The sequence below is a fragment of the Salvelinus alpinus genome, chromosome 34 (assembly GCF_045679555.1).
Source record: "Salvelinus alpinus chromosome 34, SLU_Salpinus.1, whole genome shotgun sequence".
Taxonomy (NCBI): Eukaryota; Metazoa; Chordata; class Actinopteri; order Salmoniformes; family Salmonidae; genus Salvelinus; species Salvelinus alpinus.
The window spans coordinates 26,706,197-26,778,285 of record NC_092119.1 but is presented as its reverse complement, the minus strand read 5'-3'; the positions used below and the strand labels follow the sequence as shown (position 1 = coordinate 26,778,285).

Below are 72,089 nucleotides of genomic sequence, written 5' to 3'. Positions count from 1 at the left end.
AATGTGATTTTCTGGATTTTTTATTCTCATTTTGTCTGTCATAGTTGAAGTGTACCTATGATGAAAATTACAGGCCTCTCTCTTCTTTTTAAGTGGGAGAATTTGCACAATTGGTGGCTGACTAAATACTTTTTTGCCCCACTGTAAGTAGTTAGAAAGTCCACGATACCGCCCTTTAAAAAGGAACATTTTAGAAAGGGGTCCGCTTGGGTGGCATAATTCACGGCTACCGCTCCTGTTGAAAAGAGGAGGACTGAATGGGTGAATATTTATAGGATGCGGAAGAAACACTGGCCTGATTGTGCGGCGTTCAACTGCAAAATAAATCCTGCGGATAAAACCCCTAGCTAAACGGGGGTCTGTAAATCGGTAGGTCACGCCACGATATTTCTCTAATACAGAATAGAGGCCAGTATTGGGTGGGTGAATAGGGTATGAAGACAGGCTGACCCGGTTAGGCAGTAGTCTCGTCATATCGTGAAAAATCCTATAGTATAATTCCGGCTTATGTTGAGAAAATGAAATAAGTTAGTAGGAAAGAACTAGAGGTCGTTTTAGGTAAAACGAAGGGTATGCGTGAACAAATGAATGACAATTCTTTGTGATGAATGAGCAGATTAGAAAAAATAGGAAAATAGTGTGTGTGTGTGTGTGTGTCTGTGACCAACTGGTAGGAAGAGGAATGCGCAAGCCTCTCTGACAGTTAACTGAGTGTAATTTGAGAAGAAGAGTGCATTTAACTCTCACTGGGAAGAGGAACAAAATCGAAAAATATTGGGCAAAATAAGTTATAAATAAGGACAAAAAATGTACGTGATAATGTGTTAAAAGACCATTGAAAAATACAATAGGTGTTAAAGAGGTATTAAACAAGGCACGAATAGTATATAGCAAAGTAGAAAGAAAAAAGTTTAAAATAAACTGAAATTATACTATGAGGTTAAAATAAATCTAGGCTGTCTAGAATAAATAGTGACAAAAATACACAAGAAACACCATAACAGAAGTCTAGAACACATATTGAAGATATCACGAGCAGTGTAACGAAATGGGAGGAAAACAGCAGGAGACCAGCCACTCTGTGCCAACAGAGACTGCGGTCTAAAAATAGCCTGAAGAACAGGAGAGACATTGTTTCACTAAAACCGTGAATCAGGAATTAAACAGTAAAATGGGCTAAAAGACAATATAGCAAGCGGATAAATAAAGAGATAAGACAGTGTAGACATTATAAATAGCTGAATTAGAAGGAAAAATGTATTACATTGGATTTAATACACTGAATAAAGTTAAAGTGATAGAATAAGCAAACTAATAAAATGAATAGTAATGATATCTGTAAAGGGAAAAACACAGCGATATTTGAGGTACTGTACTAGAATAAGACATTAAGTCATCTGTAGTATTCAGATATATAGTACAGACATTATAAAGTAGGCTTTGATAGGAGAAATTAAGTGATGTGACTAATGAATTATTATCTGGGAAAGTGGGTAGCTCTATCTTGGAAAATTGTAAATAAAAGTTGTGTAATACGATGGGAGTGTTTAGGAAAAATAAATAAATAAATAGTGGCATGAAAACAAAAGGACTGTTTCTCCCTAGCATAGAGAGATGAGGGATTTAATAAAGCCATGGAGTCACTGAAAGAAGCGCACATTAATTCTACCGAATTCGGATTTGAATATGAAAAAAAATGGATAATGGAGGACGCCATTACCCGGTAAACAGGATAAATAAAATAAACAATTCAGGGAGGCAATTGGGAGTTGGAACAGTCGCATGGGACCATAATGTGAAGCTCGATTTGCAGGCATTCTTATGTCAACATTCTATCATCAGAAAATACATTATGATGAAAGACAAATATGGTTCTGCTCGTCCTCGCAGACGTGCGGGTGGTTAGCAGAGCTATGGAGAATATCTAAAAGCATAAAGAAAATAGCTCCCTGTTTTGGATATGGGAATATCAGGTATGGGAAAAATGAGTGTAAGGTGACACTGGAACTTAGTGTGGTAGCAGGAAATGCCGCTATACAAGATTTTGCATCTTTGTCAAAAGAACAAAGAACTAATCGGTTTGAGGTTAGTAAGAATGGAATTTTCACTTGGCGGTGTATAGTCTCTGATCGATCAATGAGTGGTTCATAGAGATTACAGTTTATATGTGATGAAAAAAGTATTAGATCCCGTTTTACCTGACTTCTAGTAGAGTACCGATGGGATTTTAGTTGTGTTAGACATTCTATACCGTCATTCTCTGAAACTGCTAAGACGCTTATAGAATAAAATCTATGTATAAGTAATACTATTGGTTTGCTGATTAAAAGGTAACATTGTGAATATTAACGATATGTACACTTTCTTTTCCAGAAAAAAGGGGTTTAATCTTCTTTGGTCAAAATGTCATTGGAGACTGCGATACTGTGGAAAGCAGTTAGTTAAAGTCAGCCGCTTTAAAAATAAAAATATCTGGATAAGGCTAAAAAATGGAGTTCCAGATAAGTGAGGCCAGTTCCTGTGTGTTCTTGGCCTATGGTTCACTAGTAAGAACACCCCATATTACTGGGAATGAATATGCGTTAGTGGATTTATTTTGGAAGGGCTTTTCTCAATTCAGTTTCAAATTTGGTATGCAAAAGGATGGAAATGTTTTTGAAAAATGTATTTAAGTTGTTTCTAAAGAAAGGGGAGTGGAAACATTATAATGGTGTCAAAATGCCCTGAATCCTAAGAATTTCCCGTGAAAGACTGATCACCTTCACTAGAAATTGTTGGAACAGGTGGGATTTAATTATAAAATGATTAAGAAACACCAGTCTCTATTCAAAGTGTATAATTACTTAGAAAATCTATTATTTCCCTGGGAAAATTATGAAGAGTTGTAACCTTAAATTGACTAAGTTATTCAAATAGGTTTATTTTTTTGATTTAACATGGGTTCATAGGTAAAATGATCAGTTCCCTGGGGTTATGGTCTTTGGGTAAATACACAAATGTGCTTTGTTCATTCTGCATATAAAAGGGAAATATATGTGAAAATGGGGTGATGAAAGTTACTCCAAAGGGTTTATTGGAATGTGGGTCTCTGCGAGGGTTATGTTGATAACTACATAATCTGTAATTCGTCTGAGAGATCACCAGTAGAATAAGGGAGTTATCATGGAAGGTGACATCAGAATGCTTTAATGCATGGGAGACATTATCACCACAACAAGTGTAGGTGGAGCTCAAACCCACCCTAACCGACTGAATAGTGAGGGACAACTGTGTCTGATGACCTGTGAACTGTATCTAAAAATAGACATGCTGGAATGATATGTGCCAGGGAGGAGAAAGACTAAAGGGGATTGGGGTACTGACCTTTCATTACCAGGCCACTCATGAGAGAAAAACAGAGACAAAAGGGCTATTTGGAAAATAGATATTACTGGTAATAAAAGTTTTTTGTATAAATGTTAATTAAAGGGATGATGTGTATTGAATAGATAAGGTCAAATTTGAGTTAACCTTTTGTCTATAGGGGGGCGCTATTTTCACTTTGTAAAAAATCGTGCCCAAATTAAACTGCCTCGTACTCTATTCTTGCTCGTACAATATGCATATTATTATTACTATTGGATAGAAAACACTCTCTAGTTTCTAAAACCGTTTGAATTATATCTGTGAGTAAAACAGAACTCATTTTGCAGCAAACTTCCTGACAGGAAGTGAAAAATCTGAAATCGAGGCTCTGTTCCAGGGCCTTCCTATTAATTTGCCTGAAATCTATGGATATACATGCACTGCATACGCCTTCCACTAGATGTCAACAGGCAGTGAGAGGTGGAATGGGGTGTCTAGCTTGATCTGAGGCCGAACAAGAGCTTTTGGAATGACATGTCTGGAAATTTCATTGTCTTGGAAGGCGCGAGAAGGAACCCCAGATTGCGTTCTGAAAAGCTTTCGGTATACACGTTAGATATCTCCGGCTCTGATTTTATTTGATATATGTGATAAAAACATCATAAAGTAGTTTTTTTAAACCGAGTTATATCAGTTTATTGAACGTTTATTGCGAGTTTTGGAATATTCATTTTTTTGCGTCATGTGAAGTTGGCCACGTTTGCGCCACATGGCTAGCTTTGGTTGCTAATTCGACAGGAGAAGAGGACATTCTAAAACCAAACAACGATTATTCTGGACAAAGGACTCCTTGTACAAGATTCTGATGGAAGCTCAGCAAAAGTAGGAACCATTTATGATGTTATTTCGTATTTCTGTGGAAAATGTTTAGTCATATTTTCCGCCCTTATTTTGGGCGCTGTCTCGCTATAACGTAAGCTGTATGTCGTACTAAAGTTATTTTTAACTTCTTAATGCAACAGCGGTTGCATTAAGAACTAGTGTATCTTTCATTTGCTGTACAACATGTATTTTTTAGTAAAGTTTATGATGAGTTATTTGATTAGATGACTGTCCAAGATATCTCCGGAGAATTTTGTGCATTTTGACTACGTATTCACATTGTAAAACCACGATTTGTACCGCTAAATATGCAAATTTTCGAACAAAACATATATGTATTGTGTAACATGATGTTATAGGACTGTCATCTGATGAAGTTTGTCAAGGTTAGTGAATAATTTTATATCTTTTGCTGTTTTTTTGCGATCGCTACCTTTGCGGTGAATGAATGCGGTTGTGTGGTTGGCTATTGTAGTAAGCTAATATAATGCTATATTGTGTTTTCGCTGTAAAACACTTAAAAAATCTGAAATATTGGCTGGATTCACAAGATGTTTATCTTTCATTTGCTGTACACCATGTATTTTTCATAAATGTTTTATGATGAGTATTTAGGTATTTCACGTTGCTCTCTGTAATTATTCCGGCTGCTTTGGTGATATTTTTGATGGTAGCTGCAATGTAAAACTATGATTTATACCTCAAATATGCACATTTTCGAACAAAACATAGATTTATTGTATAACATGTTATAAGACTGTCGTCTGATGAAGTTGTTTCTTGGTTAGTGACTAATTATATCTCTATTTGGTCGGTTTTGTGATAGCTACCTATGCGGTAAAAAAATTGTGAAAATATGCGGTTGAGTCTTTTGCTATTGTGGTTAGCTAATAGAAATACATATTGTGTTTTCGCTGTAAAACATTTTAAAGATTGGAAATGATGGCTGAATTCACAAGATGTGTATCTTTCATTTGGTGTCTTGGACTTGTGATTTCATGATATTTATATGCTAGTATTTACTTGTGGCGCTATGCTAGTCAGCTTTTTTACTGATGAGGATGCTCCCGGATCCGGGATGGTGATGAAGTAGAGGTTAAAGTAAACACTAAGGACTGTTATCCTGAATATTGGGTTGGAAAATGTATTTAAAAAAGAACGGTTTAGTTATGATTTGGATATAGAACTGTTTAAATTTACTAGGCCTAGGGAAGCTCTGGAAACTAATCCTGAGACAGGGTGGTTGACAAAACTTACAGAATATTAGATTAAAGGTTTTTTGTTTCTTTTTGTTTTATAATGTCATTGGAATTGTAATGATAAATTGTAATAATATAAGTAATTGAATAAAAGGTATAGTCTGTTGTGCGATGACACTCAAGGATAAAGGAGAAAGAGACCAACATAACATGGGCATAGAATGAAACGGATGGACGTTTTCCCCAGGTTTAATTACATTACAAATAGTGGTAATTTATTGCAAATGTGCAGTTATTATAATTTATTTTTCTCTTTTTCTTGTTTGGTCAATTTATTTTTGTTTTAAGGAACTTAAGTGTATATTGTTCCTGAGGAGGGAATGATATAAATTGATTAAAATTGATTTGAGAATGTTTAAGTATGTATCAAACTATGGAAGGAAATTAGGAGTAGTGACTCATGTGTTATGGGTTAGAAAAACTGTGACTACATTGTGGATATGAGGGGACTCATAAATGAAGGTAATGGTAGTGAAGGGGTGTTATTTCTAGAAACTATGTATAATATTAGAGGAGATAACTCACAGAAAAGGAAAGACAGCTGGCCTTGTAAAATATAGGGACAATTGTAATAGAACATTACACATACCTAGATTATGGTAAAAGTAATAAGTGGTGGCATTTTGAACACTAGAGCAAAAGTTTAAGAAACTTATGACTTAGTTTTGTTAGGATTGGATATTCTTCCAACTGGAAGACACTTGACTGATTACATGTTATTTTACAGCAGTTGCTGTAGGGACCATCATTTGGCTATCATTATGAATATTTCTGTGGCAGGAGGACAGGTATTTGAGACAGAATGTTTACATAGGGCTGTTATTTAAAAATTAAGAATTAGTGATCTTGCTATAAGAAGAAAGTCTGTTGTCAGGAAATAACCCATGTGTTAGTGTGTATGTCCTCAGGAAATAAGAGGCCAGATGGAAGGCCATGGGCTGAATTCTGGAGACTGAGTGTACATCAAGACACACCAGGCTGGGGGTATACTTCTTACAGCACCTGCTGTGGTAAAGATCGTCATGTCTCTCTTTGGTGGGTGCATAAGTCTCACAAGAAGTATGGTCCAGCTGAATAATGGGTGAGCTTGAAAACACAATGACAGAGGACGTGGAACCAGAGAGAGAGAGAGAGAAAAAGACTAGATTCCACTATAGACATACTGGGTTGAGTTTGGGGGCTACTTGTTTTATTTGTTAATGCATCATGTGAAAAAGGATAGATGTTAGGGTAATTGTACTCTAAACAAACATGTTGAAGGCATTGATGTGAAAGCATATACAGTGTTGAATTACTTCAAGAAGAGATAATGTTGATTAAGGTTATGCACATGATTATCAGTTGAAATGGAGCAGATGGGAAACTAAGTAAAAAATGACATGATTTGGGAACCACCTCTCAGAACCTGGGGCCGAAAGGGGAAGACTGGGTGGAAGCATGAGGAAGCTTTTTAGGGCTTTTATTTTTTGTGGAGTCCAGCAGAAAAGTATCCTGGAGGTATAGAGTCAGGTGAAGAGAGAGTTGGAATTGTCATTGTCTCAGATTTCAGTTTTCATTAATATATTTATGCATAACACATAACATTGTCAATACTGTTATGTTTTGTCTTTTGTTTTCCAAGTCTTATGTTTAGGAAACCAGAAGGAGAGGGGTTCGCCAGCTTCAGCTGGAATGTCAGTTTGTTGTGTGATGAGTGATGGAAGTAAGAGGATGTATGGTGTAATTATAGAACAGAGGCCACAAGTCTCTAAGTCTGAATGCCTCACAGAAAGAAGGCAGAAACCTGAACCAGGACGAGAGGTTCCGCGTCTGATGATCCAAGGGGACCAGAAGGACCTCTCCCAGTGATACCAGGAGATCTAGTCTACGTTCAAGTGTTCCGGAGGAAGTGGGATCAACTGAGTCCCAACAGAGAGAAGGACACAACCATATAGAGATGAGGACACATAGGATGCTGAATCACCAGGAGGGAGCCCGAAGGAGCAGGAGCAGCGAAAACGATCGAGACCTCCTTGAAGGAAGCCCTCCACAGAGGGACCCCAAAGTACCACCTACAGAATGAGAACATCTCTTCCCTAAAATTGACACCCTTCCAGATGGAAGCCCAGTCCGGCCTGAGGAGGGAGCCTAAGGGGAAGAAAGAGGAAAAGTCCCGCAAGCTGAAGAAAATGGGGATTTCCCCACAATTGACTTTTCAACTCTTGAATGGTCCCCTTAACAGACAATTGAAGTTAGAATAACAAAATAATAATGACATTGACATAACAGAAGTAACAGTGAATGATAGTATAGAAACAACAGACTCGCGCACAATAAAGATGTATGGTGGAAACAGGAAGAGAAGAGAGGAACCAGCCGAACAATCCAAAAAGACTGACAAGGTTAGAATCTCTGTTCCACCTCAACTCATAACAGAAGCAGGAGAACTGAAGTCTATCTCAATAATTAGGATCAAACCCTTACCGGAGATTGCATTCTGTGGATGGACACATCACCAAACAAAGGGAGAAGTCGTTTGGGACCCGAAAGGATGTGACCTGACATTAATCAAAGAAAAAGACGAGTGGGTGCTCATCATGAACAAGATTGAACCAGTGGAAGGTGAAGAACATATAGTTGAAATAACAAGAACAACAGTGACCGAAGGGAGTAGCACCACGGTCATTAAGATTGATCCCACCCCTGCACCTGAACAGGAAGAACCTGTGACAACTAGAACAACGACAACAACAATGGTGGCAGCTGCTGTGAAGAATACAGTAGCTACCACTAAGATAACATCAACTGCCCTTACCAAGCAGTCCACTGTACCCACAAAGAAACCTGAGACAATAGAACCAGAAGGTTTTTTTACTGACATTTGGAACTTTCTGATAAACTCTAATGATCTACCTCAAGACAAAAACATTGTAAAAGCAACAGATATCTCAGAATCAGAACCACTCAAGGACAGCACACGAGAAGAAGTAGTGAAGAACGAGTGGTACGAATGGGCTAAGTATATGGCAAACAAACACAGAATGGACAATTGTATTTTGTTTAGAAAATCACCTTTGTCTGATCTTTTGATAGTACCTGAACTTGCATCATTTGAAGAATGTGTTAAATGTAAAATGTTCAATGTATTCAGAGAAAATACTACATTCTTTTGTGTAACATAGATGCAGCTTGGCATTAGGTAACACTAAAGGCAGAAGTGAATAAATAAAAATATGTTGGGAAAATATGAATGTACAAAAATAAGAACTGAATTGAATGATCCTCATAATGATAGGTTTACTATTGTAAAAAGCGAATATGAATGTTTCTACAGCTATGGAGATAATGGGATGGATGTGGGAAACACTATAGGTAATTTAATAAACTATTTGTGTGTTAGAAACTGCAGGAGGTAGTACATTTGATAAAGGAATGATTGTGAATCACAAAGGTAAATGTGGTAATATAACTCAAGTAACATTATATCTTGAAATGTTAAAGAATCAGGATTAAGGAATAGCTGATAGTTTCTGGATGTGTGGGCATACTACATGTTCATTGCTTCGTTAAAATATAATGGTTGATTATAAGTGGGTTTTTTTAATACTAACTAGATATTTTACTCCTATTTTATGTTATTAATTGGAGATGTTTGGTCTAGTTGGGTTTTGTAAGTGTATTATGTTTCAAATTGTATCTTTTACTCCTGTCTGTGTTTATCTATTGGAGATGTTTGGTCCAGGTGATTTGTAAGCTTTATTTTGATTATGTTTTAGTCAACTGTTGGTATTGATATCTACTCTCTATATGTTATTTTAGTGTAGTTTTTGAGGCTAATTACCCTCAAGAGGAGGGATTATGTAGGAGTTATTACTTAGACATATATAGACAGATATCACACTATTGAGCAAAAGACAGGTGTACATTAGAATAAAGGAGGAGAAGGCAACACGTGAGTGCATTTGCCATTCTGGTAAAAACAGGAAACTAAGACATAACAGACATAATGGCCAAAGCCATTATGAGCATAAAGGCTTAGGGTAAAAAGGAAGATGTGACACTTAACCTCTCTGGGATCGCGGGACGCTTGCGTCCCAACAGCCTGTTAAAATGTAGAGCGCCAGATTTAAAAAAAAATCTATAAAATCAAACTTTATTAAATTACACATATAAGATACCAAATTAAAGCTACACTCGTTGTGAATCCAGCCAACATGTCAGATTTCAAAAAGGCTTTTCGGCGAAAGCATAAGATGCTATTATCTGATGATAGTGCAATGGCTACACTCTCTTTGTTGACAATTTCAACCATGCCGGCGCTACTCAAAACGCAGAAATAAAATATAAAACATGCATTACCTTTGACGAGATTCTTTTGTTGGCACTCCAATATGTCCCATAAACATCACAAATGGTCCTTTAGTTCGATTAATTCCGTCCATATATATCCAAATTGTCCATTTATTTGTCGCCGTTGTACCAGGAAAAACAGCGTTCAATTTGCGCAAAATCACGACAAAATATCTAAAAAATTACCTCTAAACTTTGCCAAAACATTTCAAAGTACTTTTGTAATACAACTTAAGGTATTTGTAAACGTTAATAATCGATCAAATTGAAGACGGGTCAATCTGTTTTCAATACAGGATATCAACAAACTCACGGTACTTTTCCAAGTCTTGCTCAACTCTCAAACATAAACACACGACGTCACTCCACTTCCGGGTCAATATCTTTCTCAGTTTACTAAGGAAAAACCTTAACCTTTTTCCATACAATGGCGACATCCAGTGGAAGCAGTAGAAACTGCGTGGATAGTGATTAGAATTCTGGTGTGCCCATGATAACCCATTGAACATACAGGAACTTAACAATAAAAAAGTTAGTCCTCAGGGTTTTGACTGCTATATAAGTTCTGTTATACTTACAGATATGATTCAAGCAGTTTTAGAAACTTCAGAGTGTTTTCTATCCAAGGGGCTTTTGACTGCAATCCGGAGCGAGAGAAGTATTGCATAAAGGTAATGAAGGAGGATCTAGGGTTATGTTATGTTGGATTTGACCAGGTTTCGGTTGATACCCTAGTGCCATTCCGGGTAGAGGAGGTTAGAGCAGGTGATAGCTCTATAGTCAGCTAGAATACAAGCAGAGCCCCTGACAAAACAGATACTGACAGCAGAATATTCCAGAGCCAAGGACCGGTGCGGATATACATAACAAGATCTTAAGGAAGTGATTGAGGTGGAAACTGGTTATGCGGATTCTAACCTATGGTTAGAATGGATTCGGTATACAGCCAGTTCAGTAGCGAAAGAAGAAGGTTATGCCTGCGTCACAGCTAAACCTCAGTTGACAACTGTCGTGGATAATCGTCTCAGAAATATAACACTCTTACAAGAACTTGGAAATTCAATATAGGCTTTTAATATAAAATATCAGAAGCCGTGTCAGTCCGCGGAAAGACCAACTTCCATAAGCACTGGCTCTGTTCTTATACACCCACATCAAAATGAGTCCATCCCATATGCACATTAAGTTACTTCTCATACGTCATCTGTCACCATTGTCTTTCATTTTCAGGCTTCCTGCTTGTTCATGCCCAATAACGCCTGTATCCGCTCTTGATTAGATTACAATGGTGCCAGGACCCTCTCAGTGTCCTAAATAAATATGTATTATGCCTATAGTCCATCTGTTGGTAATTTGGCTGGCACCCTCTTTGTGTGTCTCTCTGACCTCGGTATGTCCAGCTATTCTATGCACTTATGGCCTTGCTTTAGTTTCCTGTCCTAGACAATAGACAATGTACTTTAACTTCTTGAGGATAGGGTGCAGAGTTTTCACTTAGGGAAAAATAGCGTGCGCAATTTCAACTTCGTGCTACTCATCCCCAGAATATAAGATATCCCTCCTGTTTCGATGCCCACTCTAGCCCGGCCGATACGAGGCGCTGCTATGTACCGCACCGGGCTATGCACACGTACTGGAGACACCGTGCGCTCTTCCGCATAATACGGTGTCTGCCCGTACGCTCGCTCTCCACGGTAAGCACGGGGAGTTGGCTCAGGTCTCCTACCTGGCTTAGCCACACTCCCCGTGTGCCCCCTCCCAATACATTTTTGGGGCTGCCTCTCGGGCTTCCTTGCCAGCCGTGTTACCTCGTAACGCCGGTTCCCTGTTGTTGCTACCTCCCCTCTCCTGGCTGCTTCCACCTGTTCCCATGGCAGGCGATCCCTACCAGCCAGAATCTCCTCCCATGTGTAACATCTCTTGCCGTCTAGAATATCCTCCCATGTCCATTCCTCTCCAGATTTCGGCCGCTGCTGCTGCCCGTTACCACGCTGCTTGGTCCGGTTGTGGTGGGTGGTTCTGTAACGATCTTCGTCTGGAGAAAGAGAGGAGGACCAAAGCGCAGCGTGGTAAGTGTTCTTGATGAATCTTTAATAGAACAAACTGAACACTGAGATACAAAACAATAAAGTGAACTACTGAAAACCGAAACAGTTCCGTGTGGAACACAACGACACAGAAGACAACCACCCACAAAACACAACAGAAAACAGGCTACCTAAATATGGTTCCCAATCAGAGACAATGACTAACACCTGCCTCTGATTGAGAACCATATCAGGCCAAACGAAAAACACAACATAGAAACACAAAACATAGATAACCCACCCAACTCACGCCCTGACCATACTAAAACAAAGAAAATACAAAAGAACTAAGGTCAGAACGTGACAATATCCCAATCCACGTGATCGAAGCAGTCTTGAAGCGTGGAATCAGATTGGTCGGACCAGCGTTGAACAGATCTGAGCGCTGGAGCTTCTTGTTTTAGTTTCTGTTTGTAGGCTGGAAGCAACAAAATGGAGTCGTGGTCAGCTTTTCCGAAAGGAGGGCGGGGGAGGGCCTTATATGCGTCGCGGAAGTTAAAATAACAATGATCTAGGGTTTTACCAGCCCTGGTAGCACAATCGATATGCTGATAGAATTTAGGGAGTTTTGTTTTCAGATTAGCCTTGTTAAAATCCCCAGCTACAATGAATGCAGCCTCAGGGTGTGTGGTTTCTAGTTTACATAGAGTCAGGTAAAGTTTGTTCAGGGCCATCGATGTGTCTGCTTGGGGGGGGATATATACGGCTGTGATTATAATCGAAGAGAATTCCCTTGGTAGATAATGCGGTCGACATTTGATTGTGAGGAATTCTAAGTCAGGTGAACAGAATGACTTGAGTTCCTGTATGTTGTTATGATCACACCACGTCTCGTTAATCATAAGGCATACCACCCCGCCCCTCTTCTTACCAGAAAGATGTTTGTTTCTGTCGGCGTGATGCGTGAAGAAACCAGCTGGCTGCACCGACTCCGTTAGCGTCTCTCGAGTGAGCCATGTTTCCGTGAAGCAAAGAACGTTACAGTCTCTGATGTCTCTCTGGAATGCTACCCTTGCTCGGATTTCATCAACCTTGTTGTCAAGAGACTGGACATTGGCGAGTAGTATGCTAGGGAGTGGAGCGCGATGTGGCCGTCTCCGAAGCCTGACCAGAAGACCGCTTCGTTTGCCCCTTTTATGGCGTCGTTGTTTAGGGTCGCCGGCTGGGATCAGATCCATTGTACTGGGTGGAAGGCAAAACACAGGATCCACTTCGGGAGAGTCATATTCCTGGTCGTAATGATAGGGAGTTGACGTTGCTCTTATATTCAGTAGTTCCTTCTGACTGTATGTAATGAAACCTAAGATTACCTGGGGTACCAATGTAAGAAATAACACATTAAAAAACAAAATACTGCATAGTTTCCTAGGAACGCGAAGCGAGGCGGCCGAGGCGAAGCGTTCCTAGGAAACTATGCAGTATTTTGAGAGGCCGCCATCTCTGTCGGCGCCGGAAGTAGTCCCAGGTGTGCAATTCAGGTTGGCGAGCATTTAACCAAGCCCACAAGAACATGGACCAGATTTTCTTACACACACAAAATGTGCCAACCTACATCACGAGAACTGTACAGATACTTCTCCAGAATGATGATGTCCTTGTTAAAAGCCTTCTCCCTGATACATTAGATAGCATTGCCAACATATCAACCAGCTGTGTAGAACTGGCCAAATCTGTTGAAAGTAAGTTCCTTGATGTCACTGAATTGATTACAGAGCTTCTAGAGAGCTGCACATGCGCCAAACAGAAATATGGCAGTCACCTGAAAGAGGTTAGGGAGATGCTGGAGGACGAAAAATGCAAGAAAACCATGCTACAGGAGGAAAATAGACAAGCTGAAGAGGCATTTAAGAAACATGGCAAGGAGCTTGAAGAGGCTAATAAAAACTTCCAAAAGGCTATCGACTCCATGCCGTCAGGATGGGACATCATCGGAATGAACTTTGTAGAGGGATTCACCAATTATATAAACTCTTTAATTGGAGGAGCAACAAATGCCACAATTGCAGCGGACATTAGTGATACACATGCAAAATATGATACATCAGGAAGTCCAAAAGACATGTTTGCAACAAACAATATAGTTAGCAAGTGTAATGCCCGGGGTGTAGTGGAGGAAGGAGTCAGAGAGTTCAGAGTAGCGTAACTTTAATCACCAGAGAGGTGAACACGACGCCACTAAAACCAAATGCCCCAACACACAAGGGGAACTAAATAGTTCCGACAATATAACGTACACGAACCGTGACATACAAGCATGTACAAACAGTACACAAAACAATCCCGCACACCCAGCAAGCGGGCCTGGGTAATAAAGCCCCACTAATCAACCTAACAACAAACAGGTGTAACCAATAAACAAACAAGGAGGGGGAGGAAGAAAATCAGTGGCAGCTAGTAGGCCAGTGACGACGACCGCCGAGCGCCACCCAAACAGGAAGGGGAGCCACCTTCGGTAGGAGTTGTGACAGTACCCCCGCCGTGCGCCGACACCGGCCTCGAGGGCGACCCGGAGGGCGAGGCGCAGGGCGATCCGGATGGAGGCGATGGAAATCCCTCAACATTGACGGATCCAAAATGTCCCCCACTGGTAACCAGCACCTCTCCTCCGGACCGTACCCCTCCCAGTCCACGAGGTACTGCAGGCCCCTCACCCGGGGACCCCTTGATGTCCAGAGGGGGAGGAGGGACCTCCGGCACCTCACCGTCCTGCAGGGGACCAGCTACCACCGGCCTGAGGAGAGACACATGAAACGAGGGGTTAATACGATAATAGGAAGGGAGTTGTAATCGATAACACACCTCGTTTATTCTCCTCAGGACATTGAAGGGCCCTACAAACTGCGGCCCCAGCTTCCGGCAGGGCAAGCGGAGGGGTAGGTAGACGCTGTCCCCCGGTACTAACACGGGGGCCTCACTGCGGTGGCGGTCAGCACTCCTCTTCTGCCGTCCACTGGCTTGTTTGAGGGATTCCTGGACGGCCCTCCAGGTCTCCTTGGAGCGCTGCACCCACTCCTCCACCGCAGGAGCCTCGTTCTGACTCGGATGCCACGGTGCCAGGACCGGCTGGTAGCCCAACACACACTAGAACGGGGATAAGTTAGTCGAGGAATGACGGAGTGAATTTTGGGCCAACTCCGCCCATGGGACGTACCTAACCCACTCGCTGGGCCGGTCCTGGCAATACGACCGCAGAAACCTACCCACCTCCTGGTTCACTCTCTCCACCTGCCCATTACTCTCGGGGTGATAACCGGACGTCAAGCTGACCGAGACCCCCAGACACTCCATGAACGCCCTCCATACCCGGGACGTGAACTGGGGACCCCGATCAGAGACGATGTCCTCCGGCACCCCGTAGTGCCGGAAGACGTGGGTAAATAACACCTCCGCAGTCTGTAGGGCTGTAGGGAGACCGGGCAACGGGAGGAGACGGCAGGACTTAGAGAACCGATCCACAATCACCAAAACCGTAGTGTTCCCCTGAGACGGGGGAAGATCGGTCAGGAAATCTACGGATAGGTAAGACCATGGCCGTTGTGGAACGGGGAGGGGTTGTAACTTCCCTCTAGGAAGGTGCCTAGGAGCCTTACTCTGGGCGCACACCAAACAGGAAGAGACATAAACCCTAACATCCCTAGCAAAGGTGGGCCACCAATACTTCTCCCGGAGGCCCCGCACTGTCCTCGCCACCCCAGGGTGACCCGAAGAGGGTATGGTGTGAGCCCACCGAATCAGTTGGTCCCGAACACCAAGCGGCACGTACCTCCGCCCAGCCGGACACTGAGGAGGCGCAGGCTCCGCAGTAACGCCCGCTCGATGTCCGAGTCCACCTCCCATACCACTGGTGCCACCAGCCTCGAGGCGGGAAGGATGGGAGTAGGCTCGATGGCCCTATCCTCCGTGTCATAAAGGCGGAACAGTGCGTCAGCCTTTACATTCTGAGACCCTGGTCTATACGACAGAGTAAACCGGAATCGGGTGAAGAACATGGCCCACCTTGCCTGACGTGGATTCAGTCTCCTAGCTGCCCGAATATACTCCAGATTCTGGTGGTCGGTCCAGATGAGAAAAGGGTGCTTAGCCCCCTCAAGCCAGTGTCTCCACACCTTCAGAGCCCTGACCACCGCTAACAACTCCCTGTCCCCCACATCATAGTTACGCTCCGCTGGACTGAGCTTCCTCGAAAAGAAAGCGCAGGGACGGAGTTTTGGTGGCTTGCCCGAGCGCTGTGATAGCACGGCACCCACCCCAGCCTCGGACGCGTCCACCTCCAGTATGAATGCTAGAGAGGGGTCCGGGTGCGCCAACACGGGTGCATCCGTGAACAGCGCCTTCAACCTATTGAAAGCTCTGTCCGCCCCTGCCGACCACCGGAAACGCACCGGGCCCCCCTTCAGCAGTGAGGTAATGGGAGCCGCTACCTGGCCAAAACCCCGGATAAACCTCCGGTAGTAATTGGCAAACCCCAAAAACTGCTGCACCTCCTTCACTGTGGTCGGAGTCGGCCAATTACGCACGGCCTTAATGCGGTCACACTCCATCACCACCCCCGAGGTGGAAATGCGATAACCCAGGAAGGAGACGGCTTGTTTGGAGAACACACACTTCTCAGCCTTGACGTATAGGTCATGCTCCAGCAGTCTCCCAAGCACCTTGCGTACCAGAGACACATGCGCGGCACGGGTGGCGGAATAGATCAGAATATCATCAATATAAACCACTGAGTCCGCAATCCATAAAGTTCCCAGCTGCACCTGAATCGACTAGTGCCTTATACTGGGAGGAGGGGAAAAACTCAAGGAAAAAAATCAAGACAAACATGTGACCAACAGGGGGTTCTGGGTGAGTCTGGTGCTTACTCACCTGGGGTGACCGAGAAATGTTCCGCCTGCCATCTCGACTCCCAGACGGACCCCCCCACCCCCGATCGGCTGTGTGTCCGACCACAGCTGGTGCAGGGGGAGCCTCCTTCTCCGGTACCCTTCGGCACGGTCCCTCCCAACTCCATCGGAATGGGAGCGGGGGTGCTGGGTGGTGGAACGCACAGGACCCTCTCCGAACGCCCGCGGGAAGCCAGCAGATTGTCCAGCCGGATGGACATATCAATAAGTTCATCTAGGGAGAGAGCAGTGTCCCGACACGCTAGCTCCCTGCGGACGTCCTCCTGGAGACTACACCGGTAGTGGTCTATAAAGTGCCCTGTCGTTCCACCCAGACCCCGCGGCCAAGGTCCGGAACTCCAAGTTATAGTCCTGGCCGCTCCTCTTCTCCTGCCTAAGGTGAAACAGTCGCTCTCCCGCCGCTCAGCCCTCTGGAGGATGGTCAAACACGGCACGAAAGCGGCGGGTGAATTCCGGGTAGTGCTCCTTCGCTGAGTCTGGGCCATTCTAGACCGCGTTTGCCCACTCCAGAGCACGACCCGTCAGGCAGGAGACGAGGACACTCACCCTCTCCGCTCCCGAGGGAGTGGGTCTCACGGTCGCCAGGTACAGTTCTAGTTGCAGTAAGAAACCAGTAATCCCTCGGGAGCGTAAGACGGAGAGCGCTGGAGCCGGGGGATGGGGAGAGAGGAGAGGAGGAATCCTGAGCTGGAGAAACCGAAGGTGGAGGAGAGGAGACCACTCCTCTCCCATCGGTCCATTCTCTCCATCATTTGGTCCATGGCGGAACCGATGCGATGGAGGACGGTGGTGTGGTGGAGAACACGTTCCTCCATAGATGGGAGGGGGTTGGCAGCTGCTCCTGCTGACTCCATTCTTGGTGGTGCGGGATTCTGTAATGCCCGGGGTGTAGTGGAGGAAGGAGTCAGACGCAGGAGACAGAGAGTTCAGAGTAGAGCAACTTTAAATCACCACAGAGGTGAACATGACGCCACTAAAACCAAATGCCCCAACACACAAGGGGAACTAAATAGTTCCGACAATATGACGTACACGAACCATGACATACAAGCATGTACAAACAGTACACAAAACAAGCCCCACTAATCAACCTAACAACAAACAGGTGTAACCAATAAACAAACAAGGATGGGGAGGAAAAAATCAGTGGCAGCTAGTAGGCCGGTGACGCCGAGCGCCACCCGAACAGGAAGGGGAGCCACCTTCGGTAGGAGTCGTGACAGCAAGTCTTCTATGCTTCTTGCTATTGCCCAATCCTTAGTTGGCCTTATTCAGAAGGACCAAATCGAATGGTCAAAGTTTTTAGATGAAAAGACAGGACAGTTGATTCCTGATTGGTTGAAGACACAAATCGAAGATGTGCTGTCAAACATAAAAGACGTGGACCAATGTCCCGCAAAACCTCAGGCAGAGAAAATTTGTGAACAGGGCATTACCATCTGCTCTGACCTAAGTGCATTGGCTCCTGAGGGCAAGCATGACGATGATGCCAAGAACAAAGAACTGATCCAGAGAATCAGGAAGCTAATGACCGCTGCACAGAAGTTTGATTCCTCAGGAAAAAAATACACAAAAACATCTGCCTTTTCTGTTAATCTGCCCGGAATGAGCAAAGCACGAAGCGCAAGTCAGACTGTGACAGAAAATGCCCGCTTCCGCATAGAGCAGATGAAAGCCCAGCTTGCAAGAGCCAGCAAGATGTATGAAAAATCCCTGGAAAAAATGGGGGAAAACAAAAGAGGGCTAGCCAAAACCCTCAACAAAATGAGAAACCTTCATGTCGAGGAGATTGACTTTGACACCACCATCAGGATGCTGGCTGAAGGTCTAAATGCAATGGGAGAGCTGCAGGAGAAATGGCAAAAGATGTTGCAATTCTTCCAGATGGTGTCAAACATCATTGACACCTGTCTGAAGACATCCCTGCAGGATTTTGTCAAAACAGCCAGGAATACACACCTGAAATATGACTCAAGTATGTTCTTGAAGGATATGATATACCAACAGGCATTTCAAGCTTCCAACATTGCACACCTGGTGAATATGATTTCTGGAACCTACACTGAGGTCTCCAGCTAGTACTTGATGGACAGAGTCGGCAGCCTAGGAAGATTCATGGCTTTGGATCCCAAAGACCCACGTTTCAAAGATGAACGCCAAATATTGGCTGCATCTGGTGATGAAGCCGAAAATGAAATCAAAGCTCTTGTCCTGAAGAACAAGGAACTTTACAAGGCAAGGACCAAAGCAAGACTTGAGAAAATTGAATATGAGCTAAATGCAGTATTACCCCCACCATCTGAAAAGGAAACAAATAAACTGCGAGAGATAGTGGCCTCTGGATTCCAGGACAACCCCGGGGATATTGATCAGTTTGAATAAAGATTTATGGAGGTAGTTGAGTCTAATCAATCCCCCATCCCATGCCTTAAAGACTGTGTTCACACATGCAGTCCAATTCTGATGTTTTGCCCATTTATTGGCGAAAGAGCTGATCTGATTGGTCAAAAGACCAATTTGTGGAAAAATATCAGAATTGAGCTCTCTGTGTAAAATCAGTGCCTGGAACTGCTTTATGGAAACTAGCTCTGCCTTTGGCAAAAATCTGAATGTTTTATACATTTTTTGTTGTTGTTGCTGTTTGGATAACATTCAAGTAGGCTACTGTATATCTTCCTATACTAATAATAGCCAATGAGAATATGATTAAGGCAGGAGACTCCAACTATATGATTATTGGTAATAAACCCTTATTCAAAAATAAAACTTTATAAAATGCCAAACCAATGAAACGTGTGATGTAGATGCCCAGCCTTCACCTACCATGGCTTAGTCTCTTAGTTTGTTGTCAAAGGTTTTAAAAAAACAACATTAATTATTGTATTATTTCTACTGATAAATCCATTTTAGTCCAATATTTGTTTTTTATTTCAATGACAAAAAACACTTATTGTCTTATTAAAGTATGATACATTTTGCATGTGTGTGTGTTAAATCAATTGTGATCTGTTGTTTGTGGGGAGGATGTAGTTAAAAAGATCAACAATGTCACTGATGTTGAAATGATTGCTTACTGCATGTTCAATAAAGTCAAGTGTTAAAGTTGTAATTGGTGATAAATTCTATTCCGACAGTATACTGGTTTGAGCCAAACTGCCAAACTGCCATGCTCATCCATCATGAAAGTGTCCCCGTCCTCTTCAGCTGTCATTGTTCTCATTGGACACTCAGCTATCCAGCGGCCTCAAGCCTACTTAGCTATCACTGCAAGGCCAATATTGTTGATGGGGCACCTAGTCTATTGTAATGGTCATTCTTTAGTAATCAGTAACTGTGAGTTCAACCCTGTATCATCAGAACGTCAATATTGGTTCCCTGCTTTAAAAAGTCAGTCGTAACAACAAACAGTAATCATTGTGGCAGTAGTAACAATAGCCATAGCAATAGTGTTAGATACATGGTAGTGAATTCTGCATTATACTACGATATTTAGTCCCCACACATTTTTGATCTGCAAATACAATCCTGCTATATGTCACAGAGAAAGGGACTGGGGGTTGTTAAGCACAGAAACCGGTCAGGGCCAAAACTGAACCCACACATACAGCCATCCATTTAAGTAACTTTGCATAACAAGGCTCTTCAGACACAATATCACTCCACTGCATTCACAACTGGAATTGTTGCCTTATTTCTGTTCCCCTATGCAGCTCTAATGTTTAGTCAGGACTCACGTGGGTTTCAACTCCATTATGAAAAGCTTCCATGTGACTTGTAAGCCTCTCGTGTTCCCCTTACCCATGTTACGCACAAACAACAACCTCCCCAGTATCTGGTAAGAAGGGGGAGAAAGTTCGCTCTAATCCTTTAATACTCCCCAACACACACACACCATTCGGAGACTCAAAAACTTTCCAGAATTTCCCTCATTCTCTGTTTTTGGAGGAGAGTTAGCGTTAGTTTCAGCTTTCTTATTCACAGGCTCCCATCCTTTTGCATGGACCACTTTTTTACTGTGGACTCAAAAAGAATCTGCAAGGTATCTTGCTGGTGTAGAAGATTCCTATTATTTCACTGTTAGTTTATAGGGTGTTTTTCACTGAGGCAACTGAAACACTGGAATGGAGTCTGGAGTCAACACCACAGGGGAGGTCATTCCCTACGGAGGAAAGAGTGCCTTTTCACAATTGGAGCACAACATAGTGGCGGCATACCTTATCACTGCAGGTACAAATGCACTGCATAGCATCCACAACACTGTCAATCAACTGAATTACTTTAGGATAGGTAATGTCGTTTTGTCGTTTGTTTGTCATGTTTTTCTGTGTGTTTGTGTTTCTCAGAATTATTTATAAGCTACTGTAACTGCTATTATAATTATTTTCCAACATAATTCATAATTGTTGTGATAAAACAGCTCCCTCTGTGATAGACTTTAGATGATGGATTGTTGATGTCTTCTTAGAATGATTTATACAGTACTGTAAACTCTTCATGCCTGACTGAATAATATACCTTTGTAGCGTCTCTCCCTTGGTGTGACAAGTTATGACAATATTAGTCATAAAATGTAATACTACTGTTATAATCTACAAAAGTGATTTAGAGTTACTTCAACATGGATTGATGATTGCTATAGCAGTGGTATCACTGGGAAACCAAAATGGGTATTTTTTTTGCAAAGGTGCAGCTGTCAAATAGATGCGTCCTCTCTTCCCTCTGTATGGTAAATCACCTGACATGACCTCTGCACTTCATCAGTGTGTGTGGGCCAAAGCTGTCTCTTGTCTCTGGGTGCTGTTAGCATTTCTCAATGAGGCCCACCCCACACAGTCCTTCTCATTCATAAGAGGCAAGTCTAGCTCTTACTGCTCAGGCGGCTGGTGTCATTATGTAACAAGTAGGCCTACCAAGCAAGTGTGGCCTTTTGAAATAAGTTTTCCCCATGAGTTGGCATTAATTTACCTGTGAAACAGTCTTGCTCAACTATTGTTGGGCAAGCATCACTTGAATGGCTGCTGTGTCTGGTATAGCTAGGCCTGAGATTCTAATCGGATGCACTAGAACAGAAGGTGCTTTTTATGGGGGGGACCAGAAGGGACAATTTTCGAGAATAATAAAGATGACACCAGAGCCATTCAATTGAGTAGGCTGAGTAGGCTAACACCCATTTATCAGAAACAGGTGGATTGGCCATCTGGCCATTCTGTCAGATGCCAGATGGGCTGGATCATTATTTTGTTGGGTGGGCTGGAAGTAAAAAATGGAAAATCAAAGCAGTGACTTGGCCAGCAGGCCATGGGCCTGTTAAGATAATTTTTTACGATTTTTGCTAAATTTCTCTGTTATAATAATATACAATGAGCTTTTGAATGATCCGTTTTCTGAGCTGAGGTCACACAAACTCACATTCGAAGTTAGACGCAGCATTAGCAAAGAGGCCTGCTCCGACTCTGTCATCAATTAGACAGCCAAGATAATGGATAATAAGAAACGGAAAGTTGATGCCGATAAACTTAGAAAGAGCACATTCTACATTGTCACCTCACTCAAAATGTCCTATTTTTGGTTAAAGTGCATTATCCTCATGATTCCTGTGATGAAAGTGTCTGCCCTGCCGCTGTGCCTGTTTTGCTGGGGCCTGCTTCTGTGATGAGTGAGGCACTCTCCTCCTCCCATACGCTCGAGAAAAATGCGTTCTGATTGTATAACATTTCTAAATGCAATTGTGGGGGAAACACGGCTATGGAAGCTTCTCAACTTTCAATATTCAGCTCAATAGCAACTATTTTACAACCAAGATATTTGATTTGGCTTTGAGATATTGAGCTGCAAGCGTGCGCGAAATGCGCAATGGCTATTAGGAGGGCAGATAGGTCTCACGGGTAATAGCCTACAACTGCAACGTTTTTTTAGGACATTACATTTACTGTTGGATGAATACATGGCTACTAGCAGTGGGTATTATATTTAGAGTTAGCAATCTAGTTAATGTGTTTTGAGTTTCTACTTCCTCAGCTGTTGAACCCCAAATTAATTAGCCTATGATTTAAATTAGTGCACATAAAGATGTATCTAATTCATCTCTATTGAACTAAAATAATCTGGAAATTCTGTAGTCCTATGTTGACAGGGAAACACATATGACAGGCCTTAATTTGGAAAATAGCCTAAATTGTTAGCTTGGTGGCTCACCCAGTGATGTGGGCTGGTTTGGATAAAATACCAGGGCCGAATTCTTGTTCCAGTTCGGCCCTGCTTAGAAAACATAAACATTTCAAGCTTAGGTTTCTCTTCACCAGGTGTCATCAGTTTGGCCAGCAACATTGTGGTACTGGTGATGTTTGCCAAGTTCAAGGAGCTGCGAAATGCCACCAATGCCATCATCATCAACCTGGCCTTCACTGACATTGGAGTGGCCGGCATCGGCTATCCCATGTCTGCTGCCTCTGACCTCCACGGGAGCTGGAAGTTCGGCTACACTGGATGTCAGGTTGGTGTAATGAGCACACTGTGCTAGTCAATGGTACTGTTTGAATGAACCTGCCATGTACGCTATGAAAATGTACGAAATAAAATCAGGCAAACTTCATATGCTTTATATTAACTCTATATCACATATTAACTCTATATCAAGTGCAGGAAAATGGATTTAACGTTTGCTGGATTGGTTTGAACTGCCCCTCAGTGCAACAGTTTTTAACACCTCACGTGGCCAGGCCAAAAATAACATTTCTTACATTTTCTAGACTTCTCTAATGATCTGAGATTATGGTGTTTAGGAGGTGCTGTGTGAAATCAGGAATTCGGTGCCATGTGACACTAATCTGGGGCTGAAGCCTTGAGTTTGAGAACCACATATTGGACATGAGGTGGGCTGGTGAAATTGACAATGGCCTTCTGATTAGATATACTGACTGAGGCCCAAGTCCAGTCTGTGGTTATGTTGAGGGCTCCCAAGTTGTATCTCAATAGTGTAAACAGACTTCCTCTTAATCTCCTTTAGGAGATCTGAAAGACCTGGACAGGAGAAAGTCAAATCTGTGGGGGTATCCACTCAATTTCACCTGTTCTTTGTTTTCAGACCACGTAAAACCAATGTTTTAATCCTGCTAAACAGATTCTGAAATGAGGGATGCTGCTGACTGTTTTCCCCTCCAGATCTATGCAGCTCTGAACATCTTCTTTGGGATGGCCAGTATTGGACTGCTGACAGTGGTGGCCATTGACCGCTACCTAACCATCTGTAGACCTGACATAGGTATTTACAGTCTTCTATTACTTTCCATGGAGGTTTGTAGTTCATCTGTCTGTAGTCTATTGGTAGTAGCTACTATTGACCTGGTAAAAGATAGGCTAATCTCTGTGAACTGACAAGAGCCTACAACATCTGCATGACCTCTAAGCCTTTTCCCTGCTTTTCCTACTGTTCTCCAGGGCAGAAGATGACCACCCGCTCATACACACTCCTCATTCTGGCTGCATGGCTCAACGCAGTTTTTTGGTCGTCCATGCCCGTGGTGGGTTGGGCCGGCTATGCCCCTGACCCAACTGGTGCCACCTGCACCATCAACTGGAGAAAAAATGATGCGTGAGTTGGGACGTACTTAAATTAACTGGGTAATTTCAAGGATTATATGGCATGAAGATAAAATGAATATTATGTCATTAATCATATACAGTGACTCTTTTCCAGGGGCTTTGTCTCCTACACCATGGCAGTAATCGCTGTGAACTTCCTCATCCCTTTGTCAATGATGTTCTACTGCTACTACAGTGTGTCTGTCACCATGAAGAGATACAAAGCCAGCAACCGCTTGGACAGCATTAACATGGACTGGTCAGACCAGATGGATGTGACTAAGGTAAGCCAGTGTTTCTCCATACAGTCTGTGTGTTCACATGTTTCTTCTTCTAACCCAGCTTTGCCTCTCAATATGGACCATTTTAACCTCACAGTTTGACTGACACGCAGGATTCTAGGATTCTATGGTTATAACAATCTGCAGAAGGTTATGTACAGTATATTACATCTACATTAATCTTTCTCTCTGATCTGTCATTGCTGGCTAGATGTCGATAGTGATGATTGTCATGTTCCTGGTGGCGTGGTCGCCGTACTCCATAGTGTGCCTATGGGCGTCCTTTGGGGACCCCAGAAAGATTCCTGCCCCCATGGCTATCATCGGTCCTCTCTTTGCCAAGTCCTCCACCTTCTACAACCCCTGCATCTACGTTATTGCCAACAAAAAGTAAGCTTTCGCCCCTTCTTCTTGTTGTTCCCACTTTATAGTAAGTGACCATAATACCTATGTGTATTTAAAGTGTAATTACAGTATAGGTACACACTGTATAGTAATTACAACCTATTACCGTCCTGTCCTTGTGGACTTTCTATTCAGGTTCAGAAGAGCGATCACAGGAATGCTCCGATGTCAAACCCGACAACGGATCACCATAAACAACCAGGTTCCCATGACGATTTCCCAGCTCCCTTTGACCCAATGAGGGAGGATTGCTAGATGTTACATTCTATGATGATTTTATTCCCCCAAACTCTTTGATTACACTTGTCATTGAGTATACTGTTAGAGGATGGGATACGTGTAAGCAAGTTTAAAAGATCCCACCCTACCAAGCTTTCTAGACCCTACCAGTGGTCATGAGAGAACTGGAAAATACTAAATTCAAGAGTAGATTTATATTTATTATTTATAGGTACCTCAAAATATACGAAAGTCGTTTTATGTAATTAGAGACACATTAGACATCATCAACCTTACAGCTTTGCCCTACATTGCTGTACATCAATGAAGAGTCTGTCCAATACCAGTGTTTCTGGACCACGTGGGTAGGTGCTTCTATATTAACTGGATTATATTTTGATATGTTGGGGTTTACCATGTAAATTGCTCTTTTTATGACATTCTAGCCATTGTCGTCCTGATGTGTTTTACTTTAGTGTAATATTAGCATAAACAAACAATAAACTATGTTTGTGTACAACATTATGCTTTCTTTATTTTCTTTCCTGTGACAACACTCATCCAGACTGCAGTATTCCCAGTAAGTGCATATACGCTCTTCTTTTTTTCTAATACAGTTGTACATTCTACAAAGTATATACATTTGTAAACTTTGCATTGTTTGAAACATTACTTAGAAATACATCTGTACATATAGATCAATATACCCGAACCAAGATTAAAAGTAATCATGTCACGACTCCCACCAAAGGTGGCTCCCCTACCTGTTCGGGCGGCGCTCGGCGGTCGTCGTCGCCGGTCTACTAGCTGCCACCGATCCCCTTTTCCTTTTCTGTTTGTTATGTCTTATTGGTTGCACCGGTCTCTTGTTTAGATTTGATTCAGGACTATTTAAGCCTGTTAGGCCCGCCTGTTTTTGTGCGGGCTTGTTTTCTGTTAGTCGAGGTTGTTGCGTGTGGTGTTCCTGTCTGTTTGTGCCCTGTGTTGGGTTGGAATTTTTTTTGATATTCGCCTGTTGTTTTGGGCGTTAGTGTTGGATGCCGCAATAAAGTACGGTTTCCCCTATTATCCTCTGCTCTCTGCGCTTGACTCCGCACCCACCACTCCAGGCTCTGTGACAGAAGCCCGCAGCATCACTATGGAGTCAGCAGGAGCAGCTGCACCCCCTCTCCCATCCATGGAGGAGCAGGTCCTCCATCATGCGGCCATTCTCCACCGAATCAGGTCATCAATAAATGATGGAGAGAATGGACCGATGGGAGAGGAGTGGCCTCCTTACCTCACCCCCAGCTCCTCCTCCGCCAGCACCACCTACTCCTCCTACGTTGTCCGGATCCAGTGCTCTGCGTCTGGCGCTCCCCAGGGAGTACGATGGAACGGCGGCTGGGTGCCAGGGATTCTTACTACAGCTTGAGCTGTACCGTTCGTCCGACTCCCTCGGGGGAGGAGAGCATGAGCGTCCTCGTCTCCTGTCTGACGGGTCGAGCCCTGGAGTGGGCCAACGCAGTGTGGAATGGCCCAGACTCGGCGAGGGACCACTACCCCGAGTTCACCCGCCGGTTCCGGGCCGTGTTCGATCACCCACCAGAAGGCCGAGCGGCGGGTGAACGGCTGTTTCACCTGCGACAGGAGACGAGGAGCACGCAGGACTTTGCGCTGGACTTAGCTTGTCGGGACGCCACCCTCTCCCTCGACGAACTCATTGACATGTCGATCCGACTGGACAACCTGCTGGCTGCCCGCCGGCGTCCAGAACGGGCCCTATTAGTTCCACCTCCTGGCCCTCCCGCTTCAATCCCTATGGAGTTAGGGGGGGCCGCATCGAGGGGCACCGGAGGAGGAGGCTCCTCCTGCACCAGGTGTGGTCGGAGAGGACACACTGCCGATCAGTGCTGGAGGAGCTCGTCTGGGAGTCATGAGAGCAGGCAGAGCACTCCTCGTTCACCCTAGGTGAATCAGCACCAGACTCACCCAGAGCTCCCTGTTGGTCACATGTTCTTACTAATTTTCTCCCTCTCTCCAGCATAAGACGCTAGTCGATTCAGGCGCAGCTGGGAACTTTATGGATCGTGGACTCGCGTTAAGGCTAGGGATTCCACTGGTGCCGCAAGACCAACCCTTCCCCGTGCACTCCTTAGATAGCCGACCATTAGGGTGAGGGCTGGTCAGGGAGGCCATGGTTCCACTGGACATGGTAACGCAGGGGGATCATAAGGAGCGGATTAGTCTCTTCCTTATTGATTCACCTGCGTTTCCAGTGGTGCTGGGGATTCCCTGGCTGGCTAATCACAATCCTGAGATTTCATGGAAACGGGGGGCTCTCCGAGAGTGGTCAAATAGGTGCAGAGGAGTTTCCATCGGTGCGACGACGGTGGAGAGTCCAGACCAGGTTTCCACAGTGCGCATTCCCTCTGAATATGCCGATTTGGCTATCGCTTTCTGTAAAAAGAAGGCGACCCAATTACCACCTCATCGACGAGGGGATTGCGCGATAAACCTCCTGGTAAACACTGCACTTCCCAGGAGTCACGTGTACCCGTTGTCCCAGGAGGAGACAGTGGCTATGGAGACATACGTCACTGAATCTCTGGGACAGGGGTACATTCGGCCCTCCATGTCACCCATCTCCTCGAGTTTCTTTTTTGTGAAGAAAAAGGAGGGAGGTCTGCGTCCGTGCATTGATTATAGAGGTCTAAATTCCATCACAGTAGGGTTTAGTTACCCGCTACCTCTCATCGCCACAGCAGTGGAATCATTTCACGGGGCGCGTTTCTTTCACAAAACTGGACCTTAGGAGTGTGTATCATTTGCTGCGTATCCGGGAGGGAGATGAGTGGAAGACCGCGTTTAGTACCACATCTGGCCATTATGAGTACCTCGTCATGCCGTATGGGTTGAAGAATGCTCCAGACGTTTTTCAATCTTTCGTAGACGAGATTCTCAGATACCTGCACGGGTAGGGTGTGGTGGTGTATATCGATGATATACTGATCTATTCTGCCACACGCACCGCGCATGTGTCTCTGGTGCGTAACGTACTTGGGCGACTGCTGGAGCATGACCTGTACGTCAAGGCTGAGAAATGTGTGTTCTCCAAACAAGCCGTTTCCTTCCTGGGTTATCGCATTTCCACCTCTGGGGTGGTGATGGAGTGTGACCGCGTTACAGCCGTGCGTAATTGGCTGACTCCGACCACGGTAAAGGAGGTGCAGCGGTTTTTAGGGTTTGCCAATTACTACCGGAGGTTTATCCGGGGTTTTGGTCAGGTGGCTGCTCCCATTACCTCACTGCTGAAGGGGGGTCCGGCACGCTTGCGGTGGTCAGCGGAAGCGGGCAGAGCATTCAGTCGTCTGAAGGAGCTGTTAACCGACGCTCCCGTGCTGGCTCATCCGGACCCCTCTTTGGCGTTCATAGTGGAGATGGACGCGTCCGAGGCTGGGGTTGGAGCCGTGCTGTCACAGCGCTCGGGCACGCCACCGAAGCTTCGCCCCTGCGCTTTCTTCTCGAGGAAGCTCTGTCCGGCGGAGCGGAACTATGACGTGGGGGACCAGGAGTTATTAGCTGTGGTCAAGGCTCTGAAGGTGTGGAGACATTGGCTTGAGGGGGCCAAGCACCCTTTCCTCATCTGAACTGACCATCGTAGTCTCGAGTATATCCGGGCAGCGAGGAGATTGAATCAACGTCAGGCCTGGTGGGCCATGTTTTTTACCAGATTTCGGTTCACGATCTCCTATTAGGCCAGGCTCCCTTAATACTAAGGCTGACGCGCTGTCCCCTCTATGACACCGAGGAGCGGTCCATCGATCCTACTCCCATCCTTCCAACTTCATGTCTGGTAGCACCGGTGGTATGGGAGGTGGACGCGGAAATCGAGCGGGTATTAAGGTTGGAACCTGCACCTCCTCAGTGTCCAGCGGGTGTTCAGTACGTGCCGCTTGGTTTTCGTGATCGTTTGATTCAATAGGCCCATACACTACCTCTTCGGGTCATCCTGGTATTGAGAGGACAGCGCAGAGTCTTAGGGGGAGGTACTGGTGGCCCACTTTGGCCAAGGACGTGAGGTTTTATGTCTCCTCCTGCTCAGTGTGCGCTCAGAGCAAGGCTCCTCGACACCTGCCTAGAGGGAAGTTAAAGCCCCTCCCCGTTCCACAACGGCCGTGGTCGCATTTGTCGGTGGATTTTCTCATCGTCCTTCCCCCGTCTCAGGGAAACACCACAATCCTGGTCGTTGTGGATCGGTTTTCTAAGTCCTGCCGTCTCATCCCGTTGCCCGGTCTCCCTACGGCCCTACAGACTGCGGAGGCCCTGTTTACCCATGTCTTCCTGCACTACGGGGTGCCTGAGGACATCGTCTCTGATCGGGGTCCCCAGTTCATGTCCAGAGTTTGGAGGGCGTTCATGGAACGTCTGGGGGTCTCGATCAGCCTGACCTCGGGTTTTCACCCCGAGAGTAATGGGCAGGTGGAGAGAGTGAACCAGGATGTGGGTAGGTTTCTGCGGTCGTATTGCCAGGACCGGCCTGGTGAATGGGCGAGGTACGTCCCATGGGCGGAGGTGGCTCAGAATTCTCTCCGCCACTCCTCCACTAACATGTCACCGTACCAGTGCGTGTTGGGCTACCAGCCGGTCCTGGCCCCATGACATCAGAGCCAGACTGAAGCTCCTGCGGTGGAAGAGTGGGTGCAGCGCTCGAAGGAGACCTGGAGAGCCGTCCAGGAATCACTGAAACAAGCTGGTGGACGGCAGAAGAGGAGCGCTGACCATCACCGCAGTGAGGCCCCCGTGTTCGCACCGGGGGACCGGGTCTGGCTCCCGACCCGGAACCTGCCCCTCCGCCTGCCCTGCCAGAAGCTGGGGCCGCAGTGTGTGGGGCCATTTAAAGTCCTGAGGAGTATTTTTTATTTTTTTCACCTTTATTTAACCAGATAGGCAAGTTGAGAACAAGTTCTCATTTACAATTGCGACCTGGCCAAGATAAAGCAAAGCAGTTTGACACATACAACAACACAGAGTTACACATGGAGTAAAACAAACATAGTCAATAATACAGTAGAAAAATAAGTCTATATACAATGTGAGCAAGTGAGGTGAGATAAGTGAGGTAAAGGCAAAAAAAAGGCCATGGTGGCGAAGTAAATACAATATAGCAAGTAAAACACTGGAATGGTTGATTTGCAGTGGAAGAATGCGCAAAGTAGAGATAGAAATAATGGTGTGCAAAGGAGCAAAATAAATAAATAAATAAATACAGTAGGGAAAGAGGTAGTTGTTTGGGCTAAATTATAGATGGGCTATGTACAGGTGCAGTAATCTGTGAGCTGCTCTGACAGCTGGTGCTTAAAGCTAGTGAGAGAGATAAATGTTTCCAGTTTCAGAAATTTTGTAGTTCGTTCCAGTCATTGGAACGGCAGAGAAAGGAAGAATTGGTTTTGGGGGTGACCAGAGAGATATACCTGCTGGAGCGCGTGCTACGGGTGGGTGCTGCTATGGTGACCAGTGAGCTGAGATAAGGGGGGACTTTACCTAGCAGGGTCTTGTAGATGACCTGGAGCCAGTGGGTTTGGCGACGAGTATGAAGCGAGGGCCAGCCAACGAGAGCGTACAGGTCGCAGTGGTGGGTTGTATATGGGGCTTTGGTGACAAAACGGATGGCACTGTGATAGACTGCATCCAATTTATTGAGTAGGATATTGGAGGCTATTTTGTAAATGACATCGCCGAAGTCGAGGATTGGTAGGAAGGTCAGTTTTACGAGGGTATGTTTGGCAGCATGAGTGAAGGATGATTTGTTGCGGAATAGGAAGCCAATTCTAGATTTAACTTTGGATTGGAGTTGTTTGATGTGAGTCTGGAAGGAGAGTTTACAGTCTAACCAGACACCTAGGTATTTGTAGTTGTCCACATATTCTAAGTCAGAGCCGGCCAGAGTAGTGAGGTTGGACAGGCGGGCAGGTGCAGGCAGCGATCGGTTGAAGAGCATGCATTTAGTTTTACTTGTATTTAAGAGCAATTGTAGGCCACGGAAGGAGAGTTGTATGGCATTGAAGCTCGCCTGGAGGGTTGTTAACACAGTGTCCAAAGAAGGGCCAGAAGTATACAGAATGGTGTCGTCTGCGTAGAGGTGGATCAGAGACTTACCAGCAGCAAGAGTGACATCATTGATGTAAACAGAGAAGAGAGTCAGTCCAAGAATTGAATCCTGTGGCACCCCCATAGAGACTGCCAGAGGTCCGAACAACAGACCCTCCGATTTGACACACTGAACTCTATCAAAGAAGTAGTTGGTGAACCAGGCGAGGCAATCATTTGAGAAGCCAAGGCTATCGAGTCTGCCGATGAGGATGTGGTGATTGACAGAGTCGAAAGCCTTGGCCAGGTCAATGATTACGGCTGCACAGTATTGTTTCTTATCGATGGCGGTTAAGATATCATTTAGGACCTTGAGCGTGGCTGAGGTACACCCATGACCAGCTCTGAAACCAGATTGCATAGCGGAGAAGGTATGGTGGGATTCGAAATGGTCGGTAATCTGTTTGTTGACTTGGCTTTCGAAGACCTTAGAAAGGCAGGGTAGGATAGATATAGGTCTGTAGCAGTTTGGGTCAAGAGTGTCCCCCCCTTTGAAGAGGGGGATGACCGCAGCTGCTTTCCAATCTTTGGGAATCTCAGACGACACGAAAGAGAGGTTGAACAGGCTAGTAATAGGGGTGGCAACAATTTCAGCAGATAATTTTAGAAAGAAAGTGTCCAGATTATCTAGCCCGGCTGATTTGTAGGGGTCCAGATTTTGCAGCTCTTTCAGAACATCAGCTGACTGGATTTGGGAGAAGGAGAAATGGGGAAGGCTGGGGCGAGTAGCTGTGGGGGGTGCAGTGCTGTTGACCGGGGTAGGGGTAGCCAGGTGGAAAGCATGGCCAGCCGTAGAAAAATGCTTATTGAAATTCTCAATTATAGTGGATTTATCAGTGGTGACAGTGTTTCCTATCTTCAGTGCAGTGGGCAGCTGGGATGAGGTGTTCTTATTCTCCATGGATTTTACAGTGTCCCAGAACGTTTTTGAGTTTGTGTTGCAGGAAGCAAATTTTTGCTTGAAAAAGCTAGCCTTGGTTTTTCTAACTGCCTGTGTATATTGGTTTCTAGCTTCCCTGAAAAGTTGCATATCATGGGGGCTGTTCGATGCTAATGCAAAACACCATAGGATGTTTTTGTGTTGGTTAACTTTTACTTGGTACTCATCCCGGATCCGGGAGCACCCCCCACAGTAAAAAAGCTGACTAGCATAGCCTAGCATAGCGTCACAAGTAAATACAAGCATCTAAATATCATTAAATCACAAGTCCAAGACACCAGATGAAAGATACAGATCTTGTGAATCCAGCCATCATTTCTGATTTTTAAAATGTTTTACAGGGAAGACACAATATGTAAATCTATTAGCTAACCACGTTAGCAAAAGACACCACTTTTTTTACTCCACCAGTTTTTTACTCCATCAGTAGCTATCACTAATTCGACTAAATAAAGATATATATAGCCACTAACCAAGAAACAACTTCATAAGATGACAGTCCGATAACATATTTATGGTATAGGATATGTTTTTTTAGAAAAATGTGCATTTTTCAGGTATAAATCACAGTTCTACATTGCAGCTGCAATCTGAAATAGCGTTGGAAGCAGCCGGAATAATTACAGAGACCGACGTCAATTACCAAAATACTCATCCTAAAACATTTCTGAAAAATACACAGCCTACAGCAATTGAAAGACAAAGATCTTGTGAATCCAGACAATATTTCAGATTTTTTAAGTGTTTTACAGCGAAAACACAATATATCGTTATATTAGCATACCACATGAGCTAACATCACACCAGCATTAAATCAAGGCAAAAGGGGCGATAACGTTATCGCCACCAAAATATATTAATTTTTTCACTAACCTTCTCAGAATTCTTCAGATGACAGTCCTGTAACATCATATTACACAATGCATATAGAGTTTGTTCGAAAATGTGCATATTTAGCATCACAAATCGTGGTAATGCAATGTAATCTGTCAAAACATGGCATGCATTCTGGCCGGCGCCATCTTGGAAAGGCACCTAAGTTTACGATTATTTATCGATTAGATTGACAAAAAAAATACAGGTTGGACAGCTAATGAAAGATGCATTGGTTATTAATGCAACCGCTGATTTAGATTTTTAAAATTTACGTTACTAGACATACATTGTGAGTTACAGCCAGACTAGTGCCGCAAAAAATGGCTGACAACTGCGTTTACATTTTTCCACATAAATACGGAATAAAATCATAAATAACTCTTTGGACGAGCTTCCATCAGTATCTTGGGCAATGTGTTCTTTGTCCAAAAGAATCGTTGCTTTGTTGTAAAACGACCTCCTCAACTTCGGAACTAGCAGCTAACGATAGCTACACGGCACACACATGCCCAAATCCTCAAACGCAATACTAAGGAAATTCAGAAAAATAGCAATATACTCGCATAAACTGATATAAATCGGTTTCAAATAACTTCGTTATGATGTTTCTAACACCTATATCGAATTAAATCACAGACGGATATATCTTTGATCAATAACGAGAGCTTTTGAGCATGCGATTCTGATGTCCTCCCTTGCGTCCTGGCGAGCGTCGAAAAGAAGGGACATCTCACTCCATTCCCTTTTAAAAACTCTGAGAAACACGTAGAGACACCATTCCACTTCTCATTGGTTACTGACATCCAGGGGAAGGCGGGTGCAGTTCATGTCAAGCCATAGGGCACACACAGAGTTTTAAACTGATCCGAGATCAGAGACTATTTTTCAGAGCTTCGCATGTCCTGTCATGAGTTTCGCTGTAGAAAGAGTTCTGGTTCACCCACAGACATAATTCAAACGGTTTTAGAAACTAGAGATTGTTTTCTATCCAATAGTAATAATAATATGCGTATTGTACGAGCAAGAATTGAGTACGAGGCAGTTTAATTTGGAAATGTAAAAAAATAAATAATGCTAACAGCTCCCCCTATTAAGGAAATTAGAAAGGCCTGCTCGCTGAAGTGTTTCAGGGAGCGTTTGACAGTGATGAGTGGAGGTCGTTTTACCGCTGACCCATTACGGATGCAGGCAATGAGGCAGTGATCGCTGAGATCTTGGTTGAAAACAGTAGAGGTGTATTTAGAGGGCAAGTTGGTTAGGATGATATCTATGAGGGTGCCCGTGTTTACGGCTTTGGGGTGGTACCTGGTAGGTTCATTGATAATTTGTGTGAGATTGAGGGCATCAAGCTTAGATTGTAGGATGGCTGGGGTGTTAAGCATGTTCCAGTTTAGGTCGCCTAGCAGCACGAGCTCTGAAGATAGATGGGGGGCAATCAGTTCACATATGGTGTCCAGAGCACAGCTGGGGGCAGAGGGTGGTCTTATAGCAGGCGGCAACGGTGAGAGACTTGTTTTTAGAGAGGTGGATTTTTAAAAGTAGAAGTTCAAATTGTTTGGGTACAGACCTGGATAGTAGGACAGAACTCTGCAGGCTATCTTTGCAGTAGATTGCAACACCTCCCCCTTTGGCCGTTCTATCTTGTCTGAAAATGTTGTAGTTAGGGATGAAAATGTCAGAATTTTTGGTGCTCTTCCTAAGCCAGGATTCAGACACGGCTAGAATATCCAGGTTGGCAGAGTGTGCTAAAGCAGTGAATAAAACAAACTTAGGGAGGAGGCTTCTAATGTTAACATGCATGAAACCAAGGTTATTACGGTTACAGAAGTCATCAAAAGAGAGCGCCTGGGGAATAGGAGTGGAGCTAGGCACTGCGGGGCCTGGATTCACCTCTACATCACCAGAGGAACAGAGGAGGAGTAGGATAAGAGTACGGCTAAAAGCTATGAGAATTGGTCGTCTAGAATGTCTGGAACAGAGAGTAAAAGGAGGTTTCTGGGGACGATAAAATAGCTTCAAGGTATAATGTACAGACAAAGGTATGGTAGGATGTGAATACAGTGGAGGTAAACCTAGGTATTGAGTGATGATGAGAGATATTGTCTCTAGAAACATCATTGAAACCAGGTGATGTCATCGCATGTGTGGGTGGTGGAACTGAAATGTTGGATAAGGTATAGTGAGCAGGGCTAGAGGCTCTAAAGTGAAATAAGCCAATAAACACTAACCAGAACAGTAATGGACAAGGCATATTGAGATTAAGGAGAGGCATGCTTAGTCGAGTGATCATAAGGGTCCAGTGAGTAGAGGTTGGTTGGGGTCACGGCGATTCAGACAGCTAGCCGGGCCATCGGTAGCAAGCTAGCATAGGATGGAGGTCTGTTTTTAGCCACCTTGTGCGTTTCCGTCGGTAGATTAGTGGGGTTCCGTGTGGTAAAGGGGATCAATCCAATTGGCAAAATAGATATAGTAATAGTGACCCAAGAAAAAATTGTCCGATAGACTTATTCAGATAGCAGCCGATAAGACAGCTAATGGTTAGCAGGCCGCAGATGGGCGTTCAGGTAACGTCGCGACGGAGGGGCCAGTTGGATAACTCCCTCGGGCAGATAACGTCGGTAGTCCAGTCGTGAAGGCCCGGTGGAGCTCCGCATTGGCAGTAAAACGGGTCCGGATAGGTGATTTTAGCCCAGGAGTGGCTGATGGAACTCTTCGAGCTAAAGGAATAGCTGATGACCACAAACCGTGGTTAAACGATAAACGAGGTGTGTTATAGGTTACAGCTTCCTTCTTATTATCGTATTAACCCCTTGTTTCATGTGTCTCTCCTCAGGCCGGTGGTGTCTGGTCCCCTGCAGGAAGGTGAGGTGCCGGAGGTCCCTCCGCCCCCTCTGGACATCGAGGGGTCCCCGGCGTACACTGTACATTCCATTCTGGACTCTAGACGGGTGAGGGGCCTACAGTACCTCGTGGACTGGGAGGGGTACGGTCCGGAGGAGAGGTTCTGGGTACCGGTGGGGGACATCTTGGATCCATCACTACTGAGGGAGTTCCACCGCCTCCATCCGGATCGCCCTGCGCCTTGCCCCCCGGGTCGCCCTCGAGGCCGGTGGCGGCGCTCTGCGGGAGCCGCGCGTCAGGGGGGGGGTACTGTCCCACCGAAGGTGGCTCCCCTGCCTGTTCGGGCGGCGCTCGGCGGTTGTTGTCGCCGGTCTACTAGCTGCCACCGATCCCCTTTTCCTTTTGTTATGTCTTATTGGTTGCACCGGTCTCTTGTTTAGTTTTGTTTCAGGACTATTTAAGCCTGTTAGGTCCGCCTGTTTTTGTGCGGGCTTGTTTTCTGTTAGTCGAGGTTGTTGCGTTCCTGTCTGTTTGTGCCCTGTGTTGGGTTGGACATTTTTTTGATATTCGCCTGTTGTTTTGGGCGTTAGTGTTGGATGCCGCAATAAAGTCCGATTTCCCCCATTATCCTCTGCTCTCTGCGCTTGACTCCGCACCCACCCCTCCAGGCTCTGTGACAAATCATGGTTATTTGAATATGACATCTCAAATTCTTTCCAAGCACTTAATAAGAAATGAAATATTTGTGTCAAAATGTTTATTTTATTTGTCCTTTCTTAATTTAACACAAATATACCGTAGGTAATGCAGGAAAGGTACTAAGTACTGTAAATTGATTCCACTTGAGTAAAGATAAAGTGGCTCACTGAGTTACAATCACATCAGAAGTGTGTTTGATTTGCACAGCAGCATATCCAGGACAGAGGGACTTGATACTTGATTTATAAAGGCAGTCCTGTGGCGTGCTTTCACTGCCGTTGTATTAATTAATTAATGGAAACAGCATGAAGGTATTTTATTTGGATTAGGCATGGGTTCTTTAGTCTTATGTTGACCTGATGTCATCAGTAGGCGACATTGCTCTCCAGCCAAGAGCTGATCTCTGCCTTGTTTCTCCTGACCCACTCGATGTTGTTCTTCACTGTCTCTAGAGCTTGCTGCCTAGGCATCTCCCCAGCCCCGGCATTAGGGTTCAGTTTGAAAAAGTGCGCCATCTAAAACCCAACCACACAGTCAACACAGTCAGTCATAAACCAAGTCACCATAAAAAGACACAATCCACAACATAGATCACGGTCAATCTTAAATTCAAGCACACCAGTGCTAGTCTCAATTTAAGTGGTATATTGTTTGATTTACTTATTCTAATTCTATGAGTAGAATGTCCCTGTTCTAACCTGCCACAGCTGTAGCTCTGTATTGTAGGTGGTGCTGATTCTGGTCAGCAGGCGCCCCAGGCTCCTGTCATTGATAGTGTATCTGTAACAAAACAAAAGGAAATTGAAAACTGTCACAGTATTTACATGATTCATTCACTCTAGGCTCAGTTGATACTGATTCAGTAAATTGACTTACAGCATTCCAATTAGTCACTATCACTTCAATGACTCTGGACTCAGTAACTCGAAATTCAGACTCAGAGAAGTGACTCAGAGAATGGGCTCACCTGTTCACTAGGTAGTCCCAGTTGAGAGTGACCCAGTCCCAGGCCATGGTCTTGCCGTAGCGATTCAGAGAGACATATTGGACCACAGTGAACAGATCCTGAGTCCTCACAATACTCTCATCTTTGGAAACCTCCAGTAAGCTGAAAAACAACGCCATTCTAACAAGCAGCATTATCTCAAGTCATATCTAGCTAAATAAACTAAAATGTTTGCCAGAAACAATTTTGCACACTCTTGCCAACAAATGTACTGGGGTTCTAGTAATAACTTTTCACTGGATTATGTTTAAAAGCAATTTTGAATAATGCATGTAAAAATAATTTATAAAGATAATTCATGTTTTTTATTTACTTGAACAGAAGAGTGATGTTCTCCACGGATGCCAATCCATACAGGAGCTTGTCCTTCTCTTGGGCCAAGGTTTCTGTTTTGTACCTCTCAAACATTAAGTTCCACTTCGCCTCAGTGCCTGAGTTCCTCATGCCATAGCGATACACCAACAGGCGCAGGTTCACCCCAACACTGCTGGAGGTCAAAGGTCATGTTATCATTAGGGCTTAGTGGGATAAACATGCTTTTAGGAATACTAATAAAGTAGTTAGTTGTGTCCATCAGTTTAGGCCTAACATTAGCATGTACTGCAGCTGGATTAGTAAGTAGATCATGTGTCATTTAATGATTTAATTCAAGACTAATATTTACCTGATGTTTCCTGAGATCCATTGGTCAAATAAAACAGATGCCTCATTTAGCACTTCCTGGTCGCCCATTTGGCAAGCAATTCCCTGGACTGTCTCACGCAACAGCCTATACAAAACCCATATAGACAATGCAGTTTACGATCAATATCCAGCAAATACACCCATGATCTATCAAATAAAGTAGATTGTCTCTCCTTGTTTTACCTATCTCTCTGGCTTCCCTTGTCGTCCCATCCCAGCTGCCTGGAGATAGTCTGCACATGCTCACGGAATAATTTCTGTCGGGGAAATAAGCGACTAGACATGACTAGTCTATTCCTGAAACTTCCTTAGGGAGTTTCCCCCAAAACACCCCACCAGGGACATGGAGCTAAACAAGGGACATGTTTTAGACCTATTCTCTAGTTTGCATTATTATCTCATACGTACAGGTAACTGACAAAGTAACCCTTAAAAAAATATGTTTGTTGAGGCAAACTTCCCGCAGGTTTGTGGCAAATTTGATGCAAACTAAATAGTCTGGCACAAAATGTTGCCAGAAGTTTGCAATGTTTGTCACTAGTGGTGAATCTGCTGCAAACCTTTGGCAACAATAATATTTATTGGCACTAGTGGCAAACAGTTCACCAGAGGTTTTTTTCTCTTTAAGATTCAACTTGAATTTATGGCAACAAGTTCCAAGACCAGTAACCGTTGATGACCAATCAGGGGGATTAGAAACATCTGTTGGAAAATGGAAACCAAGCTATCTAGCTAGGTAGCTACCAGTTGTCCGGTGAGTGTAACTTACTAATTAGACTTCCTAATGAACTTTAACATTTTATTAGCTAAATTATGCCTAGTTAGGAATGTCACGTTTTATGGGATAGAGTGAAACATTTTGTTGATACCAGTTTCAATCTGTCAGTGATACTGACTGGCTAGCGCTTAGCTAGCTAACGTTAGCTATCATATTTTTGCACAATTATTGTGATAGCTAGCTAGCTAATGATTTGCCTAAACACTTATTTTTAGGTAAATACGTTGCTGTCTTAAGACCAATACGCATGTTAATAAGCTAGTGTCAAGGTTCAGTAGCATGTTAGCTGTCACAACAGCTAAGGTAGCAACAATATGAGTTGATATGACATCAGTAAAACTTAACTTTTGCAGATGGATAGATACTCTTCCCCAACCCGTGGTGTTGGAAAAAGCTAGGAGCTGCAATCACTAATAACACTTTCTTTTGTGATGAGTGTATTGTCTACAAGATTGATAAGGTGAGCAAATGCATGTATTCTCAAATGTAGCCCATTCATTCTTTGTAACAATTAGATTTGAATTGCTTTAAATTAATAGTAGCTAGCTCATCTTGATAATGTTGTTACTTCTCATTCTAGAAGCAATCAGTTACAAGGTAAAAATACAGATTGAGGCCTTCAATCAAACTGAGGACAGAGAAATGTGTGTGCACCAGAAAGGTCAAAGCTTCTTGCATGCATGGCTTTAAGATGTAAGTTACACAACAACAAAACATTCTGGGTTGTTTTGATGACCCAATTGTTGCATTGCAGGCATTGGGTCAATAGTTGGGTTGTTATGTTTCACTATATTGGATAACTCCTATATATTGGTATCAATCCACGGCGGAGGGATACATCCGAGGTGAGGATTTACTCCCGTGTACACCTGTGTCACGGATGGGGTCCGCCCCTATATATAGACCCCATGGCCGCGACACACGTTCTCTTTCATTTTCTCGGCGGACGTCCGTATGATTGGAGGTACAAACTTTCTGAAGTTCGCTTGATAAATTACTGGTAAGTGTAATATCTTACGTGGAAGTATACTAACTGGCTGTTTGCAGCCTGGAGCAGCTGGCCACATGGCCAGCCCCTCCTCTTGAGTGCTCCACTCGCTGCGCGCGTTTGCTCTGTATCTTCCGCCTGTGGTTTGTCGTGTTTTATGTTCGTTAGAGTTACACTACGACTCCGTGTGCATCCATAGGGGTACCGACTCTAATTCCGGTGCCGGCCTCCATCCTTCAGGGTCCTTTGTGTCACCACGGTGGCCGGCCCCCTGAAGAAGAAAACCCTGTGGCTGGAGATCTCCTCACTCCTGGACAAGGGTGCCATTCGCAGGATCAAGACATCAGAACGGTTAGGTGGGTTCTACTCCACTTATTTTATGGTCCCAAAAAGAGACGGAGGGTTTCGACCAATTCTGGACCTCCGCAACCTCAATGGGTACTTGAAGGTACTGAGGTTCCACATGCTGTCCCCGGCCTGCGTGATGCAGGCCGTCTCCCGGGACCAGTGGTTTGTGACACTGGACCTGAGGGATGCGTACTTCCATGTTCCTGTTCACCCAGCTCATTGGCAAAACCTCTGATTCGCTTCGAAGGGAGGGCTTGCGAATTCATGGTTCTTCCCTTCGGCCTCTCCTTGGCACCCCGCACATTCACAAAGTGCATGGACGCTGTCCTGGTACCTCTAACGTCCCGAGGGTCGTTGATCCTCAATTACCTGGACGATGATTTGTGCCCCGAACAGGACCCATGTCCTGTCAGACAGAGACATGCTCCTTACCCACATCGGCGGGCTGGGCATTACTGTAAACGACAAGAAGAGTTGTCTGACGCCCACCCAGAGGGTGGCCTTCATTGGCATGGAACTGGACTCAGTCCTCATGAGAGCACGCCTGCCCGCCAGAAGTGTTCAGGCGATCTTATCTTGCCTCGACCACTTTCGGCAGGGGTGAGTGGTATCCACCCTAAACTGCCAAAGCCTGTTGGGCTTGCTGATGGCGGCCTTGTTGTTGATTCCCCTGGGCCTGCTCCATCTCCGGCCTCTTCAACAGTGGTTCAACTCCCACCGGCTGCACCCGAAGCGCCACCGTCACCGCCAGCTACGGGTGACCACACAGTGCCTCAGGGCATTGTTGAGGTGGCGCTGTCGCTCCTTTCTCTCAGGTGAGGTGGAGATGCTGAGGATATGCCGCTGGGAGCTGGTCAGCACAGACACCTCCCTAATCGGCTGGAGGGTGTGACCATGGGAAGGTCGGCCAGCAGCTGTTGGCTACCCACTTGGAGTGGCAGGCACATCAATACACTAGATGTCAGAGCTGTACTGCTGGCCCTGCAGTCTTTCCTTCCACATCTGAAGGGAAGACATGTACTGGTGAGAACGGACAACACCACAGTGGTGGTTGATACATCAACCATCAAGGTGGACTGAGGTCCCACCGCATCCATCTTATGACACGGAAGCTCCTTCTCTAGGCTCAGGGAAGTCTAGCGTCTCTACACGCAGCGCACGTACCTGGTATCCTGAATATGGCAGCGGATATGCTCTCGAGGCAGGGCCCATCACCTTGGGACTGTAGCCTATATCCCCAGGTGGTGACGCACCTGTGGGACAAGTTCGGGAAGGCGCAGCTGGACCTGTTTGCCTCCCTGGACAATGCACACTGCCCCCTGTGGTACTCCATGTCAGAGCCACCAGGGCCCCGGGGCTTGGATGCTCTGGCTCACAATTGGCCAGGCCTGGAGCTTTACGCATTCCCCCATTTTCTCCTGATCCAGGCTGTGCTGGACAGGACCAGGATGGCAGAGCATAATCTGCTTCTGGTGGCCTCATACTGGCCCAGACAACCCTGGTTCAGCCTTCTCCTGTCCCTGTTGTCTGGGACACCTTGGCAACTTCTCCTGAGACAGGACCTGCTGTCATGCTGTGCCCTCCGGCATGCTGTGCCCTGTGAGGGCACTGGCTGCCTATGTGGAGCGGACACAGTCAGTGAGAACAACAGATCAGCTCTTTGTCTGCTATGGTGAGAGAGTCCTGGGGGCTGGGCTATCAAAGCAGAGGCTCTATCACTGGATCGTGGACACGATTTCGACAGCACACCGCCTGGCTGGCAGGCCAGTGCTGGGATCTGTGGTGCCACATTCAACACGAGGGGTGGCTGCATCCTGGGCTCTACTGAGAAGAGTGCCCCTCGCTAATATCTGTGCTGCGGCCAGCTGGGCTTCCTTTTGCACCTTTGCTAGGTACTATCGGGTAAATGTGGCACCTCCCTCTGCTGTTGGTTCAGCGGTCCTGGGCATCGCCTCCCCTTCCGGGGACTGTGCCGGGACCCCCCTTCCACATTGACGGCCCCTGCGTCTTGGTCCTGCGCTGGGACTTCGCCGCTGGCTTGCCAGGTACCTCTAGCACCGACTAAGTCTGGTACCGGTATACCAATATATTGGAGTGATCCATTATAGTGAAACATAACGAAGGTTACGCATGTGAGCTATATGGATCACTCAAATCCGCTAGAGTGGATTGATGTACATCAAAAATGATGTAGAGAATGTGTGTCGCTGCCATGGGTTCTATATATAGTGGCGGACCCCAGCCGTGACACAGGTGTACACGGGAGTAAATCTGTAAATCCTCACCTCGGATGTATCGCGGAGTGATACCAATATATTGGAGTGATCCAAATAGCTCACATAACCGTGGTTACATACTTAACCTTCATTTTCTGTAAAAACAGCAAGGTTGGGTTGTTGGTGCTGTGTTAAGGTTATATTATGGCAGTGCCATAATATTTTAGAATGTACTGTCATAACGTTGCCCTCTTTGGGTACAGTGAGCACTATCCCCCCTCCCTCTGCACCAGCCCTTTTCTATGCACCATCCCCCTACCTCTGTCTCCCACACCCAGGCTGCTGTGGTCAGAGAGGTCGTAAATTCCTAGAGAAGATCCTGCCTCATAGCCAGACAGTATAGAGCGAGTGAGTTTTCATAGAGAGAACAAAGGAATTTCTTCCACCTCACAGAACTGGAGGTCCGAACAGTATTTATGTTCTGGAGAATGTATAAAAGATGAGTGAAGAATCCAGCTACGAACTGGTCCGTTTGGTACCATTTTGTGAAACTCATGAGAGACAATACGGCCACATTACCATAACGCTGTTTATACAATAGCCTCAGTTATGAGGCTTACATCTAATTGTTGTATAAAATGAATGAGTGAGAATGGAACTGTTTGTGAAATTATGTAATGTGATTTTGGACTGTTTAATGAAGGAAATTTCAATTCCCTTTGGAGTTTAACCTTTTGTCAATAGGGGGAGCTGTTAGCACTTTTTTTTTTTACATTTCCAAATTAAACTGCCTCGTACTCAATTCTTGCTCGTACAATATGCATATTATTATTACTATTGGATAGAAAACAATCTCTAGTTTCTAAAACCGTTTGAATTATGTCTGTGGGTGAACCAGAACTCTTTCTACAGCGAAAATCATGACAGGACATGCGAAGGTCAGAAAACTAGGCTCTGTTCTCAGATCAGTTTAAAGCTCTGTGTGTGCCCTATGGGTCGAAATGAACTGCACCCGCCTTCACCTGGATGTCAGTAACCAATGAGAAGTGGAATGGAGTCTCTACGTATTTCTCAGAGTTTATAAAAGGCCATGGAGTGACATGTCCGTTCTTTTGGACGCTCGTCAAGGCGCAAGAGAGGACATCAGAATGGCATGCTCAAAAGCTCTCGTTATCGGCCTAAGATATATCCGTCTGTGATTTAATTCGATATAGGTGTTAGAAACATCATAACGAAGTTATTTTAAACCGATTTATATCAGTTTATGCGAGTATATTGCTATTTTCTGAATTTTCGTAGTATTGCGCTTTGAGGATTTGGACATGTGTGTGCCACGTAGCTATTGTTAGCTGCTAGTTCCGAAGTTGAAGAGGACGTTTTACAACAAAGCAACGATTATTTTGGACAAAGTACAACTTGCCCAAGATTCTGATGGAAGCTCGTCCAAAAGTAAGAGCTATTTATGATTTTATTCCGTATTTATGTGGAAAAATGTAAACGCATTTGTCGGCCATTATTGCGGCACTAGTCTGGCTGTAACTCACACTGTATGTCTAGTAACGTTAATTTTAAAAATCTAACTCAGCGGTTGCATTAATAACTAATGCATCTTTCATTAGCTGTCCAACCTGTATTTTTTTTGTCAATCTAATCGATAAATAATCGTAAACTTAGGTGCCTTTCCAAGATGGCGCCGGCCAGAATGCATGCCATGTTTTGACTGATTACATTGCATAACCACGATTTGTGATGCTAAATATGCACATTTTCGAACAAACTCTATATGCATTGTGTAATATGATGTTACAGGACTGTCATCTGAAGAATTCTGAGAAGGTTAGTGAAAAAATTAATATATTTTGGTGGTGATAACGTTATCGCTCTTTTTGCCTTGAATCAATGCTGGGGTGATGTTAGCTCATGTGGTATGCTAATATAACGATATATTGTGTTTTCGCTGTAAAACACTTAGAAAATCTGAAATATTGTCTGGATTCACAAGATCTGTGTCTTTCAATTGCTGTACGCTGTGTATTTTTAAGAAATGTTTTATGATGAGTAATTAGGTAATACACGTTGCTCTCTGTAGTTATTCTAGTCGCTTTGGTGAGTTTTGTGATAGTGGCTGCAATGGTAAACTATGATTTATACCTGAAAAATGCACATTTTTCTAAAAAAACATATGCTATACCATAAATATGTTATCAGACTGTCATCTTATGAAGTTGTTTCTTGGTTAGTGGCTATATATATCTTTATTTAGTCGAATTAGTGATAGCTACTGATGGAGTAAAAAACTGGTGTCTTTTGCTAACGTGGTTAGCTAATAGATTTACATATTGTGTCTTCCCTGTAAAACATTTTAAAAATCAGAAATGATGGCTGGATTCACAAGAAGTGTATCTTTCATCTGGTGTCTTGGACTTGTGATTTAATGATATTTAGATGCTAGTATTTACTTGTGACGCTATGCTAGGCTATGCTAGTCAACTTTTTTACTGTGGGGGGTGCTGCCGGATCCGGGTTTGGGAGGAACTAGAAGTTAACTAAAATCAGAGGACCGCCCTTGAGCACAGTTATGGTCTGGCATCATGGTACAGGCCCTTTTCTGCTCTTCCGAATAAAACCCCCACCCAGTACCTCTATCGCAAAGGGAAATAAGGTTTAAGTAGATTGCTGAATCTTTTAACCATCCCACATGGTTAAACTCTTAGACTATCAATACCGACAGAATAAGAACAAGTCTTTGATATTAATTACTAGTCTGCAGCTAGGAATTCGGTATCATTGAACACGAAGACCGACAACCGCCGAAACAACTATTCTATAACGACATGAATGTCACTCTGAACTATCCATTCTAACCACGGCAGAGAGAGAGAGAGGGCGGACAAACAGAAACTAACAGAAACAGAAACTAACTTGTCAACAGAGATCCCGAAGACACACTGAGTGTAAATATATATATATATATTGATTGCAATTATTCCCGAATGAGTGAGCGTTCATGTGCAAAGGATTAGCATTTCAATTGTTATAATTATCACTCTGTCTAACAAGCCACCATGCCGGTTTAGCCCACTAGGGCACATCCCCCTATCATGTCTTTGTAACCATATCTACTTTGTTTGTGTGATGCATTTCTGTGAGTACTTAGTTAGTAAATCAATTATTTTAAGACAATTGATGTATGGATGACTCAGTGAAGACTGGGTTCGTGTAGATAACCAACAATTTACGATGTTTGGAATGAGACTAACGTGAGGTAAAGAATAATTCATTAATCAGAAGACTAAGTGATCAGATATTAAAATATCTGAAAGTTATATTAGGAAAATTATAACTTTGTAATCTGAACATTTTCCTTGGTGCCGCGACTTCCTAGTTAATTACAGTTACATGATTAAGTAGTTTAATCACGTAATAATAATTACAGAGAATTTTTGATAAAGATTCATCTTCAGTTTAATGATGCCAAAGACACGACAGTACAGTTGAAGTCGGAAGTTTAGATTACTCTTAGGTTGGTGTCATTAAAAGTTGTTTTTCAACCACTCCACAAATTTCTTGTTAACGAACTATAGTTTTGGCAAGTCGATTAGGACTTCTACTTTGTGCATGACGCAAGTAATTATTCCAACAATTGTTTACAGACAGATTATTTCACTGTATCACAATTCCAGTGGGTCAGAAGTTTACATACACTAAGTTGCCTGTGCCTTTAAACAGCTTGGAAAATTCCAGAAAATGGTGTCATGGCTTTAGAAGCTTCTGATAGGCTAATTGACATAATTTGAGACAATTGGAGGAGTACCTGTGGATGTATTTCAAGGCCTACCTTCGAAATCAGTGTCTCTTTGCCTGACATCATGGGAAAATCAAAAGAAATCAGCCAAGACCTCCACAAGTCTGGTTCATCCTTGGGAGCCATTTCCAAATTCCTGAAGGTACCACGTGCATCTCTACAAACAATAGTATGCAAGTATGAACACCATGGGACCACGCAGCTGTCATACCGCTCAGGAAGGAGACGCGTTCTGTCTCCTAGAAATGAACGTACTTTGGTGCCAAAAGTGCAAATCAATCCCAGAACAACAGCAAAAGACCTTGTGAAGATGCTGGAGGAAACAGGTACCAAAGTATCTTTATCCACAGTAAAACAAGTCTTACATCGACATAACCTGAGAGGCCGCTCAGCAAGGAAGAAGCCACTGCTCCAGAACCGCCATAAAAAAGCCAGACTACGGTTTGCAACTGCACATGGGGACAAAGATGGTACTTTTTGGAGAAATGTCCTCTGGTCTGATGAAACAAAAATACAACTGTTTGGCCATAATGACCATCGTTATGTTTGGAGGAAAAAGGGGGAGACTTGCAAGCCGAAAAACACCATCCCAACCGTGAAGCACGGGGGTAGCAGCATCATGTTGTGGGGTTGCTTTGCTGTAGGAGGGACTGGTGCACTTCACAAAATAGATGGCATTATGAGGTAGGAAAATTATGTGGATATATTGAAGCAACATCTCAAGACATTAGTCAGGAAGTTAAAGCTTGGTCGCAAATGGGTCTTCCAAATGGACAATGACCCCAAGCATACTTCCAAAGTTGTGGCAAAATGGCTTAAGGACAACAAAGTCAAGGTATTGGAGTGGCCATCACAAAGCCCTGACCTCAATCCCATAGAAAATTTGTGGGCAGAACTGAAAAAGTGTGTGCGAGCAAGGAGGCCTACAAACCTGACTCAGTTACACCAGCTCTGTCAGGAGGAATGGGCCAAAATTCACCCAAATTATTGTGGGAAGCTTGTGGAAGGCTACCTGAAACGTTTGATCCGAGTTAAACAATTTAAAGGCAATGCTACCAAATACTAATTTAGTGTATGTAAACTTCTGACCCACTGGGAATGTGATGAAAGAAATAAAAGCTGAAATTTATATTATTCTGGCATTTCACATTCTTAAAATAAAGTGGTGATCCTAACTGACCTGAGACAGGGAATGTTTACTAGGATTAAATGTCAGGAATTGTGAAAAACTGAGTATAAATGTATTTGGCTAAGGTATGTATGTAAGACTTCAACTGTACCTATAAATAGTAAAACCAGAGAAACTGATAATTTTGCAGTAGTCTCTTAATTTTTTCCAGAGCTGTATATGTATATGTACAGTGCATTCTAAAAGTATTGACTCCTTTTTCTACATTTTGTTATGTTACAGACTTATTCAAAATGGATTAAATACATTTTTCCCCTCTTCAATCTACACCCAATACCCCATATAGACAAAGCGAAAACCGATTTTTAGAAATGTTTCCTAATTTATATAAAATAACTACCTTATTTACATAAGTATTCAGACCCTTTGCTATGAGACACGAAATTGAGCTCAGGTGCATCCTGTTTCCATTGATGATCCTTGAAATGTTTCTACAAACTTGAATGGAGTCCACCTGTGGTGAATTCAATTGATTTGACATGATTTGGAAAGGCACACATCTGTCTATATAAGGTCCCACAGTTTACAGTACATGTCACAGTAAAAATCAAACCATAAGGTCGAAGGAATTGTCCGTAGAGCTCCAAGACAGGATTTGTGTCGAGGCACAGACCTGGGGAAGAATACCAATAAAACTCTGCAGTATTCAAGGTCCCCAAGAACACAGTAGCCTCCATCATTCTTAAATGGAAGAGCTGTCCGCCCGGCTAAACTGAGCAATCAGGGGAGAAGGGCTTGTTAGTGAAGTGACCAAGAATCCGATGGTCATTCTGACAGAGCTCCAGAGTTCCTCTGTGGAGATGGGAAAACCTTCCAGAAGGAAAACCATCTCTGCAGCACTCCACCAATCAGGCCTTTATGGTAAAGTATCCAGACGTAAGCCACTCCTCAGTAAAAGGCACATGACAACCCGCTTGGAGTAAAGGACTCTCAGACCATGAGAAACAAGATTCTTTGGACTGATGAAACCAAGATTGAACTCTTTAGCCTGAATGCCAAGCGTCACATCTGAAGGAAACCTGGCACCATCCCTACGGTGAAGCATGGTGGTGGCAGCATCATGTTGTGGGGATATTTTTCAGCGGCAGGCACTGGGAGACTAGTCAGGATAGAGGGAAAGATGAACGGAGCAAAGTACAGAGAGATCCTTGAAGAAAACCAGCTCCAGAGCACTCAGGACCTGAGACTGGGTCAAAGGTTCACCTTTCAACAGGACAACGACCCTAAGCACACAGCCAAGACAACGCAGGAGTGGCTTCAGGGCAAGTCTCTGAATGTCCTTGAGTGGCCCAGCCAGAGCCCGGACTTGAACCCGATCGAACATCTCTGGAGAGTCCCGAAAATAGCTGTGCAGCAACGCTCCCCATCCAACCTGACAGAGCTTGAGAGGATTTGCAGAAAAGAATAGGAGAAACTCCCCAAATACAGGTGTAACAAGCTTGTAGTGTCATATCCAAGAGACTCGAGGCTGTAATCACTGCCAAAGGTGCTTCAACAAAGTACTGAGTAAAGGGTCTGAATAATTATGTAAATGTGATATTTTTTTTATATATGTGCATAAACAATCTTAAACCTGTTTCTGGTTTGTCATTACAGGGTATTGTGTGTAGTTTGAGGGAAAAACTAAATTTAATCAATTTTAGAATAAGGCTGTAATGTAACAAAGTGGAAAAAGTCATAGGGTCTGAATACTTTCAGAATGCTCTGTAACTATAATGGGCATGCCATTATTTTGGCTACCATGGCCATGCCCCCATATGATGACAATGCCCCCATACACAGGGACGAGTGATCACTGAATGGTTTGATGAGCATGAAAACTATCTTAACCATATGCCATGGTCGCCTGTCACCAGATCTCAACCCAATTGAACACTTATGGGAGACTCTGGAGCGGTGTCTGAGACAGCGTTTTTCACCACCATCAACAAAACACCAAATAATGGAATTTCTCGTGGAGTAATGTAGGGTATGATAACACATAAAAAAACAAAATACTGCATAGTTTCCTAGGAACGCGAAGCGAGGCGGCCATCTCTGTCGGCGCCGACACTCACGCCGCCAAACTTACCCTAGTAAAACTGACTATCCTGCCGATCCTCGACTTCGGCGATGTCATCTACAAAATAGCTTCCAACACTCTACTCAGCAAACTGGATGCAGTTTATCACAGTGCCATTCGTTTTGTTACTAAAGCACCTTATACGACCCACCACTGCGACCTGTATGCCCTAGTCGGCTGGCCCTCGCTACATGTTCGTCGTCAGACCCACTGGCTCCAGGTCATCTACAAGGCTATGCTAGGTAAAGTGCCGCCTTATCTCAGTTCACTGGTCACGATGGCTACACCCACCCGCAGCACGCGCTCCAGCAGGTGTATCTCACTGATCATCCCTAAAGCTAAAACCTCATTTGGACGCCTTTCCTTCCAGTTCTCTGCTGCCTGCGACTGGAACGAATTGCAAAAATCTCTGAAGTTGGAGACTTTTATCTCCCTCAACAACTTTAAAAATCTGCTATCCGAGCAGCTAACCGATCGCTGCAGCTGTACATAGTCCATCTGTAAACTACCCACCCAATTTACCTACCTCACCCCCCATACTGCTTTTATTTATTTACTTTTCTGCTCTTTTGCACACCAGTATCTCTTCTTGCACATGATCATCTGATGATTTATCACTCCAGTGTTAATCTGCTAAATTGTAATTATTCGATTTATTGCCTACCTCATGCCTTTTGCACACATTGTATATAGATTCTCTTTTTTTCTACCATGTTATTGACTTGTTTATTGTTTACTCCATGTGTAACTCTGTGTTGTTTGTTCACACTGCTATGCTTTATCTTGGCCAGGTCGCAGTTGCAAATGAGAACTTGTTCTCAACTAGCCTACCTGGTTAAATAAAGGTGAAATAAAAAAAATAAAAAAATCTCATATGTATAGACTGTACTCTATACCATCTACTGCATCTTGCCTATGCCGTTCTGTACCATCACTCATTCATATATCTTTATGTACATATTCTTTATCCCTTTACACTTGTGTGTATAAGGTAGTAGTTGTGGAATTGTTAGGTTAGATTACTTGTTGGTTATTACTGCATTGTCGGAACTAGAAGCACAAGCATTTCGCTACACTCGCATTAACATCTGCTAACCATGTGTATGTGACAAATAAAATTTGATTTGATTTGATTTACATCCCTTCAATAGAGTGCCAGACACTTGTAGAATCTATGCCAAGGCACATTGAAACTGTTCGGTCTCGTGGTGCCCAATGCCCTATTTAGACACTTTATGTTGGTGTTTCCTTTATTTTGGCAGTTACCTGTATGTGCAAACTCCCAAGATTATTATTTTGTGTGTGTTCTAGTTGGCCAGCGGAGGGCATAATCCACCTGTAAAAAAATATATACAGTGGGGAGAACAAGTATTTGACACTGCCGATTTTGCAGGTTTTCCTACTTACAAAGCATGTAGAGGTCTGTAATTTTTATCATAGGTACACTTCAACTGTGAGAGACAGAATCTAAAACAAAAATCCAGAAAATCACATTGTATGATTTTTAAGTAATTAATTTGCATTTTATTGCATGACATAAGTATTTGATCACCTACCAACCAGTAAGAATTCCGGCTCTCACAGACCTGTTAGTTTTTCTTTAAGAAGCCCTCCTGTTCTCCACTCATTACCTGTATTAACTGCACCTGTTTGAACTCGTTACCTGTATAAAAGACACCTGTCCACACACTCAATCAAACAGACTCCAACCTCTCCACAATGGCCAAGACCTGACAGCTGTGTAAGGACATCAGGGATAAAATTGTAGACCTGCACAAGGCTGGGATGGGCTATAAGGACAATAGGCAAGCAGCTTGGTGAGAAGGCAACAACTGTTGGCGCAATTATTAGAAAATGGAAGAAGTTCAAGATGACGGTCAATCACTCTCGGTCTGGGGCTCCATGCAAGATCTCACCTCGTGGTGCATCAATGATCATGAGGAAGGTGAGGGATCAGCCCAGAACTACACGGCAGGACCTGGTCAATGACCTGAAGAGAGCTGGGACCACAATCTCAAAGAAAACCATTAGTAACACACTACGCCGTCATGGATTAAAATCCTGCAGCGCACGCAAGGTCCCCCTGCTCAAGCCAGCGCATGTCCAGGCCCGTCTGAAGTTTGCCAATGACCATCTGGATGATCCAGAGGAGGAATGGGAGAAGGTCATGTGGTCTGATGAGACAAAAATAGAGCTTTTTGGTCTAAACTCCACTCGCCGTGTTTGGAGGAAGAAGAAGGATGAGTACAACCCCAAGAACACCATCCCAACCGTGAAGCATGGAGGTGGAAACATCATTCTTTGGGGATGCTTTTCTGCAAAGGGGACAGGACGACTGCACCGTATTGAGGGGAGGATGGATGGGGCCATGTATCGCGAGATCTTGGCCAACAACCTCCTTCCCTCAGTAAGAGCATTGAAGATGGGTCGTGGCTGGGTCTTCCAGCATGACAACGACCCGAAACACACAGCCAGGGCAACTAAGGAGTGGCTCCGTAAGAAGCATCTCAAGGTCCTGGAGTGGCCTAACCAGTCTCCAGACCTGAACCCAATAGAAAATCTTTGGTGGGAGCTGAAAGTCCGTATTGCCCAGCGACAGCCCCAAAACCTGAAGGATCTGGAGAAGGTCTGTATGGAGGAGTGGGCCAAAATCCCTGCTGCAGTGTGTGCAAACCTGGTCAAGAACTACAGGAAACGTATGATCTCTAATTGCAAACAAAGGTTTCTGTACCAAATATTAAGTTCTGCTTTTCTGATGTATCAAATACTTATGTCATGCAATAAAATGCAAATTAATTACTTAAAAATCATACAATGTGATTTTCTGGATTTTTTTAGATTCCGTCTCTCACAGTTGAAGTGTACCTATGATAAAAATTACAGACCTCTACATGCTTTGTAAGTAGGAAAACCTGCAAAATCGGCAGTGTATCAAATACTTGTTCTCCCCACTGTCTATACAAAAATTAAGTGGAAAACAGACCCACCTGGAATTTAGGGTAAAGAACAGTGTCGTCAGACAACATGTCTCGCACATAGGCAATGGAAGAAGACACACGTTCCCAGACGATGTACTCAGTCTCATTGGTCAGGTATTTTGTCAGGTTGAATGCATTTCCATAATCGACAACATCTGCCCTGATGAGGCCGATAAGAACAAGACATTTCATAACAGTTTTCTAAAGCTCAGAGCAACTGAATTGACAGATGTACTTCAAGTGAATGTCTGTAATGTTGGTTTACCTTCCCAGAGCAAAGACATCATCAATGTAACTGCATCGGTCAGCAGCGTCAAACTCCTAGTAAAGAAAGTGTCCTGCCGATTAAGATAAGTGCAACGTATGAACTGGTAAGATTAAAACTTAATATTACCTCTGAAACTATAGTAGCAGTTTTTATTGATATTTACCTTGTGATTTGTTTGAAGCTGTTGACTAATGGTGCTCCACATGCTGTCATGGTGATTGACTCTGTAGAATCCGATATGGTCGTTATTGATCTTCAGGAGTCCATCCGTAGCAGGGAAATAGTCAGCTAAGACTTGCTCTAGATATTAGTGTGAGAGACAAACATGTACGACTTCAATTTAATGAAATACATGTTGTCACCAGAGGCTGGAACTGTAATTTTAAAAAGGTCAAGCAAAGTGTTTGGACAGAAGTATCTTTACCTGGACTGGACTTGTTGAACATGATGGACATATTCTTATTACTATCCACTGAGTGCCACTTAACAGGGATGGTCCACTTGTAGCTGAAAGAAAAGCATAGCCTTTTTAGGATTTACAGGTTTATCCAAAGAAATATAGCTGACTTCCATCGGGAAATCAACCAACGATCACAAAGGGACTTAATAGTGTGTTGAATGACTGACCTGAGTGGTGAGGGTGGCTGGGTGGTATCAGCATCGGGGTCCAACAGGAATCTGCGCTGGGTGAGTTTGGTCTGAGTACCGGCAGTAGACAGGTCCAATACCGGGTAGCCCATCTGTTTGGTCCATGTGTCCATCACATCTGCCACAGGCAACCCACTCACCTGCAACCCAAAAATGTTAGTATGTAACACACAAGTACACTAGATGTATTGAAATATTAACAATAATATCAACTTTGATATTTTGAAACTACTATGACTAAATTAGATATGACAAACATACGTTAGCAAGGGATGACCAGAAGTTGGCTGTTTTGGCATTCTGAAAATGGAAATCTTTCAAGTATTTCTGTTGAAGGGAGAGAAAAACAGGTTACCAACCATAGATTTTATGATAAATAAAATGCAAGCTACGTATCTGACAGTAATCATAATTTTCATTCAACAGGGAAGTAATTGCATGTCCCTAACACTCACTATTACCAAATGATTATGCTATTGACTGAATAGGGATCAAGAGACTTGGTGTAGGGATACTTCTATCCACTTTACGTCAAATTAAATGGATTCTTACCCGACAACCATCTCGGAAGTTGTCTCGACCCAACCAGTCCTCCACCATCCTGAGAATTGATGCCCCCTACAGGAAGATGTTTGGACCAAATTTCAAGACAAATTTAATTGAAGTACATTTTATATCATCCCCTGTAGTAGAGTGAAACGTGGCGGATTTAGATTACCTTGTTGTAGGATATACCATCAAACACAGAGGTAATCTCAGCCGGAGTTGACACATCCACAATGATTGGATGGGAGGTGACGAGGGCGTCGTCCACCATGACAGGAAGTACATCACTGATGATCATGATGTCACGCTGGTAAAGACAGAGACCGAAGGAGATGTAGAATGTATTCATAACCAGAGTTGGGATTAAAACAATTCCATTTCAAATCACTCAATTCAGGATCTGTCAGATGGACTCACCATTCCCCAGAGAGGCTCAGCCTTCTCTACACCGATGTACTCAAAGAAACTGGCAAAGCCCTCATTTAGCCAAAGGTCATCCCACCAATCCATGGTCACAATGTTCCCAAACCACTGCAGGAAAATACAACATGCAAAGTTATCTTACAGCTGAATTTATTTCAAAACAAGTGTGTATGAGTGAGAGTTTGACAGGGTTGGGAAAATCTGGCGCCGGACATTTGCCATTTGAGAAATCTGCCAGACCCATATGCATTGGGTACGTAACCTGATTAGGGCATCCACCCACGGTGGCAAGATTCTTTTTATTTGGTCCCTTATTCCTAGTACGCAATGATTACATCAAATGTGTGACTCTACAAACATATTTGGATGCATTCGCTGTTTGTTTTGGTTTTGCTTCAGATTATTTTGTACCCAATAGAAATTAATGGTAAATAATGTATTGTGTCATTTTGGAGTCACTTCTATTGTAAATAAGAATATAATGTTTCTAAACACTATTACATTAATGTGGATGCTGCCATGGTTATGGATAGTCTTGAATGAATCGTGAATAATTATGAGTAAGAACGTTAGACAAACAAATATCATACCCCAAAGACATGCTAACCTCTCACCATTACAATAACAGGGGAGGTTAGCACTTTTGGGGGGTATGATATTTATCCCTCTAACATTCTCACTCATCATTATTCACAATTCATTCAGGATTATCCATAGTGATGGACTACAGAGCCAAAACAAATAATTTGTCACTATTCAAGTACTTTTGGAGTTCACTGTAAATACATTTTCATGCACACAAAATATCAAGACAATCAGTGTAACACTCTATAGCTCTGCATACAATATAAAACACAGAACAAAGCTACAGGCACAATATGAACAAATAAAACCCACAATTTCTACTGGTATTTAGTCAATTCAAGTCCTACCGAACAAGCTTTTTCACATTCACCTTAAACAATTACCTTATGACATATGGCCGCCTCTCCTTCCAGTTCTCTGCTGCCAATGACTGGAACGAACTACAAAAATCTCTGAAACTGGATACACTTATCTCCCTCACTAGCTTTAAGCACCAGCTGTCAGAGCAGCTCACAGATTACTGCACCTGTACATAGCCCATCTATAATTTAGCCCAAACAACTACCTCTTCCCCTACTGTATTTATTTAGCTCCTTTGCACCCCATTATTTATATTTCTACTTTGCACATTCTTCCACTGCAAATCTACCATTCCAGTGTTTTGCTTGCTATATTGTATTTACTTTGCCACCATGGCCTTTTATTGCCTTTACCTCCCTTGTCTCACCTCATTTGCTCACATTGTATATAGACTTATTTTTCTACTGTATTATTGACTGTATGTTTGTTTTTCTCCATGTGTAACTCTGTTGTTGTATGTGTCGAAATGCTTTGCTTTATCTTGGCCAGGCTGCAATTGTAAATGAGAACTCGTTCTCAACTTGACTACCTGGTTAAATAAAGGTGAAATAATGTTTATTTTTTATTTTTTATATATCCTTTTGTGTGGATTTACATGCTTGTTTTATTGCTACTGATTGAATATGACAGTGTTTTACATGTAGTTCACTACTCTCCAGTGTTGGAGAGTAGCGAACTACATGTAGTTCAACTAGTAATTAAACAACATTTTACTGTAGCTTGGTACTAGCTGAACAAAATTCTAATCTTGTTAGGGTTTTCAGTAGTTAATTACTTGTTTTGCCATGTAGTGGTGTAGCTAACTACTGGAACTACACACTACTTGTTTTGCTAAAATAAAATATGGGGTGAAGTATAAGACAAGTATCAGACCTTCCTAATTCTCACTTGAAACATGTTTTCTGTGTTTATTGTGCTAAATTACACATTCTGTTAACATCTGACCCCAGATTGACATTTTCTTGAAATTTGTAGTCTATGACATTTCAGATTTAGATATGATAATATTTCACTAAGTGGCTTGGATGTAGTGAACCATTTTTTCAAAATAGCTTTAGTTCAGTAAACTATATTTTTCTTAAGGGTAGCTTTAGTGTAGCTTAACTTCTTCCAGTGTGAAGTAATTGGTAAACTATGATTTCAGTAAAGCTTCCCCAACACTATTTATTACTTTATGATTTGATCACTGTCTGAACTGCACATTGTGATCCAGGTTGTTTAACCTGGTATCTGAGCATTTCGTATTATTCTGTACGTAACTCCGAGACACTCCATTTAGTATGATATGTTAAGTTTCGTATGGTATGTATTAATTTGTGGATGTCCATCCCCAATTTCGTATGATATGTTAAGAATTACAATTCATATGTTATGAATTTGAAAAACGTACAATATGTTATGAATATGCAAAATGTGACGCCGAGAGATGGTCGCCTCGCTTCGAGTCCTTAGGAAACTATGTAGTATTTTGTTTTTTTAATGTATTATTTCTTGCATTGTTAGCCCAGAAAATCTTAAGAATTATTACCTACAGCCATGAAGAATATTGTATACAAGAGTGACGTCAACTTACCAACATTATGACCAGGAATACGACTTTCCCGAAGCGGATCCTTTGTTCGGACCACCACCCATGACAGTGGATCTAATCCCAGAAGCCGACCCAAAACAACGTCGCCGCAGAAGAGGCAGACGGAGCGGCCTCCTGATCAGGCTCCGTAGGCGTGCACAACGCTTCAGAGTATACTACTCACCAATGTCCAGTCTCTTAACAACAAGGTAGACAAAATTAGAGCTAGGGTTGCCTTCCAGAGAGAAATCAGAGATTGTAACGTTCTCCGTTTCACGTAAACATGGCTCTCTCTGGATACGTTGTCGGAGTCGGTTCAGCCACCGGGCTTCTTCATGCGTCACGCTGACAGCGATAAACACCTATCTGGGAAGAATGGCGGGGGTGTATGCTTCATGATTAACGACTCATGGTGTAATCATAACAACATACAGGAAATCAGGTCCTTCTGCTCACCCAACCTAGAATTCCTTACGGTCATATTATCTCCCAAGAGAATTCTTGTCAGTTATCGTCACAGCTGTGTATAAATACCCCCTCAAGCAGACACCACAACGGCCCTCAAGGAACTTTACTGGACTCTTTTTGTAAACTGGAAACCATATATCCTGAGGCTGCATTTATTCTAGCTGGGGATTTTAACAAAGCAAATTTGAGAACAAGGCTACCTAAATTCTATCAGCATATTGATTGCAGCACTCACGCGAGCAATACACTCGATCACTGCTACTCTAACTTCCATGATGCATACAAGGCCCTCCCTCTACCCTCCCTTCGGGTAATCCGACCGCGACTTCATTTTGCTCCTACCGTCTTTTGGCAGAAAGTCAAACAGGATGTACCCGTGACTAGAACCATTCAACGCTGGTCTGACCAATCGGAATCCACGATTCAAGATTGTTTTGATCACGCGGACTGGGAAATGTTCCGGGCAGCCTCAGAGAATAACATCGATCTATACGCTGACTCGGTGAGTGAGTTTATAAGGAAGTGCATTGGAGATGTTGTACCCACTGTGACTATTAAAACCTACCCTAACCAGAAACTGTGGATAGATGGCGGCATTCACGCAAAACTGAAAGCGCGAACCATCGTAACCATCCACATGGAAAGAGGAGTGGGAATATGAACTAATATAAAAAGTGTAGTTATTCCCTCCGCAAGGCAATCAAACAAGCGAAATGTCGGTACAGGGACAAAGTGGAGTCGCAATAAAAATGAGACGTATGTGGCAGGGTCTACAGGAAATCACGGACTACAAAAGGAAAACCTGCCACGTCACGGACATCGACGTCTCGCTTCCAGACAAACTAAACACCTTTGCCCGCTTTGAGGATAATACAGTGCCATCGTCGCGGCCCGCTAACAAGGACTGCGCTCCCCCCCCCCCCCCCTCCTTCGTGGCCGACGTGAGTAAGACATTTAATCGCTCCCTATCCCAGTCTACTGTCCCCACATGTTTCAAGATGGCCACCATTGTTCCTGTACCCAAGAAGGCAAAGATAACTGAACAAAATGACTACTGCCCCATAGCACTCACTTCTGTCATCATGAAGTGCTTTGAGAAACTAGTCAAGGATCATATCACCTCCACCTTACCTGCCACCCTAGACCCACTTCAGTTTGCATACCGCCCCAACAGGTCCACAGACGATGCAATCGTCATCACACTGCACAATCCCATCAGGACAAGACGAATACCAATGTAAGAATGTTGTTCATTGTCTACAGCTCAACATTTAACACCATAGTACCCTCCAAGCTCATCATTAAGCTGGAGGCCATGGGTCTCAACCACGCCCTGTGCAATTGGGTCCTGGACTTTGATGGGCCGCCCCCAGATGGTGAAGGTAGGAAACAACATCTCCACTTCGCTGATCCTCAACACTGGGGCCCCACAACGATGCATGCTCAGCCCCCTCCTGTACTCCCTGTTCACCCATGACTGCGTGGCCAAGCAAGCCTCCAACTCAATCATCAAGTTTGCAGACGACACAACAGTAGTGGGCTTGATTACCAACAATGACGAGACAGCCTACAGGGAGGAGGTGAGGGCACTCAGAGTGTGGTGTAAGAAAAACAACCTCTCACTCAACGTCAACAAAACAAAGGAGATGATCGTGGACTTCAGGAAACAGCAGAGGGAGCACCCGCCATTCACATTGAAGGGACAGCAGTGGAAAGCTTCAAGTTCCTCAGCGTACACATCACAGACCACACAGACAGTGTGGTGAAGAAGGTGCAAAAGCGCCTCTTTGACCTCAGGAGGCTGAAGAAATTTGGCTTGTCACCTAAAACCCTGACAAACTTTTACAGATGCACAATCGAGAGCATCCTGTCCGACGGTATCATCGCCTGGTATGGCAACTGCACCACCCTCAACCACAAGGCTATCCAGAGGGTTGTGCGGTCTGCACAACGCATCACCGGGGGCAAACTACCTGCTCTCCAAGACACCTACAGCACAAGATGTCACAGGAAGGCCAAAACAATATTCAAGGACAACAACCACCCGAGCCACTGTCTGTTTACCCCGCTACCATCCAGAAGGCGAGGTCAGTACAGGTGCATCAATGCTGTGACCGAGAGACTGATAAACAGCTTCTATCTCAAGGCCATCAGATAGGTAAACAGTAATCATTAACTCAGAGAGGCTGCTGCCTACATAGAGACTCAGATCACTAGTCACTTTAATAATGTTAACATATCTTACATTACTCATCTCATATGTATATACTGTACCTTATACCATCTATTGCACCTTGCCTATGCCGCTTGGCCATCGCTCATCCATATATTTTTCCATCCCTTTAGATTTGTGTGTATTAGGTAGTTGTTGGGGAATTATTAGATATTACTGCACTGTCAGAACTAGAAGCACCAGCATTTCGCTACACTCGCATTAACATCTGCTAACCATGTGTATGTGACCAATAACATTTGATTTGATTTGTTATGAATTTGCAAAACATTAAACATGTTATGAATTGGCAAAATGTATGATATGTTATGAATTCTAGCTAGCTTGCTAACGTTAGCTAGGCTAGGGATTAGGGTTAAATTTAGGAGTTAGGTTAAATTGTTAAGTTTAGGGGAAGGGCTAGCTAAAAGGGTTAAGGTTAGGGGTACCTAACATGCTAAGTAGTTGCAAAGTAGCTAAAAAGTAGTAAGTAGTTTAAAAGTTGCTAAATAGCTATAATGCTGAAGTTGTCTGTGATAACATTTGAACTCGCAACCTTTAGGTTGCTAGACCTTGAAGTTTGGTATTTAACCATACCACATACTAGCTGGAGTGTCTCCGATTTACGTACAGAATAACATGAAATGCTCTGAGACCAGGTTGGGTTGTTCTAACTCTGTGGTTTGGTTGCAACTGTGCTGATATTCACCTTCCTGTAAACAGACTATGGAAACAAGGAAACAGCAGCCAGCTCTCACTTGTCCCTCAGTCCTTTAACTTTGGACAATTCATAAAACTTTATGGACAGCACCATCACTGTCTTATTGCTGAACAATAAAAAGAGATGATATCTTGGAAAAAGGCCTTAATGTGTTGCCGATCATAAAAGGTTTGATGGATAACTGGAGGGCTGACGTACTTCAATAGAACACTAGTATTTTCATGACCAAATTCAGGGTCAGAGTAAAACCTTTCCAAGCTATTGATTGGAACAAAGATATGGTGGTTCTCTTTTCTAAACATTGAGTTCTGCCGCTAATGGTTGCCTCATGACTTTACATCCTCATTTAGGCTTCATCATGGTGACACAATACCGTAATAAAAATCTTGGGTGATTGAGCTTTGGGTCCCTCTATGATTATAAATATTAAATCTGACTTTTGCACTTTTTCCACTATAAGATGTGTTCCAGTAGTTTTCCACTGTAACATGACTAATGAAGAACTCCCTGATCTCTGGAGCGTTCTTTAGTGAAAGTGTTTCTGTTGTGGGAATGTTGGGGACATGTGTCTCTCACCTGGTGGACCAGCTCATGAGCGATGACACTGGCCACACGTTGTTTGTTGTACGACGAGGACTGGTTCTCATCATAGAGGAGGTTGGCCTCCCTGTAGGTGATCAGACCCCAGTTCTCCATGGCCCCCGTGCCAAAGTCAGGGATGGCAATCTTATCTGGTAGAAGAAAAAAACATTTTATGCAACCATGTGTGTGTATATAACGCATTATTAATTAATTTTATCCAGTGGTCACAACAGTTTACAGACAGAGGAGATCGCAAATTACCTAGCTTTGGGATGGAGTAATTCATGTTGAAATATTCCTCAAAGTAGTCAAAAATGACCTTGGTCGTGTCCGCAGCATACTCCGCAGTCCTGATTTGTGCAGGCTGTGCATAGATTCGCAACTGGAATAAAAGGATTTGAAAGCAGAGTTATTAAGTGTGTATACACTACAGAATGTGTAAGTGTGTGTGTTTACATTTAATCAAGACAGTATAATTCTTTAGATTGTCCAGTAACTCAAACATTTGCATTGTAAAATGTCACTAACTGCTGAAAACTCAACACAAAAGACTAACAGCTGTGACGCAGATCAGAGACCAAAGTTAAATAAACTACACCATTTAAAACATTGTACTTACACTACATGACTAAAAGTATGTGGACACCTGCTTGTCAATCATCTCATTCTGAAATCATATGCATTAATATGGAGTTGGTCCCCCCATTGCTGCTATAACAGCCTCCACTCTTCTGAGAAGGCTTTCCAATAGATGTTGGAACATTGGGCTCCCGAGTGGCGCAGTGCAAGAGGCGTCACTACAGTCCCTGGTTCGAATCAAGGCTGTATCACATCCGGCCGTGATTGGGAGTCCCATAGGGTGGTGCAATATTAGTGTCGTCGTCCGGGTTTGGCCGGGGAATTTGTTCTTAATGGACTTGCCTAGTTAAATAAAGGTTAAATAAAAAAACATTGCTGCGGGGACTTGCTTCCATTCAGCCACAAGAGCATTAGTGAGGTAAGGCACTGTTGTTGGGCCATTAGGCCTGTGTTGGGCCATTAGGCCTGGCTCGCAGTCGGCATCCCAATTCATCCCAAAGGTGTTCAATGGGGTTGAGGTCAGGGCTCTGTGCAGGCCAGTCAAGTTTTTCCACACCGATCTTGACAAACCATTTCTATATGGACATCGTTTTGTGCACAGGGGCATTGTCATGCTGAAACAGGAAAAGCCCTTCCCCCATGGGGCCTAGCCCAGACCATTATTCCTCAACCACCAAACTTTACAGTTGGCACTATGCATTGGGGCAGGTAGCATTCTCTTGGCATCTGCCAAACCCAGATTTGTCTGTCGGACTGTGTGATTCATCACTCAAGAGAACGCGTTTCCACTGCCGCAGAGTCCAATAGCGGTGAGCTTTACACCACTCCAGCTGATGCTTGGCATTGCGCATGGTGATCTATGGCTTGTGTGCGGCTGCTCGGCTATGGAATCTTTTCATGAAGCTCCTGACGAACAGTTCTTGTGCTGACGTTGCTTCCAGAGGCACTTGGCGGTCCCGTTCTGTGAGCTTGTGTGGCCTACCACTTCGCGGCTGAGCTGTTATTGCTCCCAGATGTTTCCACTTCACAATAACAGCACTTACTGTTGACCGGGGCAGCTCTAGTAGACCAGAAACTTGACGAACTGATTTGTTGGGAAGGTGGCATCCTATGAAGGTGCCATGTTGAAAGTCACTGAGCTCTTCAGTAAAGGCCATTCTACTGCCAATGTTTGTCTATGGCGATTGCATGGCTGTGTGCTCGATTTTATACACCTGTCAGCAACGGGTGTGGCTGAAATAGCCAAATCCACTATTTTGAAGGGGTGTCCACATACTTTTGTGAATATGTAGTGTAGCTTTTCCACCATTTAAAACATTGAACTTCACAGGCTTAAAGTGTTACAACATTTACTCTCAACTGTAGACTACACAATACGATTTACAACACATGTTGTACAGTCAGTCTTTTCTTAGTTTAAGGTATGGAAGGACCAATGACTGCTGAGAAAAATAGCAAGTACTTACAGGAATTCCTCGAGACGAGTTCCTTTCCACAAACGTAAACTGGTGCACAGCAAAACATACCAAATAGGTACTCATTGGAACGGACCTCTGAAAGAACGTTTTGATCTTATTGCCAGGAAGCGTTTCTGGGGTGCCCTGGAAAGGAAGAGGTTCTGTGGTTTAATAAAGATGTCAGACAGCATCTCTTATAGTTGTGTTCTCAGTACCAAAGACCCGGAGCAGAAGATTGATGGCACCTGCTCTTGCATTCATGACACTCACTCTCCTCTCTCTCTGTGTGACTCCCATTGCAGTTTCAAGAAAACTAACCGGTAACACTATATGCCACCTGTTTTGTGATAACTTAAATAAGTTGTGGATATATTATATGCATTTTTATAAACTGGGTGGCTCGAGCCCTGAATGCTGATTGGCTGACAGCCGTGGTATAACAGACCATATACCACGGTTATGAAAAAGCCTTTCTTTTTAGTGCTCTAATTACATTGGTAACCAGTTTATAATAGCAATAAGGCACCTCGGGGGTTTGTGATATATGGCAAATATACCACGGCTAAGGTCTGTATACAGGCACTCCGCTTTGCATCGTGCTTAAGAACAGCCCTTAGCCATGGTATATTGGCCATATACCACACCCCCTCGTGCCTTATTGCTTAAATATAGAATGTTATATAAGGAGCAATTTGTTGTACTTATGTGTTGCTATTTTTTTTATACATAGACTGTACCTCCATTGGCATATTGGCGAGGGCTCCATAGTCCTTGTCGTGGGTGATGGAAATATTGTAAGTGGCCTTTTTGTTCGGCTCATCAAAACAGGGGAAAGATTTGCGGGCGTCTGTTGGCTCATGGTCGGTGGCAGCAATTTTTCTTGGGAGAAAAAGAAACATGGCATGATTCCATGAACAACTAAGCCTCCCCGTTTTACTATTAAGTTGTTTGCAATTAATGTTGAACTATGCAGTGTTTACTGGATTGTGGCTGTCTAAATGTACCTAACCTGTACCCCCCCACATTGACTCGGTACCAGTACCCCCTGTATATAGCCTCATTGTTATTTTATGTAACTTTTTAAAAATGATATATAGTGGGGAGAACAAGTATTTGATACACTGCCGATTTTGCAGGTTTTCCTACTTACAAAGCATGTAGAGGTCTGTAATTTTTTATCATAGGTACACTTCAACTGTGAGAGACGGAATCTAAAACAAAAATCCAGAAAATCACATTGTATGATTTTTAAGTAATTAATTTGCATTTTATTGCATGACATAAATATTTGATACATCAGAAAAGCAGAACTTAATATTTGGTACAGAAACCTTTGTTTGCAATTACAGAGATCATACGTTTCCTGTAGTTCTTGACCAGGTTTGCACACACTGCAGCAGGGATTTTGGCCCACTCCTCCATACAGACCTTCTCCAGATCCTTCAGGTTTCGGGGCTGTCGCTGGGCAATACGGACTTTCAGCTCCCTCCAAAGATTTTCTATTGGGTTCAGGTCTGGAGACTGGCTAGAACACTCCAGGACCTTGAGATGCTTCTTACGGAGCCACTCCTTAGTTGCCCTGGCTGTGTGTTTCGGGTCGTTGTCATGCTGGAAGACCCAGCCACGACCCATCTTCAATGCTCTTACTGAGGGAAGGAGGTTGTTGGCCAAGATCTCGCGATACATGGCCCCATCCATCCCCCCCTCAATACGGTGCAGTCGTCCTGTCCCCTTTGCAGAAAAGCATCCCCAAAGAATGATGTTTCCACCTCCATGCTTCACGGTTGGGATGGTGTTCTTGGGGTTGTACTCATCCTTCTTCTTCCTCCAAACACGGCGAGTGGAGTTTAGACCAAAAAGCTCTATTTTTGTCTCATCAGACCACATGACCTTCTCCCATTCCTCCTCTGGATCATCCAGATGGTCATTGGCAAACTTCAGACGGGCCTGGACATGCGCTGGCTTGAGCAGGGGGACCTTGCGTGCGCTGCAGGATTTTAATCCATGACGGCGTAGTGTGTTACTAATGGTTTTCTTTGAGACTGTGGTCCCAGCTCTCTTCAGGTCATTGACCAGGTCCTGCCGTGTAGTTCTGGGCTGATCCCTCACCTTCCTCATGATCATTGATGCCCCACGAGGTGAGATCTTGCATGGAGCCCCAGACCGAGGGTGATTGACCGTCATCTTGAACTTCTTCCATTTTCTAATAATTGCGCCAACAGTTGTTGCCTTCTCACCAAGCTGCTTGCCTATTGTCCTGTAGCCCATCCCAGCCTTGTGCAGGTCTACAATTCTATCCCTGATGTCCTTACACAGCTCTCTTGTGGAGAGGTTGGAGTCTGTTTGATTGAGTGTGTGGACAGGTGTCTTTTATACAGGTAACGAGTTCAAACAGGTGCAGTTAATACAGGTAATGAGTGGAGAACAGGAGGGCTTCTTAAAGAAAAACTAACAGGTCTGTGAGAGCCGGAATTCTTACTGGTTGGTAGGTGATCAAATACTTATGTCATGCAATAAAATACAAATGAATTACTTAAAAATCATACAATGTGATTTTCTGGATTTTTGTTTTAGATTCCGTCTCTCACAGTTGAAGTGTACCTATGATAAAAATTACAGACCTCTACATGCTTTGTAAGTAGGAAAACCTGCAAAATCGGCAGTGTATCAAATACTTGTTCTCCCCACATATATATATATTTTTTGTTTTACTTTATTTAGTAAATATTTTCTTAACTGCATTGTTGGTTAAGGGATTGTAGTAAGCATTTCACAGTAAGGTACACCTGTTGTATTCTGCGCATGTGACATAAAATTTGATTTGAAATGTTTTTGTTTTTTTCACCTTTATTTAACCAGGTAGGCCAGTTGAGAACAAGTTAATTTACAACTGCGACCTGGCCAAAATGAAGCAAAGCAGAGCGACAAAAACAACAGAGTTACATATGGGATAAACAAACGTACAGTCAATAGCACAATAGAAAAGGTCTATGTACAATGTGTGCGAATGTAATAAGATTAGGGAGGTAAGGCAATAAATAGGCCATAGAGGCAAAATAATTACAATTTACCATTAACACTGGAGTGATAGATGTGCAAGTAGAGATACTGGGGTGCAATAGAGCAACAACAAAAATATAACTATATGGGGATGAGGTAGTTGGATGTGCCATTTACAGGGCTGTGTACAGGTACAGTGATCGGTAAGCTGCTCTGACAGCTGATGCTTAAAGTTAGAGGGAGATATGTCTCCAGCTTCAGTGATTTTTGCAATTTGTTCCAGTCATTGACAGCAGAGAACTGGAAGGAAAGGCGGCCAAAGGAGGTGTTGGCTTTGGGGATGACCAGTGAAATATACCTGCTGGAGCGCGTGCTACGGGTGGGTGTTGCTATGGTGACCAGTGAGCTGAGATAAGGCGGAGCTTTACCGATGACCTGGAGCCAGTGGGTTTGGCAACGAATATGTAGCGAGGTCCAGCCAACGAGAGCATAGAGGTCGCAGTGGTGGGTAGTATATGGGGCTTTGGTGACAAAATGGATGGCATTGTGCTAGACTGCATCCAATTTGCTGAGTAGAGTGTCGGAGGCTATTTTGTAAATGACATCATCGAAGTCGAGGATCGGAAGGATAGTCAGTTTTACGAGGTTATGTTTGGCAGCATGTATGAAGGATGCTTTGTTGCGAAATAGAAAGACGATTCTAGATTTGGATTGGAGATGCTTAATGTGAGTCTGGAAGGAGAGTTTACAGTCTAACCAGACACCTAGGTATTTGTAGTTGTCCACATATTCTAAGTCAGAACCGTCCAGAGTAGTGATGCTAGTCGGGCGGGCAGCAATTGGTTGAAGAGTATGCATTTAGTTTTACTAGCATTTAAAAGCAGTTGGAGGCCACGGAAGGAGTGTTGTATAGCATTGAAGCTCGTTTGGAGGTTTGTTAACACAGTGTCCAAAGAAGGGCCAAATGTATACAGAATGGTGTCGTCTGCATGGAGGTGGATCAGAGAATCACTAGCAGCAAGAGTGACATCATTGATATATACAGAGAAAAGAGTCGGCCTGATAAATGAACCTTGTGGCACCCCCATAGAGACTGCCAGTGGTCCGGACAACAGGCCCTCTGATTTGACACATTTAAAAAGCAAAGAGAAAATGTACACATCATGGCCAATGCTGTAGCTCACTACACTTGTCCACCTTTCAAGTTTTACTTCCGAGACCTTGGGACTAAGGTTCTATTTGCGCAATCGCAGTTTTCACATCCCAGATCTCAGAACTGTTTTGTAGTGAATTCTTCCTTCATAACCCATAAAGGTACCTCAAGTGCTGAGTATCAAAATCCGAAGACATTTGTAAATACATGTTTTTATGGGGGTGCAATCGCAAATAGAACCTTATGGCTCTGAAATGTCAATCTGGGTTCCGCAATAAAGTTCTATCTGCCACAGAATGTTAAAATGATTGCAATTTCAATAGAAAAGTACAGACATTGAATGAAATAAAAGTGAATACCATTACTTCTTTCTAATCACATCATCAAATATACTGAACAAAAATATAAAGGAAACATGGAACAATCTAAGATTTTACTGAGTTACAGTTCACAAGGATATCAGTCAATTTTTATTAATTAATTAGTTCATAATCTATGGATTTCACATGACTGGGAATACTGATATGCATCTATTGGTCACAGATACCTTAAAAAAGGTAGGGGCATGGATCAGAAAGTCAGTCAGTATTTGGTATGACCACCATTTGCCTCAACTGTGCAACACATCTCCTTCGCAGAGAGTTGATCAGGCTGTTGATTGTGGCCTGTGGATTGTTGTACCACTCCTCTTCAATGGCTGTGCTAAGTTGCTGGATATTGGTGGGAACTGCAATATGCTGTCGTACACATGCGGTGATGGCGGTGGATAAATGGCCCGACAATGGGCCTCAGGATCTGGTCACGGTATCTCTATGCATTCAAATTGCCATCGATAAAATGCAATTGTGTTCATAGCTTATTCCTGCCCATACCATAACCCCACTGACACCACGGGGCACTCTGTTCACAACATTAACGTCAGCCATACTCGTGGATGTGAGGCTGGTTGTAAGTACTGCCAAATTCTCTAAAATGACATTGGAGGTGGCTTATGTTAGAGAAATGTACATTGAATTATCTGGCAACAGCTCTGGTGACATTCCTGCAGTCAACATGCCAATTGCACGCTCCCTCAAAACGAAACATCTGTGGCATTGTGTTGTGTGACAAAACTGCACATATTAGTGGCCTTTTATTGTCCCCAACACAAGGTGCACCTGTGTAATGATCATGCTGTTTAATCAGCTTCTTGATATGCTACACATTTCAGGTGGATGGAGTATCTTGGCAAAGGATAATTGCTCAGCAACAGGGATTTAAAGAAATGTATGCACAAAATTTGAGATAAGCTTTTTGTGCTTATGGAAAATTTCTGAGATCTTTTATTTCAGCTCATGAAACATGGGACCAACATTTTACATGTTACGTTTATATTTTTGTTTAGTGTATATTAATTCCTGTTCAACGTTAGATCAAATAGATAACTAGCAATATTGCTAAAGGTTAGCTCTGGATGAGTAAACTGATATTTTTTCTGGTCTCTGACACCCAAAGTCAGTAAACTCCTTGCTAGTTATCAATAAAATGTGGTAAGTTGGTAAGTGCACGTCCTTCCAAGGAGGTTTATGTATTAGTATAGAACAAGACAAAAACAGGAATGCTTCTCCTAAAGGTTTTAAACATGCTCTAATCATCTGTATTTATTTGGTTTTTACCATGAAGAGTTTACTTTATAGCCATTCTTCTGAGAAAGTGGTGGGAAAAAATTGAAGTAATTGAAAGAGGACCAGAACCAATGATATGAATAATCAAGGACTAGGGACTATCTGCAAAATGTATAGTTTTGAGATGAGTTCCAGATCGCAGAAGTGTTTTGTGACGTCTTCCTCTTTCATGACTCAATAAGAATCACCTTGCAGACAATTATTTTTGATTGACAACTCAGCATTGTGTGATTGGATTGCAGATAGAACCTTATAGCAAAGTTAAGATGTTTTTGCAGATAGAACTTTTGAATTTTTCATTTTCTACATCATAAATGGACTTTCTTTTCACATGTAAAAAGACCACCTAAAGAGCAACTCTGTGAATAACTGATTTATGACCAAAATGTCAGATATAGTCCTTTGGAGTATAAGGTTCTTATTGACACACTAAAAACTACACATCATAGACGCTATCATTTGAACTTTGAATAACAGCAATTTAACAGATAAACTGTAACAGGTAATTATGGATTTTCAGATACACTCTGACCGTATCAAGGTTTAACCATGTTCACATTAATGCTAAGAATCACTGCACTCCCTGGGAAAAATAGGTTAATTTTTCCCTCAGTGGTTTCATCCTATTACACCCATGTTTGGAGTAGGTCTGTAGTGTGATATAAAGTACTTACAGATGGTATTTTGCGTACTTACCATTCTAAATAGCTTTTTCTTGCCACCTGTTCCAAGAATTTACTTGGAATACTGGGCAGCATATCTGCCAAGATGGAAATCCCCAATGAGGGATTGTTGTACATTCCCGTCAGAATCTGCACGTTGTTATACTACAACTAATAGTAGTCATGGTAGTAGTAGCAGCAGCAGTTGTTGTTACTAGAGTGAACAGTATTTCTGTCTAACATTAATGGCATTTTCCAGTGAGCTGCTGGGCCTCATGTGCACTCACACACATGCACGGACGCATAGACACACACTAACACTCAGCAACACTCAGATTACAACTTGTAAGCTTGTTCCCAAAAGGAAATTGTCCTTGAAGGAATTTGGCTGAGGATCTGTCTAAAGTTGTGCAGTTTTTCATCCCTCTCCCACATTTTACATCGGAGTCATGGTTATAGATATATTAAAATGGGTACAAAGTAGCATATGCAGCACTCATAACACTGAGCATGAGGGATTTAGTTACATTGTAACCATTCTCATGCATTTATTAATTTCTGTCTTCATAAATATTGTCTTCACCTAACTGGTGGATGGTTAAAAAAAAAGTATACATCAGAGTCATACAAAAACTGAAATACAACCAATCTATTACCAAACATTCATGCCTCCAATGACTTACTTGATGGCTCCGTTCTCTGTGTAGGTGACTCTGTAGAAGCCCACCAGAGATCCATTGAGCCAGCCTTGGAAGTCCAGGCTGAGAACGTACACCTCACTGAGCTTGGTGGCCACAAGCTCCTCTGCCACCTCGACTACCACGTACTCCTGTGGTTTGAACTCAAAGCAACCCTTGATGGCCACGGTGACCTCCCTCTGAGCCTGTGGGGTTTTCAGGACGAGCCTGGGGACTGCACTGATGAACGTCTCCCGGATGTGGAGCCACAGGTGCCTCGTGGGTCGGCTCACCTCCAGGTGCACGGACACACTCCCCGTGTAGAGGTCAGTGGTCAGGTCAGGCTCCAGATGGAGATCATAATGCACTGGCTTCACGTAGTCTGGCAGCCGGAAATTCTTCCAGTCCCCGTCAGTGTTGTTGGAGGGTTTGCAGGGCCCCCCGTCTGCTGGTGGGGGGGTGGGCTTGGGGGTGGGCTTGGGGGTTTCCTCTGTGGGGGCCGGGTCAGCCAGGGTACTGTCCGGCCGCGTGAGGCCCACCCCCAGCCCAACAGCAATGGCCGACACCACCACTACCGCACAGATGAGGGCCACATGCTTTCCGCGGATGGAGTAGCGCTTCTCCTCCTTTTCAAAGTCCATGCTTTCAACCATGGTGCCCGGCTTGGTGGTGCAAGACCATACGCTGTGGTCTCAGATATCCTCTGTATCCCCTACAGGAGGAATAACGTGGGTGAAAACAGCTGTTTCCAGATCAGAAGCAGAGCACAAAGCCAAACTGATTTAAAACTGACTGCAGATCAGTTTCTTGGAGAACTTGATTAGAGGACCCTAGAGTTCAAGCATATCTAAGAGGAAAAACTATTGGTCTGTTGATCCAAGCTCTGTCTGCCTGTCACCGAGCGCAGGGCAGCCTGTGGGAGGTGGAGAGGGGTTAACTGGAGTGGTAAAGAGGAAGAGGGTTGCGGAGGGGGAGTCTACAACACAGAGAAGGAATCCCACACACTGGAGGCAAGCCTTATACACTAGACAGAAAACTCAGTGCACCGCTATGCATACCCTGTTGGGGTTAAACATTATCATTCCCTGTTAATCAACAACTGGGAAGCCAAAGTCATGTTTCAGTTGGGTTTGTCTCTCTCCCCCTCTCCCCCAGAGGGTGCGTTTCTGGTGGGGGAAGACTTAAAAATCATTCTACCTCACCTTTAAAAACACGTCTCCTGCGCCACTAGGGGTGCTAAAACCCTAGACCACTTTTATTCTACCCACAGGAGCATATATAAAAGGCCCTCAACCATCCTCCCTTCTGTAAATCTGATCATAACTCTATTCTCCTGCTTCCTGTTTACAAACAAACAACTCAAACAGGAAGTACCAGCTCAATACGGAAGTGGTCCGATGATGCAGAAGTGAGGCTACAAGACTGTTTTGTTAGTACAGACTGGGATATGTTCCAGGATTCATCCAATATCATTGAGGAGTTTACCACATCAGTCACGGGCTTCATCAATAAGTGCATAGATGTCGTCCCCAGAGTGACTATAAGAACGTATCCAAATTCAAAATCCGTGCTGGGCTAAAGGCTAGAGCTACCACTTACAAGGCGGGACACAGACGCATACAAGAAAGCCTGCTACAACCGCCGACAAGACATTGATCATGCAAAAGGAAAATATAGTATGAAGGT

General features: G+C 43.7%; 2 protein-coding genes across 4 annotated transcripts; one reads left to right on the top strand and one right to left on the bottom strand.

Annotated features, from left to right (window-relative positions):
• The first annotated feature begins 20,632 nt into the window (after positions 1–20,632).
• rrh (retinal pigment epithelium-derived rhodopsin homolog) lies at positions 20,633–25,830 on the top strand. Of its 2 annotated transcripts, none has more exons than XM_071382572.1 (7): positions 20,633–21,030; positions 23,091–23,296; positions 23,965–24,064; positions 24,241–24,394; positions 24,500–24,668; positions 24,877–25,055; positions 25,206–25,830. In XM_071382572.1, exons 1-7 carry the CDS (start codon positions 20,925–20,927, stop codon positions 25,309–25,311), a joined length of 1,020 nt encoding a protein of 339 aa, XP_071238673.1. In that variant the 5' UTR covers positions 20,633–20,924; the 3' UTR covers positions 25,312–25,830. The 2 variants fall into 2 exon arrangements, with proteins under 2 accessions (XP_071238673.1, XP_071238674.1); XM_071382573.1 differs by having other exon boundaries at positions 23,106–23,296; positions 25,206–25,829.
• Positions 25,831–36,817: 10,987 nt separating this feature from the next.
• Positions 36,818–71,429, bottom strand: LOC139563649 (glutamyl aminopeptidase-like). 2 transcript variants are annotated; one of them, XM_071382494.1, is made up of 20 exons: positions 70,410–71,429; positions 63,985–64,126; positions 63,257–63,391; positions 61,473–61,593; positions 61,206–61,360; positions 54,708–54,821; positions 54,463–54,597; positions 54,297–54,362; positions 54,006–54,071; positions 53,724–53,884; positions 53,521–53,603; positions 53,260–53,396; positions 53,094–53,149; positions 52,838–52,988; positions 38,648–38,721; positions 38,445–38,549; positions 38,094–38,264; positions 37,742–37,882; positions 37,473–37,554; positions 36,818–37,289 (listed from the first exon to the last, which is right to left on the bottom strand). In XM_071382494.1, the coding sequence occupies exons 1-20, from the start codon at positions 71,054–71,056 to the stop codon at positions 37,140–37,142; spliced, it is 2,892 nt and encodes a 963-aa protein (XP_071238595.1). In that variant the 5' UTR covers positions 71,057–71,429; the 3' UTR covers positions 36,818–37,139. The 2 variants fall into 2 exon arrangements, with proteins under 2 accessions (XP_071238595.1, XP_071238593.1); XM_071382492.1 differs by having other exon boundaries at positions 38,094–38,267; positions 70,410–71,427.
• Positions 71,430–72,089: the final 660 nt, after the last annotated feature.

Coding starts and splice junctions, on each gene's coding strand:
- rrh (XM_071382572.1), top strand. CDS start 20,925: ATGGAGTCTGGAGTCAACACCACAGGGGAGGTCATTCCCTACGGAGGA. Junction 21,031..23,090: donor GGCATACCTTATCACTGCAG/GTACAAATGCAC, acceptor TTTCAAGCTTAG/GTTTCTCTTCACCAGGTGTC. Junction 24,065..24,240: donor CATCTGTAGACCTGACATAG/GTATTTACAGTC, acceptor ACTGTTCTCCAG/GGCAGAAGATGACCACCCGC.
- LOC139563649 (XM_071382492.1), bottom strand. CDS start 71,056: ATGGTTGAAAGCATGGACTTTGAAAAGGAGGAGAAGCGCTACTCCATC. Junction 61,594..63,256: donor ACTCGTCTCGAGGAATTCCT/GTAAGTACTTGC, acceptor CTTTTATTCCAG/TTGCGAATCTATGCACAGCC. Junction 61,361..61,472: donor TTACTCCATCCCAAAGCTAG/GTAATTTGCGAT, acceptor TTCTTCTACCAG/ATAAGATTGCCATCCCTGAC.